Genomic DNA, 72089 nt, shown 5'->3' with positions numbered 1-72089 from the left:
ATAAAAGAAAACGGATAAAAAAGTGAGGAGCAAAGAGCAGCTGGAAATGGTATTGCTACTCGAGGAAGTGGCCTTACTATTCCATGTCCCAGCAACATCCTTGCAAGCTCAGGATGTAAGCAGTTATTTCTTACCCGCTGAGACATTTATTGAAGTATAATGTGACATTTTATAGATGATACTGAATATGTAGAGTTGGTTTTGTTAATAATGGTATTATGCCGTCATTCAACAGTGCTACATACATGATGGACGGAAGTAACATTGATATATGTCAGAACAACGACGTTGCCACAACGTTATTGGCTCTAGCAAGATATTATGATGATTATTCAAGATCAGCTGGTCAGTCATTGATTTTTGCCAAATACACTTCTGACCACTTTAATAACATGCAGCATTATCTAAGGCAAACAACGTGTGTGGCCGGTGATTAATGGTGCTTCTCTAGAATTTAATTAATGATTCGCATCACATCGATCAATGCTGAAAGATGTTCGTGAAAGATTTCTTGGGCATTTCCATAGCCACTTATCTTTGAGTTTTCCAGAAATGTCAGAAAGGTTATTTTTTAGCTAAGCATACAATTGTGATTGTAAAAAAGGTGATGCTGGTAATGTAGTACTGACAACACCTTAGCTGTGGATGCCTGTAATGACTCCATCAATCGACGAAGAACAACGGTTGCTATGGTTTATGAGCCAGGGTGGTAAATCAACATTATCATGGTTGACAATAACCTCAGATAGTGTTCAAAGGAATAATAATGTTTTTTCTTACATATCTAATAGCATCCCAGCAGGGGGCCTCGAGTGGCCGAGTGGTCTAAAGCGCTCACCGTTAGGGATCACTGCCATCTCACCTCTGTCTGCGTGAATTCGAGTCTCAGCCTCGGCTAACTTTGGTACGTGAGAAAGCCTGCTAGTAGCTTCTCGTGGGTTGGTGGTTCTTCCCGAGGTTTTCCAGGGTTCTTCCTCCACCAAATTTACTGGCAGCCATATATAGCCTATCTTGTACTGAAAAATGGCGCTAAACCCTACAACAACAATAGCATCCCAGCAAGGTGGTTTTTCACCACGGCATATATTTGCTGCTTTCCTAAATACTACCCGAATTAATGCACAAACACAGAGTATAATGATATTTGACAAATTTGGTGTTACTGAAGTCTCATTAAGGATCAACGGGCATCAAGAACCGGCTGACGACATAATGCTGAACTTTGATAATAATAATGTCGCACGTGCATATCATCGTTTGATGAGATTCATGGTACGTGATCAAAATGTTGATTCTGGTATGCAAATATCACAAATAGATTTTACAACGTTATATTCAATTTATTACTTTCTTTGTAACATTTAAATTTTGTTTGGCAATATGTCGTTGATATACATTTTCTAGCTTGTGCGACAATATGAGCTATTAAATACAGAGCAACCGCTGTTATACTCTCAGACAAAATAATGGTACTTGAAGGTGCTGATGGATGAATGAGTCATTGATGTCCCAGTAGAAAACATGTAATTAAATTGCTCATGATATTTATAATGTCATTTCATCATGTCAGTGTCAGTCTGACTCCTTGTCAGATTAAAAAACTACAATCAATATACAAATATTACCAAACAAAGGACAAATCGCAGGTGGTCAAAATAAACTATATCTGGCTGATCGTCAGCTCTAGCGCTTTAATAACTCCAAACTATCAAATACCGATTCTAGGTTCAATTTTTCTGCGGGTGCCATTAAAGATGCTGTCAAGACGGTTGGTATATTTCCAAAATCAGCTGCACTTGGTGCTGTTGTGACTGCTGCTGGAATGGCATTATAAAAGCACCAGGAAAAGGAATAAAGACATCTAAAAAATGGAAAGGGTCTAATATTACCAGGAACTGGTATTATCCTGATTTCAAATCTGGGGTTATAAATAATGTTGTCATCGTAAGAATTACTACAACAGATCGTCGTTAATACATATCCACGAAAGCCAAAATTATGTCAGCAAACTCAAACAATCCTGAGTTCAGCGTCGTTTTTGCAACTGCAATTGGAGTGAAAAAAATAGCACTAGCACAATTAGTAGTAAATCATCGTTGGCCACATATTAGATCAAAATCGTTTGGTGGATTGCCAGTAAATAGTTCAATGGTGTTTGCGAATAAAAATAAACCATACTGAACCCCGATTGGCTAATTGTTAGTATTCCAACATATAAGTATCAAATTGAACAAATCAATGATCGATTTCAGCGCAGAATTAAACATATCACGAAAAAAGAATCTGAAATAGATATCACTGTTTACTATCCAACGTTATCAGCGGCGATAGAAATGAACTCTCTAGATTATGCTGTAGATATATATCAGTCGTCAATCGGAACAATATTAGGATGGTCAGAGATAACACCTGTTTATCAAGGACCGTTAGAACCGAAACGACATAATTTCCTCACGAATAAGAAAATGTTTATTAAACTTTCAGAGTACCGAAAAATTCATCCATGGAACCTAAAAAATATATCCGATCGTATTATTAAGTCTGATGGGACAATACATCCAATATTATTATATACAAACGATTTACAAGATATGGACGAGGAAAATAAATTTTTCATCAACGAAAAAAATCTAATCATTTTCCGACGTCGTTAAGTCTGAACATAAAATATTAAGTAATAAACTACGAAATTTATTTTCCAGTGTCGCACATCAAAAAAACGATGATATAAAGCAATCGATCATTGAGTCAATACAAGATCAGACCTCGATTATATTAATAAACAGATCGTTAAATTTGTGCTTGAGCATGTAATATATCTAATTCCTCCATACTAAAACGTAAAATATTTTAACAGCTATTTCTAAGACACTACACTATCACAGAACAAAATACAAAATTTTATTTCTAAGACACTACACTATCACAGAACAAAATATAAAATTGTATAGTACCAGGAATTAATACCGACGAATTAAAAAATAACTCGGCGACTTCATCGATGAATATTAATCAGCAATCGTCGAGTCGCTGAAACAATAGAACATAACAATGGTCCATACGGTGGAGGCCGTCATATTTCACAAGGAATTGTAAAAATAACATTCACGATCGCATGCAATCTTGTATGTGATGCAATTAATAACAGCTATCAAGTAGATCTTGAAAATTCCATTCAGGCCCAGCAAGGGTATATTTTATGAACATTGACATCTCAAGTACCTGCAGAATATTTGTTCGTACAAGATCCCATCAATCTGGTCTAATTGCGATGTCATAATCCGTTATTATCGAGGATACATTTCAAGCATACTGACCAATCCTGATTTGAGATATGAAGTTTAAAAGTATGTAAGATGATAGATCTTTTCGTATACTCTAAGTTTGAGTTTTACAAATAAGTATTTCTTAATTTAATCAACGGGATATTATATAAAATACGAACACGTGAAATTTTTTATATACAACAAAATAAATATTAGAAAGTGCCGTCAAAACAATATTTATACTATCCACATTGACAAAGTCAAGACAGAAAAAATACCAATAAAATCATTCAATTTGATTCAAAATAGAAAATCAAATATAATCAAATTAATGGGTATATTGCCCATACGTTTTTAGATTATCAAACAATTTCATCAAGTTGATGGATTCGTTAGCAATAATTTTCCAGATATGAAACAATTTCAGCAAATTGATGGTGTACATATTACTCAAAATAATAAGAATCTCATCGAAGACAGAAAACTATAAAAATACATAATAATAACTAATAATAATATTGATAATAATAATAATAATAATGATAATAATAATAACAATAATAATAAATATTTAATATCAGAATTCATTTTTTAATAATCATCAGTCAGACTTCAGGTATTTGGTAATCGGAACTGTGAAAATCCTACTGAAAAACAGAAAATTACATTATAAAAATGAATTATTGTCAAAATAATCATAAATCTCAATAAATATGAATTTGAAAAAACATTATTATCAGAATTTTAAAAAATCTGAATCTGAAAAAGTCTGAATTTGAATAAATATTATAATCAGAATACAAGCAAATTTGAATCATAAAAATAAATCTGAATTTGATTAAAATAAATTTGAATTTGAATAAATCTAAATAAATTTTATAATCAGAATAAATATTACACGTGTTATTGTTTGGAGGTAACACTTTTACAATAGTAATTTTGTCCTTGTCATTTTCACAATCCATTACCCTAGACAAGGCTTAAACGTTTGATGATGACATAACCTTCACTTTCACATTCACATTTTGTGAAATTTTAACTACTTTCTCTTCCACAATCACTGCTATCACTGACAGCGCTTTCATTTTCAGGATCTGACATAATTTTTCTCAATAGTCTTACGCGTGCATTAGTAATGTTTTCTGTTAAGATAATTCTGATCTTATTTTTTCCCTCAGATTGTTGATTCAGCTTATTGAATCGATATTCTGTTGGCAATGTATATCTATCTTCAAATTTCGTTGTTGTGATGATTCAAAATCACACAAAAATCAGGATTCCGTTGATTATATATTTCATATCGTCATGTTTTCATTATTGAATTGCAGAAATGATAGCATTAATATTTTCGAAATTCATAATATAATAAATATTTATTTAAAATTAAAAATATTTACACAACACTAACTTAATCGTATAGACAGCAAAACTGTCATGTGAACTCCTGGCTTACTAAACGACATTCTAGCAAATTCAGAGGGCGATGCGAAATATTTACACAAACAATTTCATGTGAACTTCTAGATTGCCAAACGACATTCTAGTAAGTTCAGAGGAACGAAATATTTACACAACACAAGACTATGTGAACTCCTAGGTTACCAAACGATATCCAAGCAAGTTCAGAGTCGATATATGTACAAGCTTAGATTAAAGGATGGCCCAAACACCCATGCGCGAAATGTTTACACTTATGCAAACTTAGTTCTAAGGGCGGCACAAAGCATACTGTTATAAAGAATTAAACGAGTTCAAAACACTAACTTATTCTATAACTTAATTCTAAGAACGGCACAGTACAGTTCACTAAGTTCAACAGATTTCAACATAACCCCCATGATCAACTCGTGCAGAGTGCATAGGAGCATCCACCAGTTGGTTGTATAGTGGAAAAGTGTGCTTATATGTTCAAGTTCGAGGATGAGGCGGAGCCCCGGTCTATTAAAGACAAATTGCGAGTATCGTCCACCATCGACAAATCTGTCAGTTATGGAATTAGAACGCTTGACCTCGAATATGAGATCCCAATACGCTAACACTGCACCACGAACCCATTCTTGCTGATACATGTTTCATTAATTATTAAGAAGTTACCTATATTGGATTCCTACAGATCATTATAGTGAGTAAATCATAATTGCTGTAAACTATATTTTGATTTCCAAACACGGCGTATAAAATAATCGCACATACATTTCAGCCGAGTTAATATATGTTAGGTCTGTAACCTAGAGAACTAAAAATAAATTTTCTTCATTGTTCACAGAAATAGGGCGTGTGATTTATTGTTTATCTGCCTTGAATTTTACGATGATGAATTTAAAAGGTGTAAATATCCGTCTACTAATTATGACAAATTACACTACTCCTTTGAAGATAAAAAAATAAATAATCATTACACAGTTACTAGCGGGGTAACTACTTAATTACTCTTCTGGAGAGAGCTTTGCTTGACAGAGTTATCTTCCTTCATATGTTTATACCTAAAACAATCAGGAGATAGCGAAATGTTATTTTTTGTTGATGAACAATTAATGAGTAATTATTTCACAGTTCCCTCAGTTGCTGCTTATTTTGCTCAGAAAGATAATTCATGAAAATCAACACGTTTGGAATTTCTTGAAGAAATACAACACAGTTGTATCGAATATGGACTGAGCGGATTGTAGATAATTAATTACGATTATAAAGATGTTATCTCGTTTGAGATGGTCACTTGTTATCCTGGAAGTTTTCTTGGAATAGCTGAGTGTTCTGAGTATATTAAGAGATTTGGAGATCCAGCACACGAGATCACCAGAGTATCGATAAACGGACCATTACCAGATTGTTACCTGACTGGATTCGCTTGTATCGAATCATTTTAGTTTGCTGAAAATCTTCATCCGATTTGTTATGTCTGGTTTGGAAAACACGTTTCAGAAGAAATGTGGGTACAAATAGTTTCAAATCGATATACGCTAAGTTGGGGAAAAAAAACAAATAAATGGAACTCATCTTCTATCAAACGAACATGACTTTTCGGGCATAATTCACAGTTCCTAATATTTATCCCGATCCTACTATGCCTACCTATCTAAATATTCAGAATTTGCGATGAGCACCTAAATGTAGCAAGGAACGTACCAAACAAGTATTATAATCCGCATATTATGTTTTTATACTTGTTATAATAAACAACACATTTTTGTGAAATGCTGACATAAATTTGCCAGTTCTGGAATGTCATATCCATAATTATTTGCGGATGAAAATGAGAATATTTGTTTTCGTTTCCATCTTCCTTTTGCAAGACACACCTAAATTCGAAGCGAACTAACATGTACATAACTTTGGTGACAGGTGCCATGGTTGGTTTCATCTAATCTTTCCAACATTAAATATAAATGGTGTGGGTAGCGAGTTAACGGTATTTAATAATCGCAAAATATACTAGGTACGAAGTGGATATCTTCAGCATTCTTCAAGGCCAATCGCATTATTGTACTTTACGATCGCCTAATTACTGCTTGCAAAACGTTGTATTTCACATCCTCGAACTTTCTACTAAATTCATGTCCCGAAATTTCTGACTCATAGCAAGCAATTAATATTACCACAGAATCAATACTTTTAAACGCATTCTGAACATTAAAAGAGCCAATCATTCTAGTAAGGTCAAAAATTCGTGAAGTTGGGTTCTTGTGTGCTTGAGCAGCTTTGAATTTGTCCAAACCAACATGGGATGAAAAGTATAAGCATATGCTTGTAGTAAGGCACACACTCTATACTTCTTTCTTTGAAAACACAAACATCCTCTTGCAAGAGATATCCTCCATTTCTGAAAACAATTAGCTTAAGTTGTATCGAGATTGGCCATCTTACCTGTTTTTTCGTAGAAATATTAGTAATATTTATTTTGTCATACAGGAGCTTTGCTGTCATTAATATTGTCTAAGATAAATTTACCTCTATCATATTCGAGCTTCAGCTATGTAATTAATAAAAAAAGGATGGGGCTCAGAACACAACCTTGCCTTGTACCTAATATACATTGGACGCAAGTAGTTAACCCGTATGTGTCACGGACAGAGTGAAGATATCGTACCATAAAGCAAAATGCAGTGAGAAGAGAAAATGAAAAAGAATGCGAGAAAGTGAATGAAAGTTGTCGAATATATCTTATTGTATGATTTAGCTGAAACATGCAAATACTTGAAAATTACAAAATCGATTTGGGATTTAAGAAATTAAAAAGAAAGACTTCTTTATCTAGGTTCATGTAGCTGATCTAGCGCACCCGTAAATCGATTCATGGTCCAAATAATTAAAGAGATCAAAATCTGTAAGGACAAACGTTTAATCATTTTTTATACGGTTTCTCAAAGTCTGGTAAAATCAGCTTTATTGGGCAGTATAGATTGAAACAGCCATATGAAAAATTTGTATTTATGACTTTTAAAAGGTCAAAATGTGCCTGAGCAAATGAAATTAGTTTGTATATTAAGTTTTTTTATCAACTTTTATATATATATATATATATATATATATATATATATATATATATATATATATATATATATATATATATATATATATATATATATATATATATATATATATATATATATTTTTTGTTTAAATGCTTTTTATTGATGCATAGCCAAGAGGCGTTTATTTCGAATAACAACGTTATATATTTAAATTAATTTTAAATTAATATAATATATAATATCAAGTTCCCACAAGAAAAACGAGAATAACTATTGTGAAAAAAATCATATTTAGACGTTCAAATGATGTACGTGGTGCCTAACATTCAAATGATTAAGTTTTATGTTTATTCATATTGTATGTAATGTTGTTCAAAACAAAACATCCCTTTCAATGCATGTGCCAACTGTTCAAGATACTCTTAAATGTTATTTGAAGAAAGAAAATTAGGATTAGACTAAGATAAAAATACGACGATAAGCGTTAGTAATTTGTCTCATATTCCACAGTTACAAATGTTAAGGGTGTAGTTGGTGACGGTATATTTTATTCTCAAGTGATATGGTGAACGGGTAGCGTTGTTAAGTTGAATAACAACTTGACAAGAGTTATCCAATAGCTTTAGCTGTCTTATACACACAGTCGTAATGACCATCATGGTATAGTTTGCCGCAACATTGATAAGCAGTCTGTAATTATTCGACAAAGGTACAGAATAATCCAAAGAACATGTTAAAAAGCTGTGGGATCTTTGACTGGAACAGCACAAATAAAATAAAACACGATATAACAATCATTTATATTTTTAGGTGCAGTTTGAAAATTTATTTGTATATTTTATCACTTTTTGACCTTGCAGTCACACATTGTATAAAAATGCAAACAAAATGATACTATATTAAGGACATGGCATGATCGTCTAACTTGCAGTCCTAAGAAACCATTCTATTACACTATCAAGCATAGCAAGCTATGCTGCTAGTGCAATCTTTTTCATCCTTTGTCTGACTGTGCTTCAGTTCTAACACGAATTACATCTCATATTAACCTTTTAGAATATCGTAGTACTGCTATTACCTAAGATAGCAATCCTGTCATCCTTTCACCTAATATTAACTTGTCTCGAACTATCGCAAAAATGTGATCAGTGCTCTGTCTAAATTCTGAATGAAGTATGCTCATTAACATTAAACCCTTTTTAACTATCTGGCAATTTAACTTCTATTTGTATTGTCTCTTTATATATATATATTGTATTGCTATATCAAATTGTGATTTGCCATTGGCGTATGAATACAAATAATGAACATGTTTCTATAGCTATTATACTCTCTAGACAGTGATATGAATTTTATGTAATATTACATTTAAAAAGGATTCAATTACAAGAAAAGGATTTCCTTGTAAATTATTTTTAAAAAAATAGAAACTAACATTTTTATGCAACAAAAAACAACCATACTCAATCCAAAACATAAATAGTATTGAGCTCCACCCTGTGTCGTCTGCTGTCATCTCTGTCAACACTGCTGTTTTCAGTATCTCCCTATGGCAAACATCAAACTCTGCAACTCAGTGGAAAAAGAAAACAATCACATCAGACAAGGATCAAGATGATGAAGCAACATTTAATCTACTGCGTGCGTTTTTTACGTATCTTTGACAATTTTTCAGTCATATCGCTACGATGTCTGCAATGTGGCAGTTTATAGTGATGTCTAGCACTGGGGCATCGTGCCGCAGACATATAGCATGATGTCCCACCCAGTCACATTATCTTGACACCGGGCCGACCAGTCCTAACACTAGCCTCTTGATACTGAGCGCCAAGCGAGGCAGCTGTTAGTACCATTTTTGTAAGCTTGAGAGTTTGATAGAGACATGTCTGATACATTGGTTAACAAAAATGAGCATTGTGTACTGGAAGAAAAATTTGTACACCATGAGCCTGATGATATACTGAAATTTATAGAAAGTAAGCAGAATGCAAACACTTTAAAAAAGACACTTTTTGATGTAAGGCTAGTGACAGAATTCTTGCAGACAAAAAATGAATTCAGAAATTTACTCAAGATACACCCATCTGAATTGAATCAGCACCTCGCTGATTTTATACTCAGTGTTAGGAGAAAAGATGGATCTGAGTTTGAACAGAACAGCTTAAGAAGCATCATCTTCTCCATTGAGCGCCACCTTAAAATCAAGACATATGCAAGTATAATCATGAGAGGAACAGACAGAACTTTTGCATTAACAAGGGAAGCTCTTCGGGATAAGCAAAAAGATTTAAAATCTAAAGGAAAAGGAAATAAAGGGGTCAACCGATCACAGACGAAGAAAGAAATGCCTTGTATAGTAAAAAAAATAATGGGGATGGAAACACCTGAAGCCATTGTTAACACATTGTGATTTAACAGCTCTGTGCATTTTGATTTGAGAGGAGTGACTGAACATTACAATCTGAAATGGGGGGATGTTACACTAAAGAAAGATGTGAATGACCTCGAGTATCTTGAATTCAATGAAGGCTGACAAAAACAAGAACATGAGACAATGTCAAGGACATCAGGGATATTAATCCTAAGATGTATGGAAACAAAAACAACAAAGAGAGAGACACACATGCTATCTACAAACGGTATGCTGAGCTAAGACCAGCAGACTATTGTCAACGTGAAGATCTTTTCTATATTGCGCCCAATACTATACCAATCTCAGCGACAAACCCAAAATGGTTTAGGAAACAAGTCGTTGGAATTAACAAACTTGGATGCCTCATGAAAAAATGACAGAAAAGGCAAATATTACAGAAAGAGACAAAGGCATTCCCCCAACTGATATGCAAATTTCAGGCTACAAAAACGTACAGTCTATAAACAGCTAATCAATCATTTGTGAAAAACACCAACAGACGTATTCCAATTACCTGAGCAACACCGGCCACCCAAGTAATGATGCTAACAACCCCCAACCCCACAACAAAGAAATTTCCAACTGCACAGCAACAGACTGTAGTATATCAAGTACCCAAACGTTTAACATCAACCGTACAAAATAGTTTTGTTATGAACTTAACGGAAAACATGAACGAGATCCCTAACGGGGTCAACTTCTTTCAACAGCGAATTCTCAACAGGGCTCACACAGCGGAAACGTAGGAGATATATGTAAAGTGAGCCTGAGAGTCAGTAGCAATAATGAAATATGGACATAAACGATATCAATGAAATGTGGTTAAGGTTAAATTGTTTAATTACATATTGTTTCTTCAATATTTTGATGTTTCTGGCTCGAATCGTGCTGGTGCTTTAAATGCAAATGGCCGCTCTGTTACTGTTCATCACAACGAACGCTGCAAATTCAATGTTTGCATGCACATTATTTAAAATAGTTTGAATGTTAACTATCAGCCTTGTGTTTTTATTTCAGTTAATCTTGCTAAAGGAAACATATAGAAATTAATATGAATGAAGTGACAGGAAATTATGACTCACTACAAAACTTCTTTTTTGAGCGAACATACATGCGAGGGTTTGTGAAGAGTTCGCTCCCCTAAAGTGCACTATTTCTGGCCGTCATTTTTATCTCCAATATAAAATGAAAACATGGATGTGGTAGAAATAAAATATATGTATAGTAAACGCTGTATCAATGATAAAAAACTCCTTGTATAAACTTTTCATTAAAAGGAAACTTGGGCAAGCCTTGTTTCCTTTTAATGAAAACAATTATACATACCTTGGTATATCATTGATACAGCGTACATACTATATATATATATATATATATATATATATATATATATATATATATATATATATATATATATATATATATATATATATATATATATGTGTGTGTGTCTGTATGTGTGTGTGTGTGTGTGTTTCTCATTCATATTTTGATTCATAGTTTTCATAGTCTAATTTAATCGACTGTAGATATTTTTCCATTAATGGCATGGCAATACCAAAACCGTTTCAATCTCTTTCTTTTGAAAGTAAATTATCTGTGCCTTGGAGTTATCAATTTTCCATTTGTAATTAATTCGTGGTCTTTATATGTAGCAGTCCCTGCTTCTCTTGTGTGTGTGTGTGTGTGTATATATATATATATATATATATATATATGTGTGTGTGTGTGTGTGTGTGTGCGTGTGTGTTCTGTAGAGAGTGGGGTCTTTATTTAACACTCCCCCCCTTAACTGGGGTCTCATCACGCAAAGACCCCAGTTACAAAAGACCCCAGTTCTGAAAACCATAAAAATAAAATCTACTATCCCCATTTTATTATAAAAAGTAATTATTAAAACTGACCCCAATTTCACCTTTTACTTCGCAATGATCTCACACCGAAAAAAAAGCGTACCGTCTTCGGACCACAAAATTGGAAATCCCGTCTTCGCGCATGCGTGTCTTTTGTTTCCGGCACCATGCTATGGGACTTGGCGAGAAGAAAAGTTCGGAAAATTTGGTGCAGGTAGGTGCTTCTGAAGTCTTTTGTTAATACGCCTTCATTTAAAATGTAATCTAACTATGTCTGCATTACTTTTTAATCAGGCTGATGCTCATTCAAGCGGAAGAAATTATATTTTGATATTGATTTTGAACGGTTCATACTTTTACCGGCTAAAAACATTTGCCGGGCGCAATATTATTTGAATTTGAATAGATTTCCTCGTTTTCGATCTGAAGAATAATAAAACAATTTTTAAAAATGGTGGGTCAAATATTTATTACTATTGCTTTTGCAGCAAAAGAAATGCTATATTATATGCTGTTCATACAAAGAGAACAGTCATAAATAAATTGTGTTTAAGTGTGTCTGTTATGTGTTATACTGGTTAGAGACCAATTCTCGCCGCATACCAATTGTTGCCATTGTGATAATAACTCGTAACAGTATGGGAAGTTTTCGTTCCTGTTAAGAAAATAAGAAGATTGATTTAAGCCGACATGTCCGAGAAACAATAAGCATTCGGTAAAACCATTTAGTAAAGAAAATAACCAAAATCCCCGCTTTAGCCCTTTACGCCTCCATTTACTGACGTGGGGAGATACGTGGTACAATTAGCATACATAGGTCGACAATAACTATATCATAAAACAATACCTTAATGTAGGCTCCCGCTTTTATAGCAGACGCTGTAAAGGAGAATTACATCATTTCCAAAATAAAGCATCCTCAGTTAAGAAGTAGACACTAATGTAACCTTACATGTTACATAATGTGTTAAAAAAACCCAGTTTGTTCAACCGGTGATTAAGTAAAATTTGCTCCATGGCAACCAGTGAAAATTGGAATTGAATCGGGCTTGCGTCAATTCTCCCAAATCTGAGTTTCTTTTGACCCATCCTAGCTACGATACCCTCGGTGAGGCTAAAGGTTATATGTTAGTTCCGCACAGCATAGCGAATGATATCTGCGTCTGTTTCTGATTGAATCTTCACGTCATTGTCCGGCTCGTTTTGTTACTCAAATCACTCCAGTATATCCTCCGGTATGTTTCTGAGCCCTAAACAAATCGCGGAATACTTCATAAACGATGTGTGATTAAAAGTTCATTTACACTTTGAAGAATCATTATACCTGTACCAACAGGGCTGAGCACATTTTTTTTTTAACCTCTAGTCCAGGACATGTGGTTCCAGAAAATTCACTAGTCCCACCTTACTCGTCACTAGTCCCACCTTATTTTTCTCTGGTCCCAAAATGGTAATCACTTGCCGAAATTTGATGAGACGTATGTGCTTAATCCATAGAAAAATAAAAATAAAACGATATACAACATAATTATTTCTTAAAAGAATTTAATTTTTCAAAAACATTGGTTGTTATACATTTGGCTTCTTCAGGTTCATGTATATATGTTTTAGCTGATGGATTTGAAAATATGTCCATGTATATGTCTGCCACCTGCACCAGTACTAAGCCAGCAGTTGATAGCTGTGTCTGGGTTAAAGTCCCCAAGCTCTGGTCCATTTGCAGAAATGTTCATTAGCATTTGTAAACTCTTTTGGTTTAAGGAATTTCTTAAAGAAGTCTTGGTTAAGTTCATTGAACTAAATCCTCGTTCACACTCAGAAATAGCTACTGCACATTCAGTATCCGTCTTACGTTTTATCCCTCCATTTTCAAACAAATTTACCTTCGCCGAATCGTCGTTGTTACCTTACTTGTGAAAATAATTTAGCAAACTCATTTTATCCACAGAGTAACTATCAGCTTGCTTGACAACTACTTCTAAAGTGATCACAACATCAATTTTCTCTTTTAAATACGAACTGAAACAGCTCATTAATTAGCGTAATTGTTTTGCTTCAAACACAATATCGCACATAGAAGTTAATCATCTGTATAATCAGTTTTAATTAAAGAATCATTACTGTCATTTAATCAGTTCATAAAGGAAACAAACACTGATGTCGTTAAAGTACCTTTCATTAATTTAATTACACGGACTCGCTGGATTAAAATCATAGTGAGGCATACGTTATGATCTAGATTGAGTAAACTCATTGCAACAAAACCGCTTACAACATTGCTAATTGATCATACCTGCTTTTTTGTTTGACGTGTTTTGATTTGCCGATAATTTGGTTGCTTAACCCAATATGCAGTCAAGCGGTAATAGGATGTAAATGTATACACGAAGAGGGGTAGAATCAAGTATTTAGGATGTCCAGAGGGCATGATTGGCCAATTAAAGGCAGATATAGTGATTAAAGCACGAACATAAGGACTAGCTCGACTTTTTTAAAAAGCACTTGTCCCGGACTTGCGACTTGGAAAATTTTACTTGTCCGACTTCAAAAATGACATGTCTGTGGCGTCGGGCTATGGGATTTGCTCAGCCCAGTTGGTATATCTAAATTTTAAACTTTTCATTGCTGCAGACATTGTTCTGTGAGTTTATTTATGGGTACCGCGTTTTGCTTTCCTTGTTTATAACATCATCTGTTTCGGAGTGGTTGATCACAGCACCACTTGTGGTCATTATTGATATAAGAAATGTACGACCACAGGAAATGGCAACAATGGCGATTATTACAATAAATAATCTTAATATGTATCAGTATATTCTTCTCCTTAACATCGTTGTATTTTTGGGGCATTTGATACAGTTTTGTTTCTAATATTACGTAAATATTAATTTACCAAAATTGAAATAGTTATCTTTTTTGAAAATATATTGATTTCAATATATTATATTTATTCAGCACTGGAAATTAGGAAAGAACAAAACAGTGTCATTAAATTCAACAGTGAAATTGATATTTCATTAATGGGCTTCTATAGGATAAACAAAATGTGAAGTCGGCGGAGGTAAGAAGTCCCCTTATTTTATTCATTAGTCAGCAACAAACAAGTTGCATCAAGGGTTTCAATTCACTGACATTATAAAAAAGTAAAGATATTTTGAATGGGTATAAAAGTGTAATAGGCAATTTGATTTGTTTTGGTCAGTGTTATGCATAATGTATATATTTATGGGATTTATACAAGCTCAAAGCATTTTCTATACTTGCAGCAAAGTGTGACATAACTGTCAAGGAAACTTACGAAAATTGCATTATCAGCTTAGTGATATCAATGAAATACAATGGCTGCTCCGAAACTGATGTCATGATGATACTCAAAGACACTCATCAAATAAGTCTATCTTTAGAGGTATATTGATACATGTAGACTAGATTTGAATCAGTAATTGTTGGATGTTAACACCTTAAGTCTCCATTTTCTCAGTTGTTGACTGCTCACATGATTTGCATACACTATTAATAACTACATGCATGAGACATATCTAACTAACAATTCCAATGAACTGGACATGAATTACTCTTAAGTTAATTAAAGTGCATGTCAGCATGGTCATGTAAGCTCATTTACTCTTATTAAATTAAATATTACTTATAATGCTACATATTTAGTACTACTATATTGTAACCAGCTAGGTCTTCTGGGTTAGCTCGAACCAGCCTGAGAATTATGAAATCTTTTTTTGCCTTTATTTAATTTCATGTTGGAGAAATCAGAAAATACATACATTCCAAATAATAACAAAAAAAATTATAGCAGTTTATAACAGTTTATTGATGTGGTTATTGAAAGATCTGATCACTGCTGTTTCACCTGTGTCAATCATGACAATTTTTTCATGACATTTTTTTGTGTCTACAAGTGTTGGGACAATAAAAGTGTTGTTTTTATTTTGTACATGCATGTAAATCTTGGGATGCAGAAAAAATACTTATCTTTTCATGTCTCAAGATTTACAGCCATTATGGTAACCAACCAAAAAAAGTAACATTTTCAGATATATACTTTGGCCCATGTATGAGCTGCCCAACCCCCTCCAGGCTTTTATTTTTTTCCAAAAATTATTCTGCTTATGCACAAGTATATACAGTAGTTTAAATGCACTTTGCACATTATACAGAGTGCTTGTCGTGAGTCATGCTGCCAGTAGAAGTCTTGTGGTTCTTGTCATGACGCTTCATTGTTCTTGACATAAATGGTTCTAAACTAATTTTGATTGACCTTGGAACAATCAATCTCTCATATTTTGACCTTGCATTCATCAAGGAAGTTTTACAAATGCATGTTTAAATAAAGGCTACCTACAAAACTGCAAACCGTTCATCTTTATTGGGGAAAAACTGGCTATTGACTGATTTTTAAAGTTTTGAAGTACTTCAGATTATTGGAGCTGGAGAAGTGTTCATGAATGTACCATTTGAGCCTGAAAATGATATTGAATTTGAGTTTAATGTACAAAAAACAGATGGAATACTGGTCAGTCCCCGATTCAGGGTGTCTTGAAATTTACATGTACATGTAATGTTATCAGGTTATGTATATTTGTTTGCTTGCTTTTCTTAATGATTATATATCATTGTATATCTGTATTTTGTACTTGTCCAAAATCAAGTTAATGCTGTACCTGACCAATGACATTTATTTTTTAAACAACACGATACATAGATAATATTTTTCTAAGATCATAGATTAAATGTTCAGATCATTATCGATGGAAGTAGACGTTTTCTTGATTCAGAGTGAAAGACAATAGTTTTTCACTGGGAAATTCCTAAACTTGTGGACAACTTTAAATGTTTTTCTCAAAGGAAACTGGCCTACATCCTGGCTGTATTATTGTCTTAGCTTTTATATATTTTGTTTACTTGAAAAATTGTGCATATTTGCATTAACATTTGAAGCAAAATCGGTCTTATTGCTGTGTTCAGGTTTTAATTTGGATGGATTTATTTCAAATTATTATTCACTGAAATTAATGCTCAGTAATATTCTTGAAATTCAAAATTAATTTGGAATTGTAGTGAATTCAGAGAACATTTTGGATTATATTACTGTGAAACATCAAAAGACTATTAGCACATCACCACACTCCAAGCCATAATCCAAGTTTTCTCTGACTTGGCACATCAACACATTCAGTATTGGAATTTATTTGGAATACCACTGGAATTGAATTGGAACATCATACGTTTGGATTTGTTTTAGATGCTGTTTGAGATTTAATTCACAATATTGTAAATTTTAAATTTTTTTGTTTAAATTTCACTTTGCATTCTAGGAAAATGAACTATTTGTTGAATTTGACACAACTTGTTGCTATTCACCTCGCTAGGCGCTCAGCATTAAGAAATCAGTGTTAGCACTGGTTGGCTCGATATAATTATGTGACTGGGCAGAACTGAAACACTGTTAACCCTTTCATCACTAAGCTACTTTGCAGGCATAGAGCCCTAAACATATTAAGAATCTTTGGACTTTTAAAGCAAAATGACCTGTGGATTTTGAAATAATATAACTTTGCCAATTTTAAAGATATCTGGATGGATTAAGTATCAAAATAAAGGTTAAAAGTAAAATTGTATAACTAATTAAATAAAATTTGTAGATCTATTGTAACTTAAAATACAGTTGCAAACAGGTAACACAACAAGTAAAATGCAGAAGCAATTTTTTATTTGCCTCATTACATGAACATTATTTTCAAAAACTTCATCTAAATCAAGGATTTGAAAGTATTCAAGAGCTTTTCTGGAGCCATCTAACACTCTGGTGGGTCAAACTCTCCCAGAAAGCTGAAATAAATCAGGTTGTTTCGTCCAGAACAAAAACGTGGAGTTCACTCTTCCTCTGGTTCAAAACCTTCAAAGTCCTCTTCATCGTTATCACTGTCACCCACAAGCACAGTCAAATGCCTGTCCAGATGGTTTCTCTCATTTTCAATCAACTGTATTAGCTCACAACAGCAAAATATTTTGATAATTCATAATTTAACACTTCATTCTCATCTTGCATCGAATTCCACCATTTTGAATATAAATTTACCATTCTGAAAACATGCTCAAAAAGTGTCCTCTTGCCTCAAGATTTCTGGTTGTATCCAAGCTTAACTCACGAGATAATCCAAATATAATATCTCCATTACAGGAAGGAAGTGATTAGAGGTATCCCAAAATATATATAGTCGTGTACCATAGGGTTTATGGACTTACTTCCCCATGACCAGAAAACTGGTATACAGTGATGAAAGGGTTAAAGCTACATTGAAAAACCAAATCACACACACACACACACTTGTTGCTTTTCACTCTTTTTTATTGCTTAAAGACAATAGAGCCATAAGGGGCCATCCATTTAGTACGTACGCAAAAATCTGGCAAAGCTTGACCCCTCCCTGTACACATGCATACTTTTTTACCTACCCACCCCTGCGTACATACACTTGATGCAACCGCGAAACACCCCGCCCAGATCTATAGAATGGCCTATATTTAGTCCATGCAAAAAGAATCAAGGATTAATAATATTAACGTGTTTAATAAATCAGTCCACATAATATCTGGCTGCATCAAATAAATAAATGTGTAACTTTAAAACGTTTGTTTAGTGTCGGCTAAAATTCAAACGCCGAGTGAACCCTGTCAAACAGGTTACATATTAGACAAATCATTGTCGAGGTTTCAAAACCACCCACCCCGTTTCCTATGCGTACGTACATTATCAGTGACCCCCCCCCATATGCAGGCATACACATTTGGGTTAACACCCCACCCCTACCATGCGTACATACTAAATGGACGGCCCTAGCAGTAGAAAAAGCAGAATACCATGCATAATTAACCCTTTACCTCATATGTATGGCTTTGTAGGCAGATAATACACCTTTAGCAAAGTTATACAGTGAAGTATGCTATACATAGAACACCTATTATTTTGTAACCTACTTGACTTCATACACATTTAAAGGGGCTGAGGGCACGTGATTTAAAATAAGTTATAGCCCAATAAGTGCTATAGCCACCAGTTATGAAATCTTTTAGAAATGTAGACTAGTCTATTATGCAGATAATTCTGGATTCTGACCATTAGAAGAAGTTCAGTTTGACTCTTTATTGGACCTTTTTTTGTTTTAGTCTGGCATGAGAAACCTTTCACCCAAAGAATGGGTCCAGTACTGGTGTGAAACGGGGCTAGATCAAGATGGGGTCGAAAAAAGATACATATCTAGTTATGTTGGTGAGTAAGTTTAAATTTACTTTGTATGTGACTAAAGGCAAAATAATATAAAACTCCATGGATCATTTAAGGCCGCGTGTGCTTTCAACACTAATAATGTGTCTTATCCATGTTCATGGTGATTGGGGTTTTGTGCAACTGAGTCACTATTCTGGGGACCCCAGTTTTAAGCATGTGTATACACTATAGGCAGTTGGGACCCCAATTTTAAGTGTGTTATGGGACCCCATTTTCAACTTGGTGTGTCTGGGATGATGGGACCCCAGTTTCCAGTTTTAACACTTTCTTATACATTTGGATTTGTGACTTTCTTCATATGTATTTACTATTCACATTTATCATCACCCTCATTATAAGGCCACTACCCTGCTGCAGTAGGGGTGGCCTTATAAGAGGGGGACTACTGTACACGATATGCGTTTTCTTCATATGTATTTACTATTCACATTTATCATCCCCCTCTAGAAAGGCCACCCTCATTATAAGGCCACTTCCCTGCTGCAGTAGGGGTGGCCTTATAAGATGGGGACTACTGTACACGATATGCGTTTGGGACCCCAATTTTAAGTGTGTTATGGGACCCCATTTTCAGCTTGGTGTGTCTGGGATGATGGGACCCCAGTTTCCAGTTCTAACACTTTTTTATACATTTGGATTTGTGATCAAACTTTTATCACTATTCAGGATTTAAATCACAATATTGTACTTTTTTTTCCATTTTCATTTTGTATTGATGGGAAATAAACTATTTGTGCATACAGTAGTCCCCCTCTTGAACGTACCCCCCTGACCAGCGGCCACCCGCTCCTTTCGGCCAGAATACGTTGGAACCTTGCAGAAAACTAATGTCGGAAAGACTCAGATAAACAATATCGTGAAAGATAAGGAAACAATTCTGCAGAAGTTGGAAGGTGAAATGGACGGAGAAAGGAAGATTGTTTCAGTCGGGAGATGTTTGTATCCTGATTTGAATGACAAGAAAAAGCAACAATTTTGTCAGTTGAATTGGGATATGAGGACTTTACCGCAAGTAACTGATGGTTGCACATATTTCAAGTGCGACACAATATTACGTGTTCTGTCCTTAGTGGAGAATCAGCAGATGTTAATAATGAAGTTTTCGAAGATTGGAACAAAAGACTAAATGATATATGCAGGGGATATGACAGCAAGGATATTTTTAATTGTGACGAGACTGTTTTGTTTTTTTAGACTGTTACCAACAGAGTGACAGATGATGTGATCTGTAACATAATGAAGACAGTTTTAAAACTATAATAATGGTTATTCATAACATTCTTTTGAAAATGATGAACAGTTTGTTTTTCATTTATTTCACAACCTGCATGTGATATTTTAATGAAATTATTAAATGTTTTAAAATTAAATGTATTTGTGACTTTCTTCATATGTATTTACTATTCACATTTATCATCCCCCTCTAGAAAGGCCACCCTCATTATAAGGCCACTTCCCTGCTGCAGTAGGGGTGGCCTTATAAGAGGGGGACTACTGTACACGATATGCGTTTGGGACCCCAATTTTAACTGGCAATGATGGGACCCCAGTTTCAGCTTTGATGATGGGACCCCAGTTTCCAGTTTTAACACTTTCTTATACATTTGGATTTGTGTGAACTTCTAGCACTATTCGGGATTTAAATCACAATATTGTACTTTTTTTTTTCAATTTTCATTTTGTATTCTAGGGAAATAAACTATTTGTGCATATACGATATGCATTTGTGACCCCAAATTTTATCTGGCGTTTATGGGACCCCAGTTTAATGTTTGTGTGTCTGGGATGATGGGACCCCAATTTCCAGTTTTAACACCTTTTTATACATTTGGATTTGTGATCGAACTTTTAGCACTATTCAGGATTTAAATCACAATATTGTACCATTTTTTCAATTTTCATTTTGTATTGATGGGAAATAAACTATTTGTGCATACAGTAGTCCCCCTCTTGAACGTTCCCCCTGACGAGCGGGCACCCGCTCCTTACAGCCAGAATCCGTTGGCACCGACGAGTTTGTGTTCAAAAGTAAAAAGTACTCCTCATGAAAGGCCACCTGCCTAACGCGACAAGCGGCCAGCATATTAGTGCAATAATATAAAATTTACCCCTCACAAGCGTATGCATTTTATTTGATACGTATCCAGAACCAGTATTTTATTCATAACATGTGTTAAGTAATCCGATTTCTGTTTCCCGATGTCAGGTTTTCGTTACTGAAAGAAGTGTTGACTAAAGTACATGTACCACTAAGGTTAATATTATATCATTTACGCCTCACAAGGAGCCACATTTATTCCATAAAGCCGCGAAAGACTAAAATTTTAATCCATACAAAAGGGTTAGTGCATGCAATCCAAATAGCCTTACAGCTGTGTTATCATAAGATGTCTGGTTTAGTCACTTCGATAATTGTTAAGATTGCAATTATTGAACAGTAGTAACAGCTGAGAAGTGGCAGCATTGATGTACTATACACAAGTCAGCAGGAAAATGGTTTGATAGTCTTTATTGCTTCTCTTAGTAAGATGTTCACTTTGATAATTAGTTGCTAATACTACTGACAATAATTGTCAAAATTACATCCTAACGGCCGCGAGGTCAAATCTGCATGATGTTAAATGGTACATATCGAAGCCGTTTTGGCTTCACTCACTTAGTGTGAAGAAATGTATAAAAACAGTAGGGTACCGAACTGCGACTAACAAATCACGTCACAAGATCACTTACTTTAAAAGCAAGTGGGAATTTGTTGAAATGCATAAAAAATTGTTTTATCAGTTTTGTAGTTGGTAACATGAATAACTTACTGCAGAAAGATCAACATGTCATCGAGGAAAAGAAAAATCAGTTTAAAAGAGAAAGTGAAAGTAATTCAACTGACCAAGAGGTTCGGGGTGGTGTCGAGGAACCTTGCAGAAAACTAACGTTGGAAAGACTCAGATAAACAATATCGTGAAAGATAAGGAAACAATTCTGCAGAAGTTGGAAGGTGAAATGGACGGAGAAAGGAAGATTGTTTCAGTCGGGAGATGTTTGTATCCTGATTTGAATGACAAGAAAAAGCAACAATTTTGTCAGTTGAATTGGGATATGAGGACTTTACTGCAAGTAACTGATGGTTGCACATATTTCAAGTGCGACACAATATTACGTGTTCTGTCCTTAGTGGAGAATCAGCAGATGTTAATAATGAAGTTTTCGAAGATTGGAACAAAAGACTAAATGATATATTCAAGGGATATGACAGCAAGGATATTTTTAATTGTGACGAGACTGTTTTTTTTTTTTAGACTGTTACCAACAGAGTGACAGATGATGTGATCTGTAACATATTTATAAAGACAGTTTTAAAACTATAATAATGGTTATTCATAACATTCTTTTGAAAATGATGAAACAGTTTTCATTTATTTCACAACCTGCATGTGATATTTTAATGAAATTATTAAATGTTTTAAAATTAAATGTATTTGTGACTTTCTTCATATGTATTTACTATTCACATTTATCATCACCCTCATTATAAGGCCACTACCTTGCTGCAGTAGGGGTGGCCTTATAAGAGGGGGACTACTGTACAGAATATACATTTGTGACCCCAATTTTAACTGGCGTTTATGGGACCCCAGTTTCAGCTTTGTATGTCTCGGATGATGGGACCCCAATTTCCAGTTTTAACACTTTCTTATACATTTGGATTTGTGATCAGACGTTTAGCACTATTTGGGATTTAAATCACAATATTGTACTTTTTTTTCAATTTTCAGTTTGTATTCATGGGAAATAAACTATTTGTGCATACACGATATGCATTTGAGACCCCAATTTTAACTGGCGTGTATGGGACCCCGGTTTCAGCTTTGTGTGTCTGGGATGATGGGACCCCACTTTCCAGTTTGAACACTTTTTGTTTTTTCTTTCTTAAATTATTGCTTGTGTTAAAGCAGATACCTATTAAAAATGTCAAAAAATGCCCAGGGATGGTGGCTATAAAATAATCACAAGCCCTGACTAAAATTCCACAAGCCCGGATTACAATTAAATGCCTGTCGAGTACAGATAGTTAATCTTTTAAACAATACAAAGCAACTGTTCAAAAAACAAGCATGTGCGTATTATTGTCTGTCAGCCAATCTATTCCATTGATAAAATCATAATGAAAAGCATAGGTCAATTAACTAATTGGAAGGTTGAATTCAATGTGTCGAATATCTTAACATAAAGATGGTCTCCTATTCGATGGTACACACAGAAATGACATCATGAACCAATAAATTGTTTGCCATATGTGCCCAGAATCAAATCCTCCATCCCCACCCCTTTTGCTGGCATGCTTCACAAAGAAAACTGTCAAAGAAAGATTTCTGAAATTTAGTTTTGCTTGCTTTGCTTCCTAAATCACCTTCGAAATTTGAACACTATTCAAGCAACTGTAGTAATCAAGCTTTTCATTTTATGTATATGGGGTAAAATCTGACTTCAAAAGAAATGTTGTTGCCATTCACAAACTTGTCAGTAATCTTTAATACAGTTTGCTTAAGCACCTGTTACCCAAAAATCAGACCCAGCATGATGTGAAACTGGGTTCGACCAAGATGTGTTCAAAACAAATATATATCTGGTTATGTTGGTGAATAATTTGAATTTATCTTGTAAGTGGTTGAGACAAAACAAAATAATATAAAACTCCAGGAATCAGATAAGGCCTTGTGTTCTTTCAGCACTAGTCATGTGCTTTATCCATTTTCATGGTGATCACGTTTTGTTGCACTTGAGGCATTGCATTCTGGGGACCCCCGTTCTAACTATATATGCATTTGGGACCCCGATTTTAAGTGTTGATGGGACCTCATTTTCAACCTTGTGTGGCTGGGATGATGGGATCCCATTTTCCAGTTGGAACACTTTTTACATGCATCCAGCATCTGTTTGATTTTCCTTTCTTAGGTTGTTCCATTTTGTGACCTTTTTTGCCTGTGCAAATTAGCACAGTGGGATCACCCACTAGTCTTCAAATGCACCACATTAGCTATTGTGAGCCAGCTAATCATGCAATAGTGGTTTATACCTGACATTTTTGCCTTTTAATTGCCTTATTTAAACTGCCAGAAGGAGCTTTACATCAAATTTAGACATGACTGCTTACCATTTATACATGTTACATGTAATGGGCGTATGCTGATGTATTTATTTTTGTTCTATTTTCGAAACTTACTTAAAATCATTTATTTTTTTTAAACATAAAGTGTCAGGGGTTTTGGGAATAGAAATCCTGGTTTTAGCATGACATGCTATGTTATGGCAGGTCAACATCTTAAAAATAAATTTCTACATTTCATCAGCATAATTGGAGCTTTGTCAGGTAAAATTAGATTTTTTCAATAAGCTGGACGAGCTCCTCACTCATTTGAAATTAGAGACGTCCCGGGTGTCAGGTTATCGGATCTTTGAACTATTTATAACATCCTTACAAAATAATGCTTCATTTTATTACACAAGATATATCCTCGTAAAATTCTAGTTTTAAGCTTTGGTTATTAGGAACACCTTTGCATGCTTATTTTAATTTTTAATTTATTGCTTTTGCCTTTTGCCCATTATAGGTTATGGTGTCTTTGCAAATGTGGCATTCAACAGAGGTGATTTTCTACTTGAGTATGTAGGGGAAAGGATTGACACAGAGGCTGAGAGAAGGGAGAAAAGATATAGCAGGGAACAACGAAATCATAAATATAACAGATGTTATCTCTCTGGCTTTAAATATCATCAGAATACACATTAGTACGTTTCAGCTAATATAATTATTATATATCTGAGATTTAATACAGTTATCAGGGCTGACACTGCAAGGATTTGTGGGCTAAAAAGTCTACAATTAAAACCTCATGCAGTGAGTACAGAGAGAAATTCAAATAGAAGAAAATTGCTGATAACACCAAAAAATTCTCCATGTGAGAGTAAATTGTTCCTTGAATCAGAACATAGCTTCAACATTAAAATTGCATGATAATATGAGTGCTATATGTGGGAATATCTTTTTGTATGTATTATTTAGTGTTTAGCATAAAACAGGCTTTTTTTATCTGTTTTAATCTGTTTTATGTTGCAAATGAGAAATAAATCAATGTACAAATTCCAATTTCTGCAATTAGTTTAGTGAAAGTTGTATTGCTAGCTGGAAATTTGAATGGAAACGGAAACTATAATCAGCAATTAAGCTTTGATTCATTGATGTTTGCTATAAACTGCCACAATGCAGACATTGTAGCGATATGACTGAAAAATTGTTAAAGCTACGTTAAAAATCGTCATTAGTGTTTGCTTGCAATGAATACACGTTTTCACCAGCAGAGTTGCTCCATTAACCTGTGCAACCAATCAGGTGAAAGTGGCTTCTTCCCTGCATGCCATTCAAAACATGGTATAGAGTAGAGGTCATATCAGAGACAAAAAACAAATCCTTTCAGCCAAGTAAATTGTTTGGGAATTGTGTACTATTTGTTGTATATAATTGTTGCAATCCTTTAATTCAGTCTAAATTAGATTTTTGGGGGCATGTTTAAATTAACTGGCTGTGTGCATGATGTTGAAACACCTTTCAAGTTACACTGAATGTCTCTTTGTGCAATTTTCTTTTAGTTAAACTTTTATACAATTTATTTATACATAATCCCCACATTTAGCTGAATAAGAGTTAGTCCTTTTTCACTCATAGTAGATGTTCAGCACTTAGCATTTGGTCATACTGAGTTTGAAAATAAACGGAGAATAGCATCTAGTGGTACATTCATTTGATTTTTAGTTAGAATTCAAAAGAACACTTTTTCAGGATGGCTTTAATTAAGATGACTGAAATCACAGACTGATTTCAGTTTACCAGGGTTGTGGGTGTTTTCAATAATAGACCCCCTTTTCCACCAAATATTAAACTTGGAAGAAGAGATCATGGGCATATTATCGCTGATGGATATTCAGATTTTCTCTAGATACATGCCATAGACTAAGAAATTTTTGTATTCATTCTGCGGTGTAGAAAATTGCCTATTAACACTGGAAAGTATGATAGTGAAGTATTTTTACAGCCCATTCTGCATATATTAGGATTATTTAGGCAAATGCAGATGAAAGTGATTTAAGACTAAATTATAAGGACTATTCAGATGTTCTTAATTCAGTATACAAACTCATCACCTTGCAGTGGTCCATAGCATCATTGAGGTGTAAAGCCCAACACTCTAAGACTTGCATTGTAAAGACATCTGCACTGAGACATAATTATGCATGTACTAAATTGAACTATTTCAATGCATTAAAGATCAGGCAAAAGGCCACTTGTGTCTTGCAAATCTGTCCCTTAAAATTTGATGTAGACAAGTGGGCATTGTAATTATAATTTAAGAACTTGTTATATGTCATGGGGTGGCTGGTATTCCCATCATCTCCTATTCAGTTCTAGGATCTAGGTTAATGTGACTTGACAGTTTTGTTTTAGTAGATAGCATGGACAGATATTTGCTACGATTGTTGATCTATTTAAAGGATTGGAAGATGTAACTTTGTGTAAGTTGCATTTGCTTTTACTTAAGTATAGATGCAACATCTTCAAGAGGACACGTGTGCCAATTTGTGAATGATGCTGCAGACCACACAAAATCGTGCAATGCACAAATGAAATTGGAGGTGTTCAATTCTTGCCCAAGGCTTTGTCTCTTTGCAACCAGAAATATTGACAGTGGTGAGGAGATTAGATATGACTATGGAGATGGAAAGAACTTGTACTGGCTGAATAAGATAGCGCATTCATATTCATTTTATCCCCATCCCGCAAATCTTTGAGTGATATATATTAGGAAACTTCTTCAAAAGTTCATCATGTCTCTCTATAATTTCTTGATACAATTATGGCATTCCAATGCTGATCCCTTCAGTTATGACCCATGTCCCTGTGGATGAGATGAGGCAAAGAAATTTAATGGCTTTTGGTGGCAGATAAGTCTTAAAGTTATACTGGCTGCCATGTATAGCCTATCTTATGCAGAGAAATAGCATTAAACCCCAAAGCAACAACAAACCTTTACTGATTGACTGACCTAAGTTTTAATTTTGTGTTTGCATGAAACAGGAAACATTTTTTTAGTCTTATAAACATTACAAAAATGAAACCAGATGTTTATAAATTAACATAGCTTCTCTGTGAATGTTGCAGGTAGAATTTAAATTACAATGATCCCCCAAGGGGCCGAGTGGTCTAAAGTGCTTTCCTTTACTGATCCCAGCCACCACACCTCTGTCCACATGGGATCAAGTATCGACCTTGGCCAATGAGAGTCAGTGAGAAAGCTTTTCATTAGCTTCTCAGGGTATGTGGTTCTTACAGGGATTTTCCCAGGCTCCTCTTCCACCAATTATACTGGCTGCCATGTATAGTCTATCATGTGCTGAAAATGGCACTCAACCCCCCCCAAAAAAAAACTCCCAATATCAAGAATGATCCGTATTTTTAAGGTCACCGTGGGATATTTTAATTCATATCAATCTTAATTTAATAGTAGCAAGAAGAATTAAATAATACAAGTCTGTCATTTGTATCTTATCACATGAAAACTGTTTTGTCAGATATTATTGTGCCAGAAGAAGAAAATGGAGATATTGCAAAAGAAGAAATTAAAACAGGAAATGGGCAAACGTAGCAAGGGGAGATCTCAAATGAACTTAAAGAGAATGCAGAAATTCCAGGTAAAATGTGATGATAATATAAAAATATTGAATTGATAATTTTTTAACTCATTGATAAGGATAGAACTTTGTGATGTCATGGTTAAGGGTTTGGCGATAGACTATACTTGAAGATTGATCGGTAAAATCAGATGAGCAAATCATGGATTGCAATTTTCATAATCTTATAAATGATTGTGGTAATATTGTTCCTTGGGATATACTGTTCTGATTTGCCATAAGTTTTCAATATGTACACAGCACAGAAGTGAAATTGATTTTAATTTTTTGCATTAAAAATGTAATTAAAAATATGTAGCTTCTGTCACTAGAATCAACCAATAGATTTGTTAGATATTGTTGACTGGATAAACTTCAAATATCATTAAAAGCTGATGACTTTAATAATGTGTGTAATGTGTTTCTATTTTTGTACACTATTATTTAATAAAATTTCTCCAGGGTATATATGTAGATAAATACTTTCTCCATTTATCAATTTATGTTTATGTATAGTTCAAAGTTACAAAAAGCGGGACAGATAGCATATCCAAGAAAACAGCTAGTTTACACTTTATCAGCCCTAATTTCACAATCTATTTTTAAATAAATATGAACTTATAAAATTATTAGGATTTGTGTAATGTACAGCCATTAACAAAGTCTCTGTACTGAGAAGACGTTTGTGAAATGTCTCATGCCTCTAATGCATGTATTGTTTTGGTAATGAGGATTGTTTTGCTTCCATTATATTGTACAGTTGTTGTTTTGGGTCTAATGCCAATTTTCAATGCATGATATTCTATACATGGCAGTCATTATAACTGTTTGAGGAGGAGCCCCAAAAACCCCTGGCAAGAACCACCAACTCACTGGAAGCAACTGACATTGGCTGGACTCAAACCCACTCAGAGGTGAGATGGCAGTGATTGGTAAATTTGAGTGCTTTAGACCCCAGGCCCCACTTTCATCCTGCATTTTGTTACTTAAAATAGAGAAGCTGCCAGGGTGCATGAGTGTGCAAATTGTGCAAAAAGTTTTGTGAATTTGAGCCCTTAGGAATCAGTGAAGCGCAAGAACTCCCGCAAATTAGCTCAAGGATCATGTGTATACTCAGCATAGTATAGAATTTAATTCATCTTTTAACCCTTGAGGCATTCCACAAAACATAAGTTGTGCTGCTGGTCAAGATCTTGTATGCTTACTGCAATGTTGTTTTTCAGGTAGGGAACTATTACACATCTGGGTACTTCAGCTTGACATGAAGGGTGTTAAGCTTAATTTAATAGGTACATTGGGCTTTGGAACAAGCATTTTGCTATAGTTTTAACTTTGCATTCATCAAGGCAGTTATACAGATTCTTGTTTAAAATATGTGCCACCTAGACAACCACACATGGCGGACTATCAACATGGTTCATCATTAGGTGATGATTTCCTTTTTGCAAATAGTGGCTGAAGTTGGTGATGATGACAATAATTTGAAAGTTTGAAGTATTTCATTACAGAGAATGTGTTACTGGAAGTGATGTTGAATACAAGACAAATGTACATTTGGTTTGGTGTTGTTGGTTTTAACACCATTTCTAGCATATGATACATGGCAGTCAGTATATTTGGTGGAAGAAGAACAACCAACCCATGGAAAGCTACTGCCAAGCTTTGTTACACACTCATGTTGGTCAAGCCAAAAGTTGAACCCATGCGGACAGATGTGGGAGAGCTGTAAAGAGGAGCATTTAGGTCACTGAGCCATCTGGAGCTCCCAAGTCCATTGTACATGCTGGATGGTCAAAAACAGGTTGAATAATGGCCATTCCCACCTATACCGCAGTAATTGAAATTAAATGTAGAAATGAATAATACCAAGCCTAGTTAAAATAAGGCAATTTAAAAGTAATGCACAATTTTCATTTCTTTTCTCAAGCAATTCAGCACTAAGCGATCTTGTGCTACATAAATATATAATACTTTAACCTTTTACCTCATATAATATATGGCTTTGTAGGCAGTTGATACCTGATTTATACAGTGCAGTTTGCTATAAATAGAACATCTGTTACCTATTTGACTCCATACGTTCAACATAAATTTTAACCATTTTCCAGTTTTGGTATACATCTATTATGTATAGAAAGATTTAAGAGTAAAATCTGATCGTTATAGTTGTATAATTAGTTTTCACAGAATAATTTTTTTATGTGCTTTTAGAGAACTCATTTACTGTCAAGCATTTGAAGCTATATAACAAACCATAGCTGCCATTTCTCACACTCTAAATTTATCAGTTCTTTGTCTATGTCTCCATGACTAAATCACCTGAAGCTGATAAATTTTAAATGCTCACTGATGCGTACATAAACATCAGTGCTCTTACATGTGTTATTGAAGCTTCAATAGTCGTGATTCTGATCATGCAAACTCCAGAAAGTACTGAACAAAATCCGCAGCATCGTTTTTGGAGAGTTGAAAATCTGAGCCAGTTACTTTAAATATCAGATTAGGACTAGAGCTTAAACATTGACCGTGTGATCTGACATAATGATCATTCATATCAATGAATGTTGTATCTAATGGGGTGTTTTCCATGAAGGTGGCACTATGAAAACCAGCCCAAAATGGCTGCCGTTTACAGCAGGCAACCAAATGTGCTACCATGAGAATGGTGTAGAGGTATCAAAACAGGTCCATGTTAGTTGTTGTTTTACTTAATGGTATTTTAAAACTCGTATCCAGTATTAATTTAATATTACTTTTTGAGCCGATTGTGATGGTTAAAGTTAAAATAAATTAGTTTGTCCACGTAGTTAACTTGCCCCCCTCCCCCCATTATCTTCTGCAGATATTTGTTGTGGCATGTGTGACACCAATTGTAAAGAATATGAATTTTAGTTCCTGTTTCCTCTGGTTAGTAGAGACTTACAAAATGGTACTAACAGCTGCCTCGCTTGGCGTTCAGCATTAAGAGGTTAGTGTTAGGACTGGTCGGCCTGGTGTCAGGATAATGTGACTGGGTGGGACATCATGCTACATGCCTGCGGCATGATGCCTCAGTGCTAGACATCACTATAAACTACCACATTGCAGACATCGTAGCGATATGACTGAAAAATTGTTAAAGCTACGTTAAAAATCAAAATCATATGATCCTCTGGCTAATAGAGCATCAGTCCCTTGTTTGAATTTTGTTTAAAGTTTTTCCTTAGTCTTATCAACATAATTATTTTGTTATCTCAGAAATCATTTATATTTTTCAGGTCTTGAATCTAGAAAGATATGTACCAGCACTATACCAGTTGCAGTATCAACAAAGAGACATGGAAGCACCAAATCTAAAACTTGGCGAAGACCTTGGACAAGTCAAGAAAGGAATGGTGTGCTCCAGCACTTGGGTTGTTTCATCAGGATGCTCAAAGTACCTAGGCAAAAAGATGTACTTAATGTTCTTGCAAAAGAACCCTGCCTTGGATCAAGATCATGGCGAAATATTAAGGACTTTGTTTACTATCAGATACAAAGGGTCAGAATAAATATGAAGTTGTAATGTCATTTGCACAACAAGTAATTATTTGTCTTTTAAGTTAAAAATGGCATTGTGCTTAGTTTTCAACATGTACACACATAAAAACTTTTTTCTTTTTAGCTTTACTTGAGTTTGCCTCATGTCCAGTATGAAATTGTACCATACATCCTGTCTTCAAAACCATTTGACAAAGCACAATTACAATTAAGCTCAGTATTATTTAATTAATTTATATCATACAAATTTCAAACTTAACCTTGTTCTGTCGGCACAAAAAGTTTCAATTTGGAAACTTAAAGTCATCAACAGCAAGCGCAGTGTTAAAAAAGATGACTTTTTTAGTAGATGGAGTTGCATGCATGATTTTGATATGGATGCTAGCATAATAACAAAGTTGGCACATACAAGATACCAGCTGCTATATCCAGTAAAATTAAGAAAATGGGTATGAGAAAACAGTAAAGGATTTATCTGAATCATAAAAATGTAGTGCAGGTAGAATATAGAATTTAGCACTTTTTTACATGCCGAACGTTCCAAATTAGTACAGTTTGAACAAAAAAATGCTTTGTAATATTTGTTTAAAATTCATAATTGTCATTTAAAATATCCATGCCTTGACTACAATAAAAGAGCAAGCAATTTCGATATTAGTATTATCATCATCATCATTAGTATTACTATAGAAAAGATGAAGAACAATATGTACATGCTTGCAAAAAAAAATTCAAAGTATTAATTAAAATATGAAGATTGCAGTAAAAACAATATTAATATCACTGATGAATACAAAATAAAAATGGAAATAATAGTGTAAAACAATGGCTGATATGTTTATCACAATTTTTAAATCAAGATACTTAATCAGATTTTTTAAAATATAGAAATTTTAAGAATTTGTTTATCACATATTTACACTTGTATTTAGGAATTTGTATTTGCAACAAAAATTATAACAATAATGTCTACATTATCATCAGGAACTCAGATGAGTTTGATAATGAGCAAAATCCACACATATTAATTAGGTAATCTTCCATCTGATTTACTAAACTATTTCTTATCTGACCTTGATCAAACGTGAGACATTATTTTATATCATAAAGATGTTTGATGTTGATAATGAGCGAGATGTATGCAACTTAATGAAGGGATTTACATTTGATTGACTAACCTTGTTGCCACGATGGATGTCATATTTCTGCTCTATGTTTGATCCAACTTTGAAGATAAAATTATAGCAATAAGACCTCGAACAAGTTCAGTAAGTTCAATGCATATTATTGAGGAAGCATCTTGCATCTGATTAGTCAGGCTTGTTGTTATTCTAGCAACCATATTTCTGGTCCTATTTTGAACAACTTGAAATTTCAGCTTATATCATGCAGATCTTTGATGAAGATCAAAAGCTTGGACTGTACAGTACTAAGCGAGATCTATGCATATTTATGAGGCAGTCTTGTGTGTGATTGGCTGAGATTGTTACCATTCTGGAGACCATAACTTTCATCGTAACTAGAATAATGGGTTTACATTGTCAAGATCTGCCGAGTTTTTTAAAATAAGATCCAAGCATTGATGGATTGTTTTATCAGATTGCACTTGTGAAGCCATAGTTATGACCTGTTTGGTTTATTATCATCAAGGTCTAAATGACTTCGTTTATGAGAAAGAGACTACCAGTACATATAAATTGTGCATTTATGTTTTGAAATAACCTCTGAGGATATCATACATTAGGTAAAATCAACATGATAGAAGTTTTTGAGACAGCTTAGATTGAATTTGTTCTCATATTACTACATAAACTTGATTGGTGAAATAGTTACATAAGCCAGATGAGCTACAACAGGCCCAATTGAGCCTTTTGTTAAATCTTGGTATATGCTATCTTAATATAAAAAATAAAGGTAGTAACTGACCTTTTATGTTAGGATTATTTTCACCAGCTTTTGCAGCATAAGCAAGTGATTATTTAGATGTAATGCATTAATTTTTGCTGGGTTTTTTTCTGCTTTATTCCCTTTTATGAGTTGTCTGGTGCAATATCAATATATCATTTTCAAGTGTATGAATTGAAATGAGTTTGTTTAACATTATTCCTTTAAAGCTACTTAAAAGCAATGTAATGTAATATTATGGTAATAAAGGGGTATACATTTTTTTTCTCATATTTATCTATCCATACATAATAGAAAACAACAACATCTAGATAGCTTATATGAAAGTGCCTTGTCCAAAAATCTTTATTTGCTACTTGTCTTGCTCCAAGTCTGGGTCCTTGTGGTCTCTTTGCACAGTCCGTGATTTTATATCACCTGTGCAACATACAGAATAGCTTAGTGGTATAGTAACCCTGGTGTCGGAAGCAACATTTACGGGCAGGTTAACCAAATTGTAAGAATTTTGTTTTCCTCCCATCCTATCAAGATCTATGCTTTTGAGTCTTCATGAACTCTGGTCAGTGTTATAATTGTAAGATTCTGAACCTTCCAAAGTTAAAATAGATTACAGTGATCAACATTTTTGCAATTATTACTTTGTTGCTTCAAGGTTTTGCTGAGATTTTGTGACTGGATTAGTAGCTGCATATGTGGATATGATACCACCTGGGAACTCGGTCAAGGGATACCTTACATCAGACAAAACCTCACCAGAACATGATCACAGTGACCTATTTTTCTTGGTTAACCTGTGCATTATAGTTGAATGGCATAATTTGGGTTGCATACATGATACCTTCATGTTAATGAATTGGGAACAGTGTTCCTCACATTATTAAAAACTAATGCAGGGGAGAGTAAGTCACATTCACATTTATTTAAAAACCTATTTGTTGCTGCATTTTAACTTGGCTGTTAGTTTTGAAAACTCAAAAAAAATGTGGAAATCTTGTATATAATTAGAGACATCATTTTAGGGTTTAATGATATGTGAGCTTTTTAAGAATTTGGCAGCAGTTTTGAATGAGTTTTGTTACTGACATTTTAATATCAGTTCGCAATCAAAATAAAATCACTGGAAATGGATCAAAAACTTGTTTTTTTCAAAGTTTATCCATCTTGAAAAGTAATCGCACCACCATCACTGCAATGATGTGCCCAGCAGCTGAAGCAAAAGTTTCAGTTTTGACATAATCTAAGGTGGTTCCCATGATGATGAAGACGTAAGCCATTACATAATATGTATGGCAAACATGACAACGCTGTGGATCAAAACACATATACATACATATAATCAGATTTTGGGGATTTTTTTTATGCTGTTCATTTTAATTTTGTCAGTGGGAGATGGGATGTCCAGCACAACCATATTAATGTTTCTGCAACTGTGCAGCTGTGTGTATTTGAAATCATTAAAATCTATGTTGGAAATTAAACATTTAGAAAATTAATCCATAAACAACAAGATGAAATATTTGTATTTATACTAAGTAGTTTGTATATATGTATAATACATATACAGGTATTTAGATTTTAGCTATACTAGTCGTAGACCAAAAGAGCTAACTAGATGGTCTGTTATCTTCTGTCTGTCTGTTAAGCACAAGTTTGTCAACAAGGTTCCTAAACGTGTAATAGCCATGAAACATTACATGCAGTCATCCCAACGTCTAGTTGGTCCTAAATGAAAATGGTACTGCTGAGGCATGACCATCTTGAAAATCTTGTTGCAACTTATCCTGAATTGATGGTAATATTAATACGGGGTTTTCACAAAAAAAAAAAAAAACTCACGTCCTGAACGAAAATCATGCATGTCTGCTGCCCATGTGGCAGTCATCTTGAAAATCTTGTTGCTACTCAAGGAACGAAAATTGACATAAACTTTTGACAAAAAGAACTTGTATGATGTCAGGTGGTCCTACCTAAACACAGTTCTGTTTCTTTTTATTGCTACTTCTGAACATCACCATGGTTTTTTTTAATATAGGACATTGTATGATGTTGACTTGGTCCTAAATCTAAATTGCGTCGAACTGACATCCAATTTAGCCACAACATGAGCCATCTTTAGTCGTATCAACATGGTATTTTCACAAAAGGAATTGGTTTGGTATCTAGTTGCATTGTTAAGAAAATTTTGAAGATCTGACATACACTATGCCCACCACAGTGGCCAGTTTGAAAATATTTGTGTCCCTATAACACCTTGATGCAAAGCCATGCAAACATTTGGTTATTACCAGGTCATTTTGTGTATGGTGCTAAATAAAAATGGTGCATATCTGTTATCACTATCTAGTTCTCGCGACTCCTCCGTAAATAGAAAGTCATTTTGACCGTGGGGGGTGTGTGACAAGATTACTTATGATATCTAGTTGTCTTTATTAAAAATGTGCTGATCTGGCTTCAAATATGGCCATCATGATAGCCATCTTGAAAATCTTATCCTTATTCTTCCTAAATGAAATCTCTTATGGGGTTTCTCATCAGAAGATATCTTATAAAATTTAGTTAGGCCTGAATATAAATTATGTCGGTATGATATCAATATGAAAACCAATGTGTCAACTTTGGAAATACTATTATCACTACTACAGAAGAATTTATATCCACATAGGGTTTTCATCAAAAGACTTCTCACGATATCCATACATGCCAACCATTACATCTTTTGCTTGCTTGTATATGGGTTATGCTTTTTATGTACATTAGAAAATAAAATAAAAGTAAAGCAATAAAAAGTTGTTTTTATCATTTTTATTATCCTCTTTTTAATTCCACTCATATATTATTTTGAATTTGTCACGACGGCACAAAGCAGTCTCAGTAGAATAAGTAAACTGGACTAGGTGACAATCGACGATAAAACTATTAGAATAGCCGAGTTTGAAATTGTGCTAGTCAAAATGGAAAACCATCAGCTCCGAGCATACACACGGAACCGGGGCATTAGCGACCAAAAACAAGTACAATGCTTTTAAATGGCTGTACTGAAGCTCCTTATAAGAATGTCACTTAGAAGGCTACACTCGTATAGTTGTAGGATTTGGAAAAATAATCATCAATTGTATGGTTTCGTAATTGTTTGTTTGGTTACTGAATTAGGTTAATGTCTTCCCTCCCACACGACTTAGCATGGGGACCTCATGGTAACGTTGCTTTGCGGGCTTGCACACACTTCTGTAAATCATGCAATCGAGCGTGATTCGAGGGTAAAGTCGTGGGATACAGAAGACTTTGACCTATATCAGTAACAAAGGTTCAAAAGCTGCATAATGATGCAACTCACGCGATCTTATGGGTGGTTTAGAACTAGTGCTTGACAAGAGAAAAGGTACATTATTGACAGGCATTGTGAAGTATCTTCATATTTTACCTTGTCTGACCCTTTGTCTATCATAGGAACAATAGTGTTGCATTTTGCAACTGTTTCGGCTTTTGGGGAAGGTATATATTCATAACATCTCGTATGGTCCACAAGTCCTGACTTTAACACAAATTGTACACCTTTGATTACAGAAGTGTTCTTTGACTCGTGCTTGTGAAATAGCGTGCTAAAGATCACTTCAGTGTTTTCTCACTATATCTGAGCGATCAGAACAGATTCGATCATATACAATTGAAATATTTTGATATCTTCAGGTTCAACTTTTCATCCCGATCACATTTCTTTCCAATATCCATGATGGTTAGTGCTGTTTTGGATGTTATTAATTGCTAAATAGTTAATCAGTCACGATTTACAACTATCAAATTTATTTTATCGGACTTTTTTGTTCGTTTGTTTTACTAATGAATAATAAATGAACAAACTCGTGTGTTTTGGTTGCTTGACTGAATTTTACATTCTTATTGTTCTATCCGTAAATACTTTATATTTTAACCAACAACCTACGGGAAGCTACTGGCAAGCTTTCTCACAGAACACGACCGAGACAAACCCACAAGAATGGAGATGAGATGAACAAACTGTAAAAGGTGAGCCCTTTAGACAAATCGTCCACCTAGAGCCCCGATTAGAGTGCAGTTATGGCGGACAGTCAAGACAGTCTGACACCTGTGATACGAACATTTGCTTTAACATGCTTGTTTTGCTAGACAAATGGTTTGAAATTATATGATTTCACAGTTGTGAAGTTAAAAATAACCAGAGGAATAATTTATGTATTTTGCAGTTGGTTAAAATAATAAATATCTTCAAATCACAAAATAACTAAATAAGTTTAGACACATGAATCCGATTATGGATCATTATAATATTTAAATATGTTTTAATTGCCACAAACGAACTAACAAACTGGAGAAAACGAGAAAAGAAGCAAAAATACAATCACATCAAAAGAAAACAAAAAGTGATTACATTATTAGCACAAACAGCTAAAGCAAAAAATTAAAAATATTGAATTATAATTTTTATGGAAATGTATTGAAACTGGGTAAGAAAGGATATTTAAAAAAAAAAAACTTAAGTAATTTCATTGAAGAATGTTGGTGCAGACTTCAAAATGGTTTGTTGAGATATTGAAAAGATCTTAAAAGCCTCTGATTAATACTTGAAAAACCTATAAATGTTGCCATATTTGGCTGTCTCTTGTAATCCCATGTAGCACTGATATTTAAGTAGAAAGTGAAATTCATTATCGTATTACAAATACGCCAGGTTCAATTTTCTAATTGTATTGCACGCATCTTCCTGTTTCAACATGGCGTATACGAGATGATGATCTGAATTTAGTTCACAGGCTTACCCAGAAATAAAATGGGTGGTGGGTGGGGTTATAAAACCAAGTAGGCAAACTCACTGGGACAGAACCCTCACATTCTGATGGATTTTAGGGCATAATTTGAACCATCTAATTGTAATGAAAACCTGTTCTTCGGGACGAAAGGCACATAGGCTCTGCCCCGCATCTGGTTCTTGTTGTATGTTTCGTGTTATTTACTATAAGATGTAGCATTTTAGGCCTTGTTAACAGATAAGTATCCTGAGCAGAACTGATCGTAACTAGGAAGCTGACTTTTGTATTGCAGGTTGTCTAGTGAGTCTCTGCTCGCAATTTTAAACTTTATTTTTAATGGTTGGTTGATTTAGTAGCACTATTAACACATTATAGCAGCCAAGTGCAGCCGACTTTTGATATTGGAAACAGCCAACCTTTGGATTATGAATATGACGTTCTATCAGCTGATCTGCCAATAAATATTTGTATTATGTGTGAGTGAGCATGGGCATCTTTAGGGGCTCTACAGTAACATATGTAATTGTGATAGACACAAAAACTTCTTACTATGGCACTTAACTTTCATTTGTAGCTATGACTATTAATCTAGAAGTAATGGGTTTGGTTTGTGACATGTAGCCTAGAGGTAATACATTTTTGGGTAAACTTTCAAAAATCTTTATCATTTCAAAACTTGGACAAAACATATATAAAACCGCAAGTTGTGAAAAAATGTGCTTGGATAAGTGATAGTGACTGTAGCTGTATGCCAAACAATCGTATTAGGTAACGAATAAAACATGAGAATTTTATAGTTTCTAGATGTCTGTCAACGTTTTCGGCTTAAATATGGAGACAAAATTTCCACCTGAGAGAGAGAGAGAGCAAGGTTTTTCTTTTTTTTTTTCCATGATAGTTCTGTACTCTAATGTGTCATACAATTGGAAAATCATGTACATTTTTTTCGTGTTTGGTGTTATATTGGATATGTGAAAAAGACATGTATTTGTATTATTCTATTATGTAATGTAGGTATAATAGCTAAAATTTAAAAGAAAATACATTCTTGGCACTTATGACGCTTTAAAATACAGTTAAACAGTCGGTTGAAATGAAACCCGCTATCGCGGACTGATCGCTGTGTTCCGGTATGAATTTTTCCGAAACAAGGCTTGAAAATTGGTTATTTTATCAATATGTCTGCTGATACTGATGGACAATATTTTGGTCTGATTTCACCTGGTCATTAAAATGTGCAAACATGCATACACCTTAGACACATACCAATAACTGGTGACAACCATATTCCATATCTAGTGCGAAATTCAAAATGGACAGAGGGTTGTGCTATTGCACATGCATTTACAAGTCACCAAACATAAGATTTGCTCCGGAAATATCATGTACATGTCACCAAAACTCTTCAGCCGACCGTAGCTCCACAGCCATGAGAAATGCCGACAAGTCTAGGTTGCAGGTTTTAAAGAATAGCCTATATCAGCCTCTAAACCACCAATCATTATCATCAAGGGTGAGGGGCTGATTTATCGGCGTACATTTCAGTGTGGCCCTTATTAAGGTAATACATATATAAGAACGAAAGAGCTAAATCATCTTTCATTTCATTCTACACTATAAATTGATTATTTATTGCATTATATTGTTGTTTTATAAGTTGATTTGCTTCATGACCCCAGTTTCAAGTGAGTGTTTTCGGAACCCATTTCGGGTGCGAGAGTATATCACGTGATTAGTGACTTCCGGGTCCCCAATTTCTAGGACTACTGTCAAAATTGTCAAGAGCTGGTATTTAAAAAAAAAAACAAAACAAATAATATCTTTAAATTTAAATGTGTGTCTAATTTCAGAAGGCCAGGTTTTTGTTATGTTTGACGGTATTTTGAAGATACGACAATAAGAAACATGGGACACCAGTTTCAGAGATATCTGTTAAAGACCCCACTTTGACGTTAATACATGTATGTGTGTGTGTGTGTGTGTGTGTGTGTGTGAGTATTGTAGTGATTATTCAAGCGAGATTAATTGTAAGAACTTTTTAAGCAGCGATACACTTTCGCAAAATCAAATAATACAGACTAGACCATAAGGTAGCAGTGGAAAGATAATAAAGTTCTGAAATGGGCAGATAATATTTATTTGAAAACTGGGAGCAGCGCAAGTTAGCGAGAAGAAAAAAAAGATGTCAAAACAAATTGATCAAATATTGATAGAGTTTCTTTTTAAGATGATGAGATATATGCTTGCAAAATGTGAGCGGTGTATCACCGTTTTTATTGATCTACAACTGCCAGCTGAATTGTTTGAACTATCCAGAAGTGCGTTGCACCGATATGTCCTCTGGTGTTTTCAAGGGGAGATGCTAACCGTGAAACCCTCTTCTAGGAGCTCAAGAAATGTATAGTAATGTGGTGCAAAGCATGACCATGTCGAGTTTTAGAATGAGTTATATGTGAGCATCAAATTCACGTGTTTCATCATGTTTTGTGATAGCTACCTGAAAGTACACATATATATATATATAATGAGATTGTCGTATAAAGTACATTTTTTTTATAATTTCAATGTGGTGGGAGGGGGGACAAATTTTCCATTTCATTTCGGAAAGTTTGGAAGTAATTTAAATTTGTTTCATCGGAGGTTAAAATTAAAAATAGTTTAATCGCAAACAATATATTATACCCTGAAAACCTCAAAATGAGTAAATCGGATTGTGCTTTTTGTATGCGGTAATTCTATGCACTTATGATTAATTTGATTTTTAGTAAATACACTCAACTTATGTACATAATAATAGCGACACTCTTATGGAAAGGGTAGTATATAATAACTCAGACAAGCTTTTGGAGATCATACAAATTTAACATTTTTGTAACCTACTGATGATTACAATGCGTTACCTTAACAGTTCACAGATAAATTAAATACGTCCTTGTAGATAAACACGACGCATTCAATAATGTTCAAACTATTATGATATATAAGATGCAAATAGTAAGTAGCTCACATATATTTGTGGAAATTATCCAACTTTCTTTATATGTGGCTATTTTATTTATATCGCTTGTGTTTTTTCCTTCCCATTTCATAAATGGCATCGGTAAAAAATCAGATACCGCATACTAATATATATGACAATCAAACGTACGTGCAAGCGAGTGTGCGCTAGCTATGGGGTTTAGCTTAGCTCATCCAAAGTTTATCATTCCGTATAAGTAGATACATAGATACATATATACATACACGCATGTATGGTTACATACATACATACATACATACATACATACATACATACATACGTACGTACGTAGGTACGTAGCTAGCTAGATGCCTACGTACATACCTACCTGCATGCATACATATATACACACACACATACATACATACATACATACATACATGCATACATACATACATACATGTAACAAATGCCTTTAAATGCAAAGTACGTAGGTACGTAAGGTACGTAGCTAGCTAGATGCCGACCTACATACCTACCTACCTACCTACCTACATGCATGCATACATACATACATACATATATACATTACATACATGCATACAGACAGACAGACAGACAACATACAGACAGACAGACATGTAACACATGCCTTTAAATGCAAAGTAAATTAATGAACGCAGCAATCACTCTACCTATTTAAGAAAATACCTATTATAAGGCGGTCAAATTTCTTAGTTTCTTTCACACATATATACAAATAATCTTTCAAACTGTACTGGAAACAACACAATTTTAAGTAACCAAATATATCAGAAACTTCATCGTTGCTAGGCGGTTAAATAGACAACTTTGCTGTACTCGCTCGTATGAGCATACCCATTAGATTCCTTGAAATCATTATTTTTAAAAATAAAAATCTATATTTTACATTTTTAAATTGGGCAAGTAATAGGTTAACTGTTATGATGCCCAGTTTTTTAATTGATTACAGGTATTGAGATACATTCATAGTTCCAGCACATCTTTAAAAATATTCGTAAGTTAACGAAATTGTTCTGCAATATGAACTCCAAAAAGTAAAAACACATTGTTTATGTTCATTATTGAAACAATACACGTACCAGTACGTATGTATACATGTATGCATTAGTTTTGTTGCTTTCCATGTATCTGTATGTTTTTAAATTTGTCCATATTTAGATTTGTGTGCTTTCCATTTATCTGTATGTTTTTAAATTTGTCCAAATCTAGTTTGTGTGCTTTCTATTTATCTGTATGTTTTTAAATTTGTCCAACTCTAGATTTGTGAGAACTTAGGATCGTATTCATCTAAAACAGTCCCGGCAGTTGAGGCGGAAGTGAAAGTTGCATTCCCTCAGGGATTAAGTAGGTGTTTTTAAATACCAAGCAAATAAAAATGTTGAAAAATGTTATTCAATATATGTATGTATGTACGTATGTATGTATGTATGTATGTATGTATGTATGTATGTATGTATGTATGTATGTATGTGTGTGTGTATGAATGTATGTATGTATATATGCATGTATGTATGTGTGGGTCTGTGTCTTGGCACACACAAGATAAACAGGGACTGGTACATAAATGTAAAAGGCTACAGAATTTACAGAGAGAGAGAAAAACAATTTTCCTGGACAAAGAAACATCAGCGTTGAAAACAACTAGAGAAAAATCAAAAAGAGATAATCAACAACCAAATAAATCGCCAGAAGAAATTATCTTCATCAATGTAATAAAGAAACGTGCAGTAACTAAGAATCACACACGTAATAACCAACAACCAAGACATGAAAATTAAATAGAACAGGACTCACCAAGAAGCAAGAATTAGCTATCAACCAAATCAATTGAAAAATAAATATACTTATTCGAAACAATTCCAAACATGATCAAGCAAAGCACTTAACAGCCTCAGGCATAGAAAATTCGACCTAAACGAATTCTAACTAATAGTGAATACATTCTTCTAGGTAAGTGATTATCATATTGTCCGACAACCAAAGTGCATGATAATGTTAATTTAGCAGAAGCATTTTTCAAATACACAAGATCGTTAAAATTAAAAGAATTTTTCTCACAATCATGTACACCGTCACAATATGAAAATAGTTTTCATTTACATAATAAGCAATTTTACAATGAAAAAGAATCAACATTTACACCTTATAGTGGACAAGATATTTATCTTGATTTTTATCTTCCAGCAACTAAACAAGAAATTTTAAATAGCAGTTCTAAAAGAAAACATTTACAAACATATCTAAAGAAGAACTAAATTCTTTACGTACCTTATCACAAGAAGAAAGTATTATTATTAAAAAGCTGATAAGTCTAGTACCATAGGAATAATGAATAAGGAGTATTATATTAAAGAAGCAGAAAGACAATTAAATAATGAAGAATATTACACAAAACTTTCCTATAGTCCTTCTGAAGAAATTAAAGAAAAATAAGCCAATGTATTAATCAAATCTCTCTACTCAATTGTTCCATATGTGATGAACTAAATACCTTCCCTAATAAAATACGCACACCTCAGTTTTATATTTTACCAAAAATACATAAAACGGTTGATAAGTCACTACGTTTAGGATATCCAGGTAGACCCATTATTTCCACATATAACTCAATTACAAATAATATATCGCAATATATTGATCACATTTTACAAACACTGATGAAATCACTACCTTTATATGTCAAAGATACTTTTGATTTCATTACCAAATTGAAATATTTACCGAAACTAACTGCAAATTAATTCCTTGTTACACTTGATGTGGTTTTACTCTACACGAATATACCACATAATGATGGTATCGAAGCGTGTAAATATTATCTTCATGAAAACGAATAAACATATAAACTATCAAAAGAACATGTTTGTGATTTGATAAAACTTTCGCTTGAAAATAAATTTCTTCAATTTGGTAATACAAACTGTCTCTAAAAAATGGGAACAGCAACAGATAGTCTTATGGCATCTGCTAATGGTTATTTATGGGAAAAATTAGAAAATGATTTTGTAAATAAATGCCTATTAAAACCAGATGTATGGTTAATATTTTAAGACGATATCTTTATGATTTGGAGTTATTCATTAGGAGACCTTTATTATTTTATAGACAGTTTAAATAAATTACATCCAACAATAAAATTTACATTCAATGTCTCTAAAACTAAAGTATCATTTTTGGACGTAGATGTCGTGAAAAATAAAATTAACGACATTACTACCATTGCTCATGTCAAAAGCACGAATATTCATCAATCTGTTGAATATTCTTCATGCCATCCTAAATCATGTAAAAACGGGATACCATATAGCCAAGCAAAAAGATATAGACGAATTATTTTAGATGACGCTGTTTTTAAATCATCTTTGAGTTAGGTCAGAATTTCTTAAATATAAATTACCCTATTGACAGCATTAATACTACTTTCCAAAATGTATCATCTCTTACACAGCTTGAATGTTTACAATGTAAACTCAAAAGTGGAAATGAAGATATCATTCTTTTTGTTACTGAGTACAATCCAAGTTTGCCTAATATAGATAAGATTATCAGTAAATATTGGGATTTATTAAACTTATCATGTAAAGCAAGTGTTAAATCGCTACACGAAAACAAACCAATACTTGCTTATAAAATGACTGAAAATCTTAAAGATTTCCTAACTAATTCTAAATTAGAAAAAAAAAATCATATAAAATAGGTTCATCAACTAAATGTAATAGACCAAGATGTTCACGCTGTTCATTTATTAATGAAAATACTTCTTTCAATAGTAATAATACGAAATAAACTTTTAATATGAGTTGTGATACTAATTGTGCAACATCAAATGTTATTTATTTGATACATACAAATAATGTGGCATTCAATATATCTGACAAACCAATTCAATAAATATTTAAACGTATGAACCAACATAGATAAGATATAAAAAAAAGTTATATCGATCAATCCATTTCATCTCATGTTGCCGCACATTTTAACAAAATTTCCCATACTTTGCAAGATTTCTCCTTCCAACATATTGTTAAAGCTGATTCTGAAATGGAACGTTTGCTAAAGGAAACCTATTTGATTCACCGTGTTAATACGGTATATCCAAATGGTCTAAAATCAAAAACACTATATGACATTAACAAATTATGTTATTTATTTATTCATTTATTTATTTATATATTTTTCTTTCTGAATTATGTCCCCTATTTACAATTAGATAAGAATATTTTTATATTATTCTACATTGCAGGAAAACTTAATTGGTAAAAGTATAATCTAATATCATACAAGTAAGTTTACTAATTCTTTAAAAATGAAAATGCATTTCTAAATTAATTCTCAATATAATGTGATTAATTGCATATAAAATGCTTGTTAATAACGATTATGCACACAATAATTTTTTATTATAATAACTGAGTTCTGATAAAATATTTAACATTTGTCATCGATATATAAGATTTATTTTACATTTATTTATTTTCGATATCTTAAATAAAAGTGCATTAAACATAACACAAATATTGATATAACTGTTTATCTCTATTTAGTCATAAATTATATATATATATATATATATATATATATATATATATATATATATATATATATATATATATATATATATATATATCTGTGTGTGTGTGTGTTGGCAGGTAAAGAAATTATGATAAATATATATTTATGTTAGCATGTACAAAATTGTGATGGATAGATCTATTTTATGTTAAATTGCTTCAAGGTATAACGTTAGTAATTTTATTGCAGTACAGTTTTCCATCTCATATTTTTCCGCATACGCAGTGATTATATCAAATAACATTTACATTTATTGGTCGCTTTTCATCACGCGATCAAGAAGGCGGGACATCAGTCAAAAAGATAATTGGTCAGTTCTGGTACTGGCCGTCGTGTGTTGGAATGATCTAAATAAATAGGGCTTTGTTTCTTCTCTTCTTAGTTGTGACAGTGTCGGAGCAGGAAACGGTAAGTTTAATTATACTAATCTGTACAATACTGATTATGTTTACCACAGTGACTTGCCAGGCTCTAACTTCAAATCAAACTCGAGAGCACGATATTCACTGTTATACATCTATCTTAATGTTTCGTAAAGAGTTTTTGGTATGGTTCTCCTTCAGAAATCCCTACAATTTGGAATTGCTATGGAAGAAAAAGATTACGAACTTAAACATTATCTACTTTGCGGTTCTTGTTTCATGTAAATATAAACGAAGTACATTTGCTCCTCTCAAGTAGAATCGCACGCGTTTGTTACGTTAGTTTTCTTGTCTGTGGTAGTGTAAATAGATATAGCTTTATCTCACGAGCCCTACGTTGAATTGCATATAGTCACGCTAGCTTTTTGAATGTCCTCATAGCTATATTACTTTGCACTAAACTATTAAAGGTACTAACATTTCGTTTGGAACGCTTAAACTGATTGATGAGAATATGAAATTCTTACATATGATAAACAGATTCCTAATGAGAAATAAATGTGGTAACCATTACAATGACACTGCCAGTATTCGACATGCAAAGACAGCAACTCCAACGATACAAAGATTCTTTGATAGCTTAAATGAAGATCTTGTAAGAAACACATTTACCTCACTCTTCGTTATCAGAAAGGATCACCATCTATTTGATCTTTTTTTAATACGTGGAGATGGAATTGATTAACAGGATATTAAAACTATACCAATATTCAATAGATGCTACCCACACCCCTTCCTGGGGGTATTATTTCATAATCATGACGTTGAATTATTAAAATGTGTTAGGTAGCTTGAACCTGTTTACAGAGAGTTAAATAGAAAACATTTAGTGTGAAACGGTATAATTATTTTCTATGTATCTATCGCTGCAAAATGTTTAGTTTTTTTTTATGTTCCGCACATCATTCGTTTCAATTTATTACATGATTTTTCCTCATATATTTTTACTTGCGCGTGTGAGCAGTTTTATGTATAGAAAGAATGGTGCTGTATACACAGAGGCAGTTTCGACACGGAAATTTCTTGCACGGTGCTTTCTGTGCCAGTACATGAAGAAAACATATTTTATACACACATAACGGCACTACGCTGCTTGAGTATTAGTGCCGTCCACGTTTTCCATGGTTATCAGCAATAACATATCAATTTCAGTATCAAGGTTGATAGTCACATCGGCAAAAGCTTTCGGTTGTATTCCAAGCAAGCATATTATCAGAGATATCAGGGTAGATTCAGCATGATGTCGATAACCTGTATGATTGTACGCAAGATGCAGCGCGTATTACAGCAACCACTCGCAACACGGGTTGTCATTGCGTGTAACATGTCTTAATGCTAGTGTTGGAATACACCTTGGTGTTAGAATGCAAATCAAGTCCATCCCGAAACTGCGTTGGTGAATTTGTCCAAGTTCTCGAGAAACTTCGGAAAAGCGTGTCGATTGTGATATTAGCAGCCTCAGTGTTATTATGGCTCAGTATTTTCAAGGCATTACTCCAAAACCATAGGTTTTAGATTGTTAACATATCATTTGCCGGTGAATCGAGATTTTTCGGGTGGTTATGAGATATAATCAAGTATCAACCCCAAAATGATCTAAATGTCCTTTCCTGACAATCTTGTTTGTCGCTACGGTCGTTGTGTTACGTGTTTAGGTTCGAACAAACAGTAACACAAGAAACGGTGAAAACAACAAACTTTGAAATATTTATCAAATAATTCATTTCCCTGAAAATATACGGTAAAAATGAAAAAGTAAGAATTTACCTTTATAAGGGTCAAATAACAAAAATAATCCAAAAATAATTTACGAATTAAATTATAGAAGTCATTTGATGAAATGTTCTAATGAATTCAAGTTCGAGACCAGATGAAGAATCCAAGATGGAAGGCGACGACGTATGCTGTATCCGGCACAGTACTGATGTCTACAGTCTCTTGTAGAAACACAAGATAAAACACTCCGGTGTTAGAAATCCATACAAAGTCTTTAAGAAACATTTTGGTTAAAGAATTCTGTATACTCAAAATATTTCCAGAGAAATGAATTAATCTTTTAGAATCCAAATAATTGGAAGATAAATTATAACTCCAGCTGACACAACAAACATTCAGTAATAACAAATTCTACCTTAGTAGTCTTTGATTTTGATTTTACATCTTGCCGCTGAAAATAAGGGGCTTGTGGTCACTAAACCCAATTATTGAAAAAGGAGTAATAACAATTTCAAAGCCAAACATTCCTTCTCGAATGATGAATCATTTCTTTGATGCTTTTTTAATTTCTTAGAATAATAGCACGCTGGATGATCAATACCATTTTCGTCTTCTTGAATCAAAACTGCTCACTTGCATCAACAGACAGTTTAAATGATTGGATGAAATGTCGAGCTGTAAGACCTGGCGCGCTTTTCAGTATGGCTTTCAACTTGTCAAAGCCTCCTGCCATATTATAGTCCAGATGAAATTACTTTTCTTACTTTCTTTCTTCCGCTTGTAAATACATTTGTTCTTTTTGTAATAGCATTTGTCTTTCTTTCTCTCTTTCTTCCGATTGTAAATGCATTTGCTCTTTATTCCGATTTCATTAGTTCGTTTTCTTTTTTGAATTGCTACTGCATTTGTTTTTCTCCTTTTTCTTTCTGAAGTTCTAGCTTCCTCAACCCCAATTCCAACTTGTATTTGAATTCTATTTTTTTTCTTTTTATATCAGAGTGTGATACAGGTACATTGATCAAAATTAATGCACTTTTATCCAAAACATCCTTTTCTACCAAATAGTGAACCAAAGTATTGCTTATTTCCAATTTTGTTAAGGAAGCCTTTTTACCTCAGAAAGATCGTCTTTTCTGGCCGTTCAATCAATTCATCTCTTCTAAAAGATCTAATTGTTCCTGGATAGGATTTGGAATAACTTTTGATGACAATTTAGAAAAAGCTTGTCGATTTCAAAACATGGTGATTTCAAATTTCAAAAAGAATGTTTTCTGAAATCTTTCTGCCACAATTCAAATTTATCTGAGAACGAGCTCCCAATTCTTATGTTACTTGTTGAGGCTCGAATAAACAATGACACAAGAAAGGGTGAAAACATCAAGATTTGAATAATTTAATAAATAATTTATTTCCCTGGAAAAATACCGTAACAACGAAAAAATAAGAACTTATATAATCAAATCCCTAAAGCACTCCCAGAAAAATATCCACGAATTAAATTTTAGAAGTCTTACTAATGAAATGTTTTAATGCATTATGTTCGATCCCCGGCGAAGAATCCAAGATGGAAGGCGATGACATATGATGTATCTGGTACAGTACTGTTGTGTACAGTTCCTGGTAGGAACACAAGAAATAACACTCCGGTGCTGGAAATTCGAACACAATTTTTAAGAAAACTCTTTGATCAAGAATTCTATATAAGCACTCTCAATATTTTCAGAGAAAGGAATTAATCGTTTAGAAATCAAATAATTCGAATAAAAATTATAACTCCAACTGACACAACAAACACCTTCCAGTGTAAAAGCCCAGCTCTAATTATTTCTCTAAAACAATGTAGATCCAGTAATTTTAAGGCGCATAATGGGTGCCCATATGAGGCCTTTAGAAGTGGAGGGTCACGTAACCAACACAGCCTCGATCTCAGCCTTAGTATTCCCACAAACAAAATTAATAAAAACTTGTTCACGTGATCGTTACTTATTTTGAATTAAGATCGGGAACAAGGTAAGCCTTATTTGTTTACTAAACTAAACAGTCAAGGACAAACATATTTCTGGAAAAAGTATGAGCCCCTCGTTAACAGAACGACATTATTTTGGCATATAATGAAATAAAATAATGGAAAGATTTAAAAACTTACAAACAATTAAATCAGATACAGATTAAATAAAATATACATAACAGCTGGGCAATGTAAAACAGGGTATATAGAATTAGCTTTTCCGTTGGCGGCATATATCCTCATTAGCAACCACGTTTACGATTTCGACCTTACTGCGTCGTGGATGAATCTGATTAAATAAGTGTACTTCAGTTTGACGAAGCTGCCTCATGCTCTGGCTTGGCTTCTACGGCAGAAATACTAGTAGAGCAAGTATACCTGCTTATGTTATAACTCTTGGTATCGAAATTCCGTTTCTTCGTGTGGATTTCTCAAGTTGATACAGTTTTCCACCTATGGTTCATCTGGAGGATGGTTCCTCACAATCAGACGTGGCTGCTATACGTCCTATTAGTGCCAAGAATATGTCTTTTTCTACCACTTGGAGAACGTATCCTACGTTCTCTTAATCTGTTTCACAGTCGACATAAGTTTAATTGCTCATTTACTGATAAATATTTTTACAATAAATACACTGTCTTTGTTGTTGTCACTGTCTTCGCAGGATGTTACACTATTTTCAAGACCTTGCTGGGTAACTCAAAGTCTGTGACTCATATATATCTTTCAGGACTTCATATAAAAACAGTATATGATTTTTGTCATAATCTTCGCTAAGTGTTTATTTTGTTTACTCCAACTTACTTAAAATATAATGCAATTTGTTTTTAGTGTTTGCGAAAACTCGATATAATACACTCAAAATAGAGCGATTAAATAGTTTTTTTGACGCTATAAACTCATGATGAATCTGATAAAGTTTTTCTCCCAATATTAGATTCAGACGCGAATTCATTCACAATATGTATGCATGATCTCCTCTGGTCTCGAATGGCAGTATACAAAAGTCCACTAAAACTCTATAAAGTTTCTTGGCATATATGTCACAGCGAGTTGTATAATAATGGGGTGTATGAGACCACGCTTAGCTGGAACGGATCTTCTGACACGGCCATCCGAAGAGGAGTGGTGGTACTAACAAATAATATATTTGTGCACCATTATTATTCCGAGATAGAATGAACGTTTAAGAAGTTGAATGCGGTTTATTTCAAGGTGAGTCAACAGCATACAGAAATATTCCAGTAACCTATATATTTGACGAAGGGAGAAATAACTGTTTGAAACTAAATTGCTGCCATGTCCTCCGAATCCATTTACAAATACTCTAATCGTGTCACTAAACGTTAGATAGCGAGAGAGAGACACAAAGAGGCATATATATATATGCATGTATGTACAGCGAGAGAGGGAGAGAGAGAGAGAGAGAGAGAAAGAGAGAGAGAGAGAGAGAGAGAGAGAGAGAGAGAGAGAGAAAGATTGAGAGAGAAAAAGAGATAGAGATAGAAGTCGATTTGAACAATTCTGATTTATCGTGCAGATACCAAACGGAATGAGATACTCGATCTTTTTGTTTGTAGTGCTTGGGTTGCTCAGCACTTTTCCAGTAACCAACTTCATTCACGGAAGACTGATAATCCCAAGAGTGATGATTCCAGGACCACTAGGGTTACAAACCGGATATGGATCTATTTTTGGAATTCTTGGTGTTTATTCTCTCATTGAATACGTGCATATTCGACATCTTTTCTGTCTATCTGTCTGTCATCTTTCTGTTAATCTGTTGCTGCGTTCATTCGTTTATTTTGCATTTAAAGGCATTTGTTGCATATATGTGTGTATGTCTATGTAGGTATGTCTGCATGTATGTATGTATGTATGTATGTATGTATGTATGTATAACAAGATAACTGGGTGGGATTTCGGATTCACAACAGAACACTTGATGGTGACACAAATACAATGTTGGTAATGAACGACTTGAATGAGGAATTTTTTATGATTACCATGTGCGTGTATATGATCCAAATTTTGGATCAATTAACATAAAAGCGCAAGGATTTAATAATGAAAATGCAAATAAATGACCTTACGCAGTACTAGGACTAGGAGTGAATGATTCACAGTGGAATCACAACGAAAGGATTGATGTGTTTTGCTCATAAAGTAAAATAAATTTAGTATTGTACTCGACATATAGTAAAATGTATTCACTCATATGGTGAAATAATGTAAACGAACGGGACAACTATACAAATCAGCTTTACAGGGCCCAAAACACACTGGGTTTTATAAACAGCCCAAAATTAGCCCACGGCTAAAATATTACATGTATGGAGTTACACACTCCATCACCAGCACACTCGGCTACCAGTCACACTGGTCAATCAAGCAATAAGTATTCCAGGTTGGTAAATCAAGCAATCAGCGCCCACCATCTCGGTCAGCATCGCCCGATCACCTACTACTCGATCAGCTACACTGTTTATTCAGCACTACGGGTGTTATGGTTCAGCTTCACATATATTATGGTCCACTTCTATGGTTAGCATTGCAGTCCGCAGCTAGTACCACGTCGACTTTGATCACTCCGATAACTCGGATCGCTTTGGTCACTCGGGTCTGTCCGACCACTCCTATCACATAGGTTACTCGGGTCAGCTGAAAATATATCTAACACCGTGTACAATGCATGACACGAGCATATACGATAAAATGTAATGACGTTATTTACGGTAAGTTATACAGCTTACATTATTGGTACACTAATAACAAAAAAACAAACAGGCTCAGAAGTAAACCTAACCATGCCCGACAAGAGTTCTACGATGCTAAACGTTTCTTAGAAATGCAACTAATATAAACCCCTTGCAAAGCCACAAACCAGAATAGAAACTATTTGCATTACACTATGTAAACCGAAGCTACATATCAAACATACAAAAATATTAGTACAATAGTTATAACTTATACACAAGAAACTAAAAAATAGCACACCTCTATAGCTGAAGATGCCCAAGTCTCTAAAGTAGACCGCTCATTGATAAGACGTTCCGTAATGTAAATATTTAATCTTACGGTGAGGTATTTATACACAGACGAAGTCATCGTACATTGTGCGCTGAAAACATTCAGCTTTTCCCATTTAAAGCACTTTGCACGTGCGGCATATCATGAACCGAACTAACTATTTTGAAATATTGTACAATATACATAAATCAACCTCGGGTATCGTAGTATACACAAAACAAAACCCGAGTAGATGTATTGAATAAATGAAAGGATTTATACAATTCCGTGACAGTATGTATGTATGTATGTATGTATGTATGTATGTATGTATGTATGTATGCATAGCTTTTAGAGCAATAAAGAAGTATTTTTTAATGATGCATTGGCTAGTTCATTGCTATATGCTGATTTTATGTCGGTGTTCTTAAGTTTAATAAAGTTTGGTTAAATTCTGATAAAATAACATGTTTTCTTTTTCAGTTTGATTTGTTGTGACCAATGCCTCGATGGAAATTATGTATTGGTTATTTCGTCTAAAACAAGATCATGCTCAAGTCATTGTCTAAAAATTCACTTTGATAATCTCTTCGTTGTCTCTTGATGTACTTATTGTTTCTATTGGCAGAGACACACAGTTGACATGTATACGTTCTTCGTAATCCATTTTGGTTATGATTAATTAGTTGATGCATGAGAAACCAAATGAAGTTAAACATATTCTGCTTACATAATGTTTTATTATTGGCTAGGTTATTTTCTTATTTCTTTACATTTCATGACTTGTGTTATTTTTAACATATTGTTAAATATTTGCAAAATTCGCTTTTATTTCAGCCTTCGCCATCCTTGTTTTAGGAATCTTGCCAGAACTTCTTCGGCTTAGAAATGTTACACCGACATCGTCTACAACGCCTACAACGCCTACAACAACGCCTACCACAACGCCTACAACAACGTCTACAACGCCAGCCCCAGGAGGAGCAGGGAGGGCGAGCCGTCCAAGGGTTTCCAACAAATAAAAAAAACTTCTATGAAAACTGAGTTCGAAGGGAGGCTGCTTTTCATAAATAAAGGCTTCCATGAATATTAATTTTTTTAAGTGGATTCCGGTGGATTCCGATAGATAAATAAAACCACCATGAAAAATTAACTTGAAGAGAAGGTTGATTATCAAAATAAATGCTTCCATGGATATTAATTTTTTGTTTTAATTTTTACGACCAACTAAGATAGAGTCCGCCCTCCATGCTGCTATAGTAAAAAAAATCACTCAGTCAGGAAATTTTACACTAGAGTTTTTATTTTGTATTAAAATATTCTATCAAGACCAACTCGATATCTTGTTCTAGGATCACATAAATTTACTGTTACGAATCCATAAGGGGTAGCCTGAGCGCGGCTGAAGAAATTTCTGAATTTATTTTTATCCATATCACCGCTACACCAAGTTTGGTGAATATTTCTCAACGTGTGCGCGTCGACGCCATTAAAAACGAATAAAATGTTACAATTATCTCTAATCACTATCGGTATTTATGTGTACCGTTGAGTTACATAAATAACACCAGCATTTGTATGATGTCCTCGTGAAAAAATTCTAGCTGGATTCGCTTGCTTATCTAACATTATGTCATCATAGACAACCAAATTTTTCTAATGAAACAGAACAATGTAAAAATACGACGTGGAAAAGTTAAAATCCATAACGATCAAGCAATTGTTGAGCGATTTAATCGAACACTAGCTGACAGGCTATTTGGGAATCAATATGCGATGAAATTTATTCAAAATAAGCGATCTAATGACTGGGTTACTATGTTACCAGGTGTTGTTGCAGCAATAAATAACGAACCGACACGAGCAATATCAATGAGACCAGTAATTGCAATCACAAAATATTATACCAATAAAAAGACGTGATTTTTGAACTCGGCCAGTGTTAGGTGATGCTATTGTTAGATATTTATATAAGCCAGGTGAAGGTGAAGGTGGTAGAAAAAGAGCAACAGATCCTATTTGGAGTACAACAAGATATTAAATATTAACTATAAGAAGATCATCAGGCAGACCAGCGATTTATACACTTGATTTGCTTGCTCCTCAGCGTGGTTTTACTCGTGAGCAATTACAAGTAATTCCAGCTGATACTCAATTACCACCTCAATCACTTAGATAATCAACTCCATGCCTGTTACATTCAAAACACGCTAAGGTAACATTATTACGATTGTGACCTAGTTGGTTATTTTTTCTGTCTACGGTAAACTGCCTTGAATCATTTTTCTGATACTGCCATGTCACTATACTATTACAGCTGGAACAGTGGTTGCTTTGTTTTTCTTTCAACGATAAAATAAAATCTACATCCAAATCAAAAATATATTGTTATTTCTTTTATCAAATTGTTTGTAACTGAATATTTTTTTCTTTATCTCATAATCGTCGATTTCATCTTTAATAATTAATCTGTCTAGAACGATGCGTCCTAATTGAGATATTTTTCTAACCCTAGAGACAGCTAAGTAAACTAAGTTAGACCATTCTATGTAATCATCAACAATCCAAACACGAGTATCAGCTATAGTTAATCCCTGCGAAGAGTGAATCGTCATAGCATATCCTAGTGTCCACGGAGATTTTTCTGCGTTTAGTGCGTCTTCAACAAAATTAATATCAACTGTGATAATATAATTTAACACAAGATTCTGTTTTCCTTTACTAGGTACATCAACATCAATATTTTGTTGTCTGGTATCAGCTGGTCTATAATATAACGGCATTGGTAATAATGGAAATTTTTCTTGATGTAATTTAAATAATTTTTGTTGAAGTACATCTCGAATTATTTTTCTGCTAGCGACTATTAGATCATTTGGCGTCCACGCTGATAAAAATCTTTCATTGATGATTCTGGAATTATTTCTCGCATTACACTACACTGAATTTTATTTGATTGTAATCGAATTAGTTTTTTAAATTCACTTAACCGACCATCAAGTGATCTGTAATCGGTACTAACTTCTTCATAATAATCAGCAAAATTTTTGAACCTCTCGTGAATGGATTCTCCATCAATAGGATTTGGTTGGCCGTGATCACTACACATTATCACGGCGGTATTTTTTGTTAATAACCAATCCAATAACATTTTTAGTACTCCAAAAAAGACAGTACAAATCTCATCCCAGATAATAACTTTATTTATGTATTTTTTTCCCATTCGCGAAGGATTCCATGCACCACCGTTATATATGAAAAAACTGTGATACGTACTAGAATTAACACCACGCTGCCTCATCTCTCGCGCTAACCGGTTTATTGGCGTTAATACGATCACGTCAGAGTTTTTAAATAATTCTATCATTTGCGTCGTTTTTCCTGATCCACCCGGTCCGTTTACGTAAACTGTTTTATATTTCGAGATAGGATCATACATAGACGGTGCCGTTGAGATTTCTAATACGCTATCGGAGTAGTATTTATCTTCAGCTGATACATAAGCGTTTTCACAGTAATATAAAATACTCTCATCTTTTACTCTCCATGTACCCCATGAACCATCTCCTGTTAATTTTTCTAGCGTCGATAAATGTTTTCTATCAATGCAGAACGAATCGGTTGCTACTCTAACTGCGTCGCTGGGAAATTTATTTATCATCGATAATAAATTTATACTCGCATACGCTAACATCGATGATCTCAAGTGAGTTTACTGTGGTGATTCTTCTTCGAGATAACTAACCACGGTACCCAATTTTGTTCCATCAGATAAATAAATACTTTCTCTGTTACAAAAAATACCTTTTTCGGCTTCGTCCATGATTAATCTACAATGGTGTCGCTGATGATCATATGCACCACCTTGAGTAAATTTACCAATTATTTTTCTACCTAAATCTTTTGCATCGTCGTGTTCAGTTGGTAACCAAACCTCAGTTTGTTTTTTTTATATGATATAATTGCTTCACTGACTATTAGCGACGTTAACATTGCTGAATCTAACATGTATCTCAGTAACACTATTGGAGCCCATTTTTGTTCTGAAAAATGTTTACCAAACCAAACATAACATATTTTATGTAAATCATTAGCGAGTTTAAACGATACAACACGAGCGAATCCTGTTAATGGAAACTCTGGTAACGGACCGTTAATTGATACACGAGTCATTTCGTGGGTAGGATGACCAAACTAAGCAAAATATTTAGCGCATTCACCTAATCCTAAAAAACTTCCTGGATAACACGCCATCATGTCAAATGATGTATTCAGTATTCCACAATCCACCATGGCCATATTCGATGCAACTTTGTTGTATACCTTTAAGAAATTCTCGTCGCGTCGGTTTCCATGAATTTTTTCTCTTGCTGCGTGTGCAACAACAGATGAAATAGTAAAACAGTTAAAAAGTAAATCTTTATTTGTTGAATATTTTTCTGCTATCGTTATCATTGAATTATGTAACTATTCACTTTTGTACATATCTCCGTTGGGTCGACGAATTGATCGTATTTCTCATCGCTGGAAAACAACCAGACAGACACTGGGTCGAATTTACTTATTTTATAAATAAAATCAAACATTTCTCTGGAATGTTTTAGCGTAGAATTTTCTACTGTGGAATTTTCTACCGTAGAATTCTCTGCTGGATAGAATTTAATATTACGATCTCTTGGAAAAAGTATTACCGATCTAGTCCACGCATGAGAATTATGGTCAATTATCTCAATAGGTGTTCCTTTGAATTTATGCGCAGGTGAATATAAAATTTCACCCGATAGCGTTTTTACCATTAAAGGAAATTTTAATTTTGCTGATAACGCAGCGACATCACATATTCATTCACCATCAGCAACTGATTCAGCCCAACTATTTGAAACCAAAATATTTAGATAAAATAAATGAAAAAAATGGATTCCTTTAGTATATTTTGCTTCTACGGGTGAAAATTATGATGCGAAAAATCCTAATTATTTAGAATTTAGAAAACTTGTTAGTGATTAAATAAAATCTCGAGAACTACAATCTTCAGAAGAATTTCAAGATGCACCAGAAACTATTGGTAGTGGTTATAATTCTATCTGCCCTGACAACGTTGTTAATGATGTATCTCGATTGGAGGTTCTTATTGCAGGAAAACGAGCCGGAAATAATTCACACGAAATAATTAATGAAGCAACTGATATCTGTCGAAGGTTATCTTAAGATAACATTTTTGATATTAATGTGTACCGTGATCTTATTGATGAGCTTGTTGATGATTACAGGATTAAAGATAAACAGTTAAATAAAATGATTGTACACAAAAGTCATCGTAGTCAGGTACAAGCTCGCGTAGTTAATGCGCGGTTGCATATGTATAAATTCACATACGGTACGGGATTAGGTGATACAGTCAAGGGTTTTATTACACGAATAGCTGCTAAAGTAGGTCCTATTGCTAAACAGTTATCAATGAAAGCGATGGACTTTGTTCGCGATAAAGCCACCACCGCTGTTAGCGCAGCTGCTAATAAAGCATTTGACGCCGTTAAGGAGAATATTAAAATTAATACGGCGAGAAAAACCAACCGTGAAATAACCTAGTACCAATGTGATGCCTGGCGACGTCAGTAAAATAATAAATAACGCAGCTAATCAAAAATTAGGTCTCTTCAACAAAATGAGATAGCAAATACTAGTATGTTTTCAGGAGATGGTCTTCGTTTTAGAAGATAATCTTTTATAACAAAATGTTCTCGCGAATATCTAACGCCGCCTTTGACATGAATGAGCCAATAAGTAAGGATGATTCAATACGAGATTATCAATATTACTCGTATGACGCGATAACACCGAATAGTAGTAGTCGAACTGAGTTACAAGTACAGGATACAACCAGGTATTTTTTGCCATGTGAGGCGTTTATTGAAGTTGTTGGTGAAATCATAAAAATGATAATGCTGCATATGGTGCAAATTTTAAAATTGGATTTGTCAATAATGATATCATGGCGTTATTCAAGAGCGCCGCTTACATGATTGATGGAAAAGAAATTGAAGCAATTAATGATAACGTCGATGTGGCAAGAACAATTATTGGCCTAGCAAGATATTCAGATGATTATACTAGATCAGCTGGACCTAGTATGATGTTTGCCAAAGATAATTCTAACAGCGCTGAATCTACTTAATACATAGTAGGAACAACAAAACACACTAAAATTAACACTACAAAATAATCAGATTCAAAGTGGGCCAAATAAATTATCAGTAACTAAAGCGCAGCAAAAACATTTTAATAAAGCTAAATCACATAACATTGGGGTCCAACTTGATTTATCTGCAAGCACCGTCAAAGATATGATTAAAATAGGTGAATTTTTTCCGCTGCTAGCTGCGTTACCAGCGTTGATGGCCGCGGCCGCACCAGCCGGAGCAAAAGCTGCTGGCTGGGTGCTGTTGGAACAGCATCAGGAATGGCACTGAAAAAAGCAATGGGTCGAAAATTTGGTAAAACAAAGGAAAAGGCCTTCGACTACCAGGAACACCTCCATGGTATGGAAAAATCTAACACCAATGTCGAATTTCGATCTAATTGACGCTGCTAAGAAACTAAAAATAAAGTTTTTTCAGAGGAGTATTTATGCGAGATCGAATACCAGCGCATCCAAAGAAATATGAGACTGGAATTATAAATCTCGATAACAGCACTGGATCAGGTACGCATTGGGTTGCTTATGCTATTAACCCACGTGAAATTATTTACGCCGACTCATACTGGTTGGCGCCGCCACAAGGGTTTTTAAATTATGTATCGCAGTTAAATACTCCAACGTGGTATTCTACGTTACCAACACAGACACTAACCGATCCTCCGATATGTAGACATGAAGCAATATATGTACTTGCAGCGATATCTAATTCAAATAAACCCTATCATAAAACAGTCCACGAGTACACGTCAAATAAATTAAATCAATCAAGTATAAATAATGGTTTATATTTATGGTAGATCTCTGATATCACTTATGTTAAAAAAATCTCCCGTTGGTGTTGATTTATCTAAATATGCAACAAAAAATGATGTTAATAATCTTTTATCGATAGCAGGAGTAGATCCTGACGAGGTTACTGTCTTTCAAGATCAACATGGAAAGTTAAAAACGAGTAATATTTAAAAGAACAGATATAATCAAACGCGCTTCAGACGCCGTCGAAGATGATATTACCAGTGATGGTAAAATTAAAGACTCAAAAAAATCATTTGCGACCATTAATGAAGAAATTAATAGTCGCGTAAAAATCGCCGGTGATAAAATATTGGGAGAACTTAATATGAATAAAAATAAAATATATTCACTTGGAGACCCAACAGCAGGTAAAGTCGCAGTAACAAAAAGATACATCGATGATGTAAATTTAAAATTGGGTATTTTACGCGCAGAATATGATCAACATATAATCACATTTACACACTTCAGAAAAAACACTTTGAGATCAAGCAAAGCAGCTGAGGAATTCTTTGAAAACTCTTTTATAGTTAGTATAAAACTTGCAGAAATTAAAAGAAATCTCTGAAGATATTGCTAATACAGATCGCATGGTATTATATTCATCTACAACATGGACAAAAACAGATAACACAATAAAATATACTACAGCAATTATTGGCATATATAGATTATCAATAATTAGCATAATGGAATTTGAAATAATCAAAGCTGGATTACCACCAATTGAGCCATTTTACCCGGTAACCACTGAATTAGAAAAAGATGTTGAAGCAGTATTTGTATTACAATCAGATGATACTACTTTATCTAGAGCATCTTACTCATACATGATAGAATTTGTTGGCAAAACATCTCAACATTTAATTGGATACAAAAGGTATAATGAGCGCATCCAAGTACAGATATAATCAAGCGAGTGCATGGCAAACGTCGTTGAAGAGCATCATTGATATATAGCAGGCAAAAATAAAAAAATATCAGCGCAGATTGGTTATCATTGATGTTGTCGTCTACTCTGTCTCGGCGGCCGTTGCTGGTGCAGGAATAATATTATCTGGGATGACGATGATGATGCCAATAACAGTTACTATTGTTGTTTCTGTGACCACTACGTTGGCTGGTGTATTTAGTATTATAAAAAAAAATGTCTTCATGCACCGGTGCAAAATTAACCGAGGACACGGCTAAGTTAAACACAGCAACAGCAGCATATTCAAAGTTATCTTCGTTCTTATCAGAGAGTCTCAATGATGGTATTATATCTGACGCAGAGTTCTCGTTGATGACCAAGATTTACAATCAAACGATTAAAGCCACGAATATAAATAATGACAGATTTGCTGTAGCAGATTGCGGCGAACACGATCCCACAAAAAACAACGATGATATCGGCGAGCTCAACTAAGCCTGAGTTTAGTATTAATTTTCCAACAGCTATTTCTATTAATGAAATCGCACTAGCACAATTATGAGTCTACCACAGCTGGCCAAATATTAAATCAAAATCATTTGGTGGATTACGATCAAATAATTGTTTTTGCTAATAAAAATAAACCAGACGGATCGCCGGATTGGACCGTAGTTGGATTACCAACCGGTACATATCAGATTGAGCAAATCAATGATGAGCTAACACACAGAATAAAAAATATAACAGGAGAAGATCCTGGAATAAAAATATCCGCACATGAGCCAACGTTAACGTCGATCATCGAGGTCAGTTCAAATTATATCATAGATATTTATGCTAGTTCAATAAGAACCGTACTAGGTTGGCCTGAGGATCAACCACCGCAACCATCACCACCAACAGAACCCAAAAAATCTGATTATACCACAGACAGAAAATCTTATCATTATATTAGAGGTTACGAATCAATGTTAGCTGGCATAGTGGCATCAACAAATATTGATTTTATCTTCAGAAAAAAAGATGACATGATGTGGACTTTTAGTTGGTCATCATCACATATTACGTTTTATCTAACTAAGATTAATGAATTATCAAAATTTTATAGTCTGGTTTATGAAGAACAATTACAGAGATTACGGCAATATTTTCAGGAGTGTATTTTTGATGTATCAAGTTCATGTAGCGAGATCATTAAATACGTAGACATGTTAAATCAAATTATGTACAATATGAAATATGTACACGAGAAAATAATTCAAACAATAATAGATGAAAAAACAGATAATAAACAAAAATTTTTAGACACATATTCGTTGACGAGGAGATGTTACCAAATTTTAGATTTCCAAGTTATAACGTACCAGAATTAAAAAAATCTCTTGATGACACCGTTGATGAATTATTTACTAAGTTACGTGACGCGTGGAGAAAAAAATTTCCACCGGCATCTATTCTTAAACGTGATAACGCTCCCGATGGTACCGGACGGCATATTTCACCTGAAATAGTAAATATAACTAATGTTGTCGCAGTTAATCTCAATTGTGATATCGTCGAAAACAGCTACAGCGTCGATGCGTCAGTGTCGGATCAAGCTCATCAAGGATTTGTTCTTTATTCGTTTTCACCGAAAGAACAACCAGGATTATTAATCATACAAGAACCAATTAATCCGATTTGTCTTCTATGTCATAATAATTTATTATCGCAAGTAAATTTTTCACTGACGAATCAATCTGGAAATATACTCGATCTGCGTGGTGAGACCCTGAATATAAATTTATTAATACGATGTTGATTCTTGCATGATGGAAGTGTCATTTGTGCAACTAGTTTCGCATTCAATCTATGCCTCTTCTGGCACGAAATGTTTTCAAGTAACGAATGACGTCTTTTATTTCAAAACAATGACGTCATTACGTAACGTCATAAATGATATGCATCATCATGACAATTATATATGAGAAGATCTAAAAGATACACGAGTCTCTAATGAAACTTGAATTAGTAAAATAATAAAATAAAATGGAGACTAATAGTCATACATATAATTATATTGTTATAAAGAATATACAATATATCAATTTAAGTTATACAATTTTATATAGTGCATTAGCATTAAGTCCATTAGGATACAAAGTATCTAACTTATGAATCCAATAAGTTTCTGTTATCAGTCTATTCATGTCACCATGCACAATATCTATTGACATGAAAGAAAAATCGAGTAGAGAGAGATTATTGGTGTTAAAGTGTGTTGAAATATTAGAGGAAAACTGAAGTTCTCTATAATTTTTTATATGAAAGCGATGATTATTCATTCTCTTAGGAACTTGTTGACGTGTTTGTCCAACATATTGCATGCTACATTTTTTACAGGTTATTAAATAAATCACATCAGTTGATATGTAGTTAGTGTTATCACGTAGAGAAAATACCTCTTTTGTATTAGCACTACTGAAAGAAGTACTTTCTCTTATGTTAGCACATTGAGAGCACCGGTGTCTACCGGTGTCTGTTACATTTAGATGACAAAAAATGAATTGTTTTATTTTCTGTTTGTTTACTTCTAATTAAAAAATCTTGCAAATTCTTGGGTCTTCTATAAGCGAGAATTGCTTTTTAACTTTGTAAAGTGATTTTACGCTGATTTTATTGAATAAGTTTAGGAGACTGTACTATTTATTAATTATACGACCTATATTAGGTAATCAAGGATTATATTGTATTGTGAAAGGAATTACATATCTCTCTATTTTACATTCTGCTGTTTTTAAAGCCGCATGTTGAGTAAGATTACGAACAAAATGAACAAGTTATTGGCTAAAGTGTCTATATCATGCACATATGTGGAAGAAGCTAGTGATGCTAATAGAAGCCACCTTATAATAACATAATTGTAATACTTTAAAAACGCTAAAGATTATGAAATTGAAAAAACAAGTACATTGATAAAAGATATTCCATTACAGAGATTACAAGAAGATACAAAAGCTTCATTTTTGTTTGGTATGATTGGTTGAGATAGGTTTGTATTTTTATTATCTACCTATGTAACATTTTTCTCCAGGATGTCCATCAACGTATTACTTGTACTCAACCCCGTGTGGACAATTCTGTTATCGATACGAGTCCTCAAGCTGTAAATCCTGGTCTGCTGCACGCACAGTCTGCCGAGCGGAAGGAGGTCACTTTTTGGAGCCCTCCGAGTGCTGCTACCAGTTTTTCAAGGAACAAGCTCAACAAAATCAAGGAAAAAAGATCATCTACAAGAAAATTTGTAATGTAATAGCATAATAATAAGTCATCCGCAGATCAGTGGTACCAAATATCTTCTTGTATGCAATTGACTATCTAGACAAATCGGGAAGTTGTCGGTAATCATTCTTGTGTCTCTTTCTGAATGATTATGAGCAAATAACGAACGAATTAATTGAACGTGAATCATATCTGTCAAGCTAATAGAGATTCATTTAACGCAGTAATTATTACATGTTGCTGCTCGTTTGTAACTGTCGGAGTATGTTATAGCATTTTCATTGTTAACAAGGTACTACGGATTGTATTAGATTGAGTCACGAGATTTGCGTTTGCTTTACTCGTGTTGTTATAAAGAAATCAAATCACAAAAGAAGACTGACAACGACTAGCATGCCATCACTAGGGCAATGGAGTTATATCCCCCTAGAAAATTAGTAACTTAGGACTGTGGTGTAATAGTACCAATCTGCAGTTGTTACCTGTAAGTGACAAATACGTGTAATAGTGGTTCTAATGGCCATACTTTACTCTCCTCCACCTTGTGACCTATTGAGGTTGTGTCATTTATTAGTAACATAATCAACAGGTACGCGAATACTAAACCTCAATAACGTAAGGAAAATGTATCTCAAACTTCTAACACTAAAAGAGAACAGGCCACGGTAAGGAAGGCCAAACTGCATACAAACCAACTTGAATTAGCAGATTATACAAAACAAGCGAACAAAAAGGAGTATGGTTGATCATATATTGTTAAGATTAGCCAACTGAAAATTATAGAAAGTGCTTATCTGAAATATTTTGGGAGTAAATCTCATCTACGTCTTATGTACAGTAATTCTAGTCATACAATACGTTTTCTTGTATTATTTCGTTAATCCGTTTACCTTGACCATATGGTACGTTGAGTGTATTTATTACGTATTCAAAATTAAATTGATGAGAGATGGGCCTCAATTACGGTAAAGGGAATACATTTAAGGAAAAACGTTGTTTATGAGTAACCTCATGCAGCTAGATATTTAAACGATATTTTGACAATGTGTATTTTGTGTTGGTTTATACTTTTCTCCCGTCAGTGACTTCGCAAAGTAATGCCAAAGAGAACTCCGGAAAAATAAATTATATGTTTGGACACAAGTGTCGAGAAAAGAAATGTCCATTTCGTTGAAACGTTACATTCTCGTAATTTAACTGGATAAAAGTTTAGTAATTAGGCATAATATATAAAGGTATTGAAAAGTCAGAACTTACAATGAATATTTCTCGTTTTTAGGAAGTTGCCCTCCATATTTCTGGTTAGGGGGTAATACAACAACTCCTGGGTCCAGCTATGTAACAGTGAGCTCCAATTTCAAACACGTTCTGGTTTTGGTATCCTGGTGAACCTAACGGTGATGGCGGAACAGCGAGTTGTTTAGAAATGACGAATGCGTTGAACTATCTGATGAACGACTTTGCCTGTAGCGAGGAACAAAGTTTTATTTGTCAAATACTGAAATAACTGAAGGAAGTGTGGGAAACGTATCGATACATGTTTGAGAAAAATGTGAAGAATAAAAACATAATTCTACTTTGATTGTTTTCGTTGTAAACGGAATGATGTGTATTCATATTTATGTGTGAATCTTATGCGCTTATAAAGAAATATATATACACACATCAGATATTTGCTTGGGTATCAGGAAAGTTGTTAACTATCTTAATAACGACTTTCTCTCTAGCGATACTCAATAATTGCTGCAACTGTGGGAAACAGATCGATACAAGTTTATGAGAGAAATATGGAGAATAAAAAGCATAATTTTACTTTGATGGCTTTTATTGTAAATGTATAAATCTGTTGTGCATATACAGAAATATTTACATATGTGGATGTAAACATTTATTCATGGAAGGATCGATGAATTGATGAATTTATTAATGAACCGAGAGACGTGAAATAAAAAAGGGACGTTGAGATATGCATATGTGCATGTATGTATGGATAGATGAACGGATTATATAATGTTTGCCTTTAAAAACTGTCAGCAATATTTGTAATATGAGCTTTAATGACCTCATCTGACCTTTATAGCTTCATTCAAATGTATTCCGACCTCATCATGATCACGCGGTTTAAGTTGCGTGTATAGATAACATGCAAACACAAGTAAACCAGTCTGAATAGTTGATGGATGTACTATTTGTTTGTATTGATAAATAATAGAAATCATTTTAATTGTTTCCTGCATCAAGTACTACCTTTCCTAATTGGAGGTGACCGCACTTTTCATGTAGGTCAAAGTCATTTGAATAAATGTTACGAATGAGAAAATTGATTTTTATATCAATAATCTGATAATATCCTACATATTAAAAACTAAATTTATTTTGGTTCACCGTTAACAGTCATCAAAAGTGTGGTCCAATAAGTAAACTAAACCGTGAAAAATATGTAAAAATTTCAACACCCGCACCCTCCTGGTAATTAAGCGATACAGATTTCCACTACAATCTTTTCATGGAACATTGTCTATAGCATCACTTGAACAGAAATAGAACCGCTCCGGGGGCCTAGTGGTTAGAGCGTCCGCCTCGGATGCGGGAGGTCGTGGGTTCGATCCTCGTTCGAGTCATACCAAAGACTTACAAAAATGGTACTAACAGCTGCCTCGCTTGGCGCTCAGCATTAAGAGGTTAGTGTTAGGACTGGTCGGCCCGGTGTCAGGATAATGTGACTGGGTGGGACATCATGCTACATGTCTGCAGCATGATGCCCCAGTGCTAGACATCACTATTAACTGCCACATTGCAGACATCGTAGCGATATGACTGAAGAATTGTTAAAGCTACGCTAAAAATCAAAATCGTATCACAAATCACACTGAACAGAAATAGCAAATGAGTTATAACATTGTTTTTTTTCTCGGGATTATTGTTACTGATCGAATGATGTAAAGCAATACCCCACATTACTTTGTCCTCACATAACAATGTATGAAAAACAACTCGCGTATTGTAATCTGTGAAAGTTACCAAAAGGCGCCGAAGAAAGAAATTTGTATTATGGTGCAAATGACTGTGATCTTGATCAGTAACCAACAAAACCGCTATTATACAATTTCTAATATTAATCACTCGAAACTCATACGCGTGACAAACGTGGTTTGCCGAAGTCCTTATTCACATCACATTATACAAAAGTTACTGCTGTTCAGATTCCGCACATATCTTATATGATCACACAAACCGTTTGTATTTCACCGTTTTTTAAATGTCTTTATTCGCGCTAGCTGCTTTTCTTTGATTATATTATCCAGTCGGTAACAGTGAACATGTGTTTTGTTTTTTCTTCTTCTATAAATAACATCATCAAATGTAGAATAACTCTCTGTATGCCGTCCATGATTAGATACAACACCCGCACTTGCTTCTAAGCAAATAAGTTTATTGATATAGCTGTCATACCATTATATAAAATCTCTGAGGAATGTTTAAGTATCTGGTGATTGTACGTTTTCGGTCCCTAGCGCCATAGTGGTGGTGATTACAACAATGTCTAATCAATGAAACGATCTTTCTCGTCTTCGACTAAAGACTGCTTTCTGAACAAGTATATTCTTGAAAGTCGAAATTTTACTCACTTTGGCTGAATAAATGTTGATTCAAGATAATGAACTTGCACTCTCTTCAGCGGCGAAATCGACTTTCTCGTTGTAGAAACCATCTCTGAGCTTTTTTGTATGCCTGGTGGCTCAAACAGCAGTTAAGCGTTTTCAGGTGCTAATGCAATGATTTCAAGATCTGGTAGAGTTCGTATTGGTACGTTAGGGTGGCTTAAAGATTATATGTATTTTTGGCCTATTCGTAAATTATATTAGAATATTCTGATGGTACGGTTAGACTTCTTGAAGAAGATATTTACTGACACGTGGAAAATAATTAATATCATGTTAGCATTACAGGTCGCCCGATTCACAACCCAATCCACAAATTCGGCAGCCTTACTTCTATCTAATGAAATGTTTGAATTTAAACATAAAGTCAAATATTTTGATTCCATTAGCCATATGCTTATTTCCGGCAACAAGTGGTTATGGTACTGGATATGTGAAAATGTCTTGGTGTTTCTCTTTATGTTACAACAATGACGTCATCATATGTTATTTTCCAGATTTCGAAAGAAATTGATTCACTCACTGATGTCGCCGCTTTACATCAGATTAATTCATACATATATGAAAAATGGCAAGTTTCTAAGTTGTAGGGAGAAATTAGCAGGCTCATAATGTGACAAAACGTCGGTATTATCTGGTTTTAAGGGAATCAGAAGTTGTTTAGGAACAGTATCTGTACAGATTCAGAATTATTTAGTCGATTCGGCATATAAGACTTTTGTACGTAACTGCGGCATTGGAACTTCACACTGGCCTTAGGATTTACGAGTATTATTTCCTATCGGCAAGCACTGACATACAATATTTTTTTAAATGCAGGTGTCGCATGTCTACCAATTAATATAGACATCCGTAACAGGTAGCCAAACTTCAGCTCAAATTCGGTCTCCATCAGTCACCACAGCCGATCATCAAAAATCACCTGAGTCTTATTTTAACATAATGCGCGCTTTTTCAGTCTCAGATCCACTTAAAAAGTGTGCCTGTCCATTTTGTTTTCTAGAGTAAATTTGTCTGCGACGTGTAAAGCTGGGTTTTATTTGATGATAAACTAACGGAATTTGTCAAACGTATTGCATCGTCACTTTTGGATCAGTCCCAAAAAAGAAAAAAATGGAATTACTAGCGACATTGGTGATTGAATTTAATTGTTGGCACCTCCTAATTATAAACTGCAAACTGATTATTTCCAAGAAAGGTATATGTCAAATACGATATTTAAGAAGTAATTACTCTCCTTCCAAACTTTAGTTAGATTAGAAGACTGGTGACTTTATACATAAAGGTGATATTTGGAGTTTTATATGTCAATACGTAATTGCCATAATTCTCCTCGACCGTCTACTTGATGTGAATATGCGGTCTTTGCCAGAAACCAAATTATAAATATTCCGCCAAACCCCATAAATGATGTCAAACGTGCATCCGTACCCACTGATTGACGTACTGATGACATCCAAACAGTATATTTAAATAATGCATGTTTTACCTCGTTGGAACGGTGACAGCATCACTCCAAATTACATAATTGGCATTTCCCTTTCTGCTTAACGTTAATTTGTCCTCTACCCCAAAAACTAACCTTTGGAAGGTGTCTACAACTGCGAAAGATCTCTATTAAAATTAGGGCTTTCAACGGCAACCGCATCATCTTCTGTGTCTACGTTATCTGATTCAATCGATTGTGCCTTTGATGTACATTATAGACGGGCCATCAGAGAGACATCGTTGTAACAGGTGTGTTCAAATGTTGTTGCAATAACGTCAACATTGTCAATAATTGATTTGATTTTCTTTCCTTTGATGAAGTAACATCGACTGCTAAACAATGTCACCACAGGGTTATTAACAAATTCGACGTTATCGTTGGCTCCGTATGTAACTTTGTTGTCTCCTAAATACGTTTATTTGGACTTCCAAGAATGCAATACACAGAAGACATTACTGAGATGGGTCTTGAACATGTATTACTACCGGCCCCTCCGTTTTGTGATTCATAACCTCGCACGAGTAGTATTGATAAACTGATCTGTTTCGATTTTGCAGTGTGTCCATGGTGAACTGATATATCTTTTAATTGAGCTATTACTTTTGCATTATGGTTTTCATAAATATATTTTGTGTTTCAGAAACCGCTTCTCACTGCTAGATTTGCGATCGTTACATCAGACAAATATTCTTGAGAGGCTTCGTTAGTGATTTAACTGACCGTGGATATGATGTCTCATTTGATGTTAGTGTAATACCTTTGTTCCTTAGCGCCTTTAGAACTGCTAGGAAGCAACGTTTTCGTTATCTGAAAGCAACATCGGAGTTAGAACCTGTTCAACTTGGCACTATTGACCGACATGTTCCAACAATATCTTTACATTTTCATAATGGAATGATTTTCCAGAATAACGAGCACGCTAAAATTTGGCGTTTACGGTCACACCATAGGAGACTCCTCCAGGGATGGAAACTCCTTCTAGCAGAATATTAGTATTAGTGGATTTGTAAGTCTTTCCTGTGAATACAGAACTGCCAGTATTATTATACCATAATTTGATTGAAAATCGTGTGGTTCCATCGTTTCGTTTCACACTCACCATGGTTCATCCATATGCCCTCATGCTCAAGGTTCATAGATTACTCACGTGAATGACTCCTTTCTCCTTTTTTATATGTTCTTTGGTTCCTCGACAATAGAGTTCATTTTCGGAACAGTCCTTATTATTCCTCGAAATGTTTACGATGTTCTTGTAGGTATTATTAATCGTAGGATGAGTTTTCGTATTCTCGCTGTTGTAACATTCACTTTTGGGCGTTAAAAATGTTTGATTTTGCAAAATTAAAAATTACACATGCGACAGGTTCAGTACTGACACGCTAACGGGCATATTGGTTTTATTCGGTTTCTGTTTACATTTTATGTTATGTAAAGCAAAGTGTCATCAAAGATTTCCCTCGATTCAAATACAGGGTCAGTGGCCTTTGAATCTAGAACATGTCAAGATCCTACACATCGTCGAATTCGAATTCGCTTATCTTGACGAAGTCTTTCTCAAATTCCTTTTTCGGATCCGTTCATCTATTTATCTGGACATATGTTGATAAAGAGCAAGCCATGGTGTATGGCAAAATCCAATCACTGGATGAATTTGATTTGTACGCATTTTTACTGGCTGATACGACTGCAGTTTCCCTACGCGCACTACAAAATTGTTGCTATTTCTATGATTTGGGGTAAGCTTGGTGCATTCGCTAAACCTACATTCAGAATAGTCCACGGTTGTAAACTGATAAATGGACAAAATAAAACCAACTCCAATAAATGTTGCTGACACTATCAAGTTTTCGTCCTTTGAAATTCAAATGCATCCTTGGAAAAATTAATTCAAAAACAATGTACTAATCTGTTATATGAATTGATTAATGCAGTATAATTGTCTGTTCTAGCCATAATTCCCCATTTTGTCTCCTTCGAATATTTAAAACTATTTATGATCGGACATGGCTAAATGGATGAATATGTTTTAAACAGGTGAGGTGTAATGTTAATTATGCATAAGGATGAAAGAAATGACATACACATTGACAACATGATAAAAGAAGTATTTTAGAAAAGAAAATAATGTTTATCGTACAATGTTTTTTTACTCTCGAGTTAATTGCATTGTTAGATCTTTATACAAATGTAGCAGTGAAAGATCAATTGCTAGAAAAGATACGTAAACAAAAAGCTTAAATAGATGTACAGATATCATGAAATCTTATTGGTATTATAGCTAAGTAAATATTGCCGTAAGACTTAAGAATCAATAAAACATTTACACAGACACCGATAAAGACTATAAGTACAGTTTCATTTAGCTTTGTATGACATTAAGAAAAAGTTGGATTCTGCATTGTGTATAATACACAAATAAAAGAAATAATTTGTTTCAGTGTATGTTAAACTGAATTTGTCTCAAACATTTCAATAACCAAGACAAAAATACAGGTGCAAAACTATAACTGACTAGAAACGGGTAAGACGTAATACAATCTAAAAATGTCATTAACAAGTGATATTAAATGCAAGACACAAACTTTGCACAATAATTAAGTGCCAATACAAGTTGAATGTTGATTAAAATATACTACGTGATATTGCATATTGATAGATACCAACATGTGAGAGGAAGATTATATAGAAGTTTTTCCGGCACTACTCGGTGATTCTGATATTGTTTTATCTTTTCGTAATGTTTCTTGATTTGTCGTGTTTGGATCAATGCATATGTTAAATAGTTTCTAACTGTAAATGTCAG

General features: G+C 34.1%; 1 long non-coding RNA gene across 1 annotated transcript; it reads left to right on the top strand.

Moving 5' to 3' along the window:
• Positions 1 to 46122: 46122 nt before the first annotated feature.
• LOC149777656 (uncharacterized) lies at positions 46123 to 54077 on the top strand. The gene is made up of 3 exons (XR_016415387.1): positions 46123 to 46220; positions 51539 to 51664; positions 53805 to 54077. It is a non-coding gene; the product is annotated as an uncharacterized LOC149777656 (long non-coding RNA).
• Positions 54078 to 72089: the final 18012 nt, after the last annotated feature.

The sequence above is a fragment of the Sinohyriopsis cumingii genome, chromosome 17, assembly GCF_028554795.1.
Source record: "Sinohyriopsis cumingii isolate HCF-2022 chromosome 17, ASM2855479v2, whole genome shotgun sequence".
Classification (NCBI taxonomy): domain Eukaryota; kingdom Metazoa; phylum Mollusca; class Bivalvia; order Unionida; family Unionidae; genus Sinohyriopsis; species Sinohyriopsis cumingii.
The sequence above is the reverse complement of the archived record's forward strand: the minus strand, read 5'-3'. Positions and strand labels throughout refer to the sequence as shown.